At 36.0% G+C, this 72089-nt stretch overlaps 1 protein-coding gene across 1 annotated transcript; it reads right to left on the bottom strand.

Moving 5' to 3' along the window:
* Positions 1 to 17432: 17432 nt before the first annotated feature.
* LOC126829650 (carbonic anhydrase-related protein 10) lies at positions 17433 to 71857 on the bottom strand. The gene is made up of 10 exons (XM_050559658.2): positions 71651 to 71857; positions 54667 to 54723; positions 53637 to 53773; positions 50461 to 50652; positions 31733 to 31828; positions 28669 to 28735; positions 27325 to 27479; positions 20294 to 20422; positions 19155 to 19194; positions 17433 to 17818 (listed from the first exon to the last, which is right to left on the bottom strand). The coding sequence occupies exons 1-10, from the start codon at positions 71715 to 71717 to the stop codon at positions 17796 to 17798; spliced, it is 963 nt and encodes a 320-aa protein (XP_050415615.1). The 5' UTR covers positions 71718 to 71857; the 3' UTR covers positions 17433 to 17795.
* Between the last annotated feature and the right edge of the window lie 232 nt (positions 71858 to 72089).

Raw genomic sequence — 72089 nt, 5'->3', positions numbered from 1 at the left:
GGCTCTCCAATAGTGATGGGTGTTATAAACAATTACGCTTTAACGCTAGACGTAGCAGTGTGTCCAGCTAGTTACACACCTATTAATTAATGACTTCTATAAAATTTAGAATACTGTGTTAAAATATTGAATATTGAATGATATATACCACTATTGGTAGTGCTTGTGATTTGTGTTATAAAAAGTCACGGTTTCACAAAGACGTGGCATCTTTTACAGCTAATTACACACCTGGTAATTAACGCTCACCGTACAATTTCTAACCACTTTCTAAACACCACCAATAAAAGGCACAGGTTCATATTTGAACGATATCAGTATTACTGTTCTATCTCACGTCCAAATCTCGGCATACTACATTACTTTTGCCAATCCAACATGACGACTATTCAATAGTTACATGGAATTCTCAGACATATGGCACTATACTTTTGTGGAATCTAAACTCACAACTGTAAGAACTCCAGTTGCCCGTTGACTTATTCAATTAGACAGAAATCCAAGCCTCCCCCACCCACCCCTTATCCCGAGATATTCAATACCAACAATATATAATACCTTTAATATATTCACAAATCTATATAATACAATAAGCCAGATTATAAAATGTTATTGCCAATAACCTGTTAGATATATACACTAACCAGCGTGTGAAATCGAACACACTGCCGTACAGGTGCAGTTCAACTGTGCAACTTTCTCTTATTAAACACCACAGAACAAAAAACACAAACTACCGTATTCTATACGAACATTATATTGTACACATCATATCCCATCCACAAGTCTATACAATACAATAATATAGTTCAGATTATTAAACGATGACAGTATAATATGTAGATTTGTAGTCCATCGTATCCATAATAATACCATGTCTTCATGAAGTACAAGTCAAACATGACAGTTCCTTTACTAAAACAAAAGATCCGGTGGGAATGATTGAAATACTAACATAATTCAACAATTCAAGGTTTGAGTGGATGGTATTAATTACAATCATCGAGAAGGGGGTTCAGTTCCGGATTTAGATGAATAGTGACCGGAGGCCATCTAGATCTCGAGGTCATCATAGGCTTCATTCTGACAACCCTATAGGTAAATCCGGCACAGATGGGATTGTGTTTCTGAAATAAATATCCCAACTATGCGTACATAGATGTTTAATACGTTGGATAGATCTTTAGACCTGGGATTTTTCATCAACGACGAATAATCTGTGACTGAAATCAATATGATGTAAGCTGAATGTTTGAATCGACAAATACTGTCGCCGGCACGAAATCGGACTGTTGTATACAATTACATATTCATTCAACAATTCCCCTTTTAAAAAAGAAACACCGGAAAATTTTGATATAATACAAATGGCTCACAATGGGACTTATTGTAAAACAGCTGGGATTCGAACCAGCCGATATATTGACACATATGCGTTATTGACACATAATAATTATTAAATTCCTGAAATGTCCTGCGATAGTTAAACAGTATCCAGCTTCCATACACAAAATAAATATATGCATACATATTTGTCTACAAAATAAAGTCTTTCAAGTTTATAAACTAGTAGTGTCTATGCTTTTACCACCCTATACATACCTTACTCAATACCGTTTTGGTGTCTCACTGGTTGACCGCCCTGAAATCCTTGTCCATCACCATTAACGTCATCGCCTTTAGTGTTACCAAATTGTCTTTGTGGGTTTTGTCTTACGTTTCCCAGAGTAACAAACCCATTATGATGATCCGCATTAATATCACCAATATCGTTTTGATCTCCCACTGGTCGACCTCCCTGAAATCCCTGCCCAACACCAACAACGCCGCCGTGGACGTTATTGCTGTTAGCAAATTGACTTGGCGGGGTTTGTCTGACGTTTCCTTGAGTAACAAATCCATTATAATGATCCGCGTTAATATCACTAATACCATTTTGATCCCCCACTTGTCGACCTCCCTGTAAACCTTGTCCAATTCCAACAACGATGCCATGAGCGTTATCGATGTTACCAGCCTGTTTTGGTTGGCCATGTCTGACGCTTCCTTGAGTAACAAATCCATTATGATGATCACCAATACCGTTTGGATCTCCCATTGGTTGACCTCCCTGGAATCCCTTCCCAACACCAACTACGCCGCCGTGAACGTTATTGCTGTTACCAAATTGTCTTGGCGGGGTTCGTCTGACGTTGCCTTGAGTAATAAGTCCATTATAATGATCCGCAATAATACCACCAATACCGTTTTGATCCTCCACTGGTCGACTTCCCTGAAATCCATGTCCAACCCCAACAACGCTGCCATGAACGTTATCGCTGTTACCAACTTGTCTTGGCCGGTTCTGTCTGACGTTTCCTTGAGTAATAAGTCCATTATAATGATCCGCAATAATACCACCAATACCGTTTTGATCTTCCACTGGTCGACTTCCTTGAAATCCATGTCCATCCCCAACAACGCTGCCATGAACTTTATCACTGTTACCAACTTGTCTTGGCCGGTTCTGTCTGACGTTTCCTTGAGTGACAAATCCATTATAATGATCCGCAATACTATCACCAATACCGTTATTAGCCTGGAGGGCGTTTCCAACATTATCGTTATTACCATGGAGACCGTTGCCAACGATACCGTTATTAACCTGGAGAGCTTTTCCAAATTTCCCGTTATTATCATGGAGACCGTTGCCAGCGATACCGTCATTTTCTTGCAGAGCGTTTCCAACATTACCGTTACTACCATGGATACCATTGCCAACGATATCGTTATTTCCACGAAGACCATTACCAACGATACCTTTGTTTGTGTGGATATTATTACCAACGATGTCATTGCTGCCATGGGCACCATTTAAACCATTATTACCATAGTTGCCATTTCTATCAAAACCATTGTTACCATTATTTTGACGAAGACCATTACCGACAATACCGTAGTTTGTTTGGTGACCGTTGTTACTGTGGAAACCATTATCAGCGATACCGTCATTACTATGCAAATCATTACCAATCATAGCATTACCATGGATACCATTATTTGCATGAATGCCATTACCGACAATACCGTTGTTTGTTTGGTGACCATTAATAGCGATACCGTTATTACCGTGGAAACCATTACCAGCGATACCGTCATTACTATGCAAATCATTACCAATCATAGCATTACCATGGATACCATTATTTTGACGAAGACCATTACCGACAATATCGCTGTTTGTTTGGTGACCATTAGTAGCGATACCGTTGTTACCGTGGTAACCATTACCAGCGATACCGTCATTACTATGCACATCATTACCAATCATAGCATTACCATGGATACCATTATTTGCACGAAGACCATTACCGACAATACCGTTGTTTGTTTGGTGACCATTAGTAGCGATACCGTTATTACCGTGGAAACCATTACCAGCGATACCGTCATTACTATGCACACCATTACCAATCATAGCATTACCATGGATACCATTATTTGCACGAAGACCATTACCGACAATACCGTTGTTTGTCTGGTGGACATTACCGTTATCGCTATGGAAATCATTACCAACCACAGCATTGCCATGAGCGTTTGTGCCAAATAAGCTGCTTTCTTTGTTATTGAATGCGCCATTAAAGTTACTACCAACATTGTCACCCGTCAGTCCAAAATCAGACCCAAATGCACCTTTGCTGAATGTAGTGAAATAGTCGCTTTTGCTATTATCGAAATGGCCATTGTCACCATCAAACCCAAGATTATGTCCATTAAGACTTAATTTTCCATAAGAATCCTTTCCAACATTAAACATTGTTTGCTCGCCGAAACCAGACTTTCCTGAATTTCCTAATTCAACAGGCCCATTTAAGTTTCTAATCCCATGTCCTGCAAGATTCTCATTAATTCTACCATTGACAGGGTTGGCAAGACCGCTATGAGCACCAGAGACGAATTGTCCATTTTTGAGACCGTTGTTAAAGGTGCCACCCACATTGGCATGTATACCCTGATTGATATCAGCGTTGATTCCATTATGTACGTTGTTGTTAAGGTTACCTTGGATGCCTCTTCCAAAACCATGGGCGATACCACTATTGATCTGATTTCCCACATGAACATTATTTCCGGCTCTAAAGCTATTTCCGGTGCCTTGATGAGGTATACCATTAACTGATTGGAATCTCCGTTTGTTGAAGTTACCAAGTGGGCTTCCACCAATATCACCCTGTACACCGTTACTGTGGATACCATTTGTTCTTTCTTTAATGTTTTGCTGCGGAACAACCCCAACAACGGCACCGTTACTACTATGGATACCATTGGCTCTTCCGTCAGTGTTTTGCCGATGAACTCCAACAAAGCTTTCTTTACCATTATTTACTCTTTTGAAATTACGAACAACACCATTTTGATTTCCATCTACAACTCCACCGTGAACGGCACCATTGATACTGTTTCCGGTTCTGGGAGGACGGTATTCATTCCTGACTACGCCAGTATTACCATGGAATCCATTACCACCATTTCCTACATTGTTTTCATTGGTGTTTCCATCGCTGTAAACTTCTGAGGTAGCCAAAGCAAAGAGCGACAATAGTGTTGCGACAGTAATGGGCACCTGGAATGCGAAAGAAAGAAAAATCGTATGCAAACTATTATAAACAAGCCAATAATGAGGCTGATGTCCCCCGCCGAAATCCCAAAATAAATAAATGCCACATTTTAATTTATCGCACATATATTTTTTTCAAAAGTGTCAAGCAATCAAACTGATTATCAACTATATCAGAGTTATCGTGTCCTAAAGCATTGATCAATGAAATTGCTTAGCTCTGGTTAGCACGTGCGCGCTGTGTCATGAGGCGTGTCATTGAGTCAACTGGCGTGGTTTCGAATCCCCGGTTGTACGTGGCAAGGAGTAGGGTTGCCTGTCAAACCTCGTGGGTTTTCTCCGGGTCCTCCCACTGCTAAAGACCTGTACGCGCAAGCGAATTACTGAAATAAAATTAAACCATATGTTAGTCTCGAAATGACCTAGTTTGTGTCGAGTGGACGTTAAACCCCATTTCTCTCTCTCTAGCTCTGCTGCTTAACTTTAGCGCGAAATATTAATCATTGAAAACATTCACCTAATGAACATCTACACCAAGTTTAAACATTGTACCTCAATCATTGTACCTCATAGTTGTTATGTTCCAAAGTCTATACCAATCAAATTACTTATCTCTCCTTAGTCTAAGCAGAAAATTCTCAAAATCGAACTTAGTCAAGGAAAGGATATAATGAATCTATACTCGGGGTTTCATCATTCTCACTTAATTATAACCAAAGTTATCGTGCCCCAACGCATCAACCAATCAGACTGCTTGTCTCTGCTTACCGTAAGCAGACAATATTTATCATCGAACTAGATCAAGGCATTCACCTAATGAACGCCTACACTAAGTTATAACATTTTACCTCAATTAGAAGGAGACTTACCGTGTTCCAAAGTCTCGGCCAATCAAATTGCTTATCGCTCTGCTTAACCTAAGCACAACGTGCTGATTATCAAACTTAGTCAAGGTATTGGTGTGATAAAACTATACACCAAGTGTCCTCGCTCTCACTAAATTAGAACTAAAGTTATCGTGTCCCAAAGCACCAAACAATCAATTAATTGTTTATCTCTGCTTACCTTAAGCAGAAAATTCTCATCTTCAAACTCCATCAAGGCATTGACCTAATAAACACCTACACATAGTTTGAACATTCTAGCTCAATTAGAAGAAGAGGTATTGTGTCTCAAAAAGGGTAACAGACAGGCAGACAGACGGACGGACAGACTGACAAACCCGATCATTATATTCAGTTTATCAAACACAGGTACACCTATGTGAAATAGGGTAATTAGTGATGGCATCCACCAGAGATATATGACACAATAAATATGCAGGCTTCAAAAATCAAGGTGGCCTATGGACAGAAAGCAATATACAGACACCGTAAATAACAAACTCACATATCAGATCATCGACCGCAGATATCTCTTGGAGTCAACCCAAAGAAAAGTGACTTACCATATTCGCGTAGTGCATTACATAGCCCAAATGGTATGGAGAAACTCTGATCACAACGTTTATAAATGCTTCAAAATAAATTCATATACCTACAAATGTCTCTCAAACAAAACACTATTACCATATTAACAAGCACTTAAATGTAAATATGGTAAAGTACAGATGCCGACTCATTAGACACAGAATCATAAAAGTCAAAAACCAGTGAAACCTGTGATAAGCGATGTTCAGAATGGGTTTTATTTTATGCAAATTAGACGTAAACTCAGTAACATTTAGATAAAAACATAAAACTATCATCTTGTTCGACATTTATTGTTGTTTTTATTGTCGCTAATCCCTTGATTGACAGCTAGAATCCTCGTTTCAGAGTTTATTCGACACGTGTTCAGTACAGATTGGGCTGACATCGAAAACGTTTACTCATTGTAAATTTTTGTTTTTATATTTCTGTGGTTATCGTGAACTTTGCAGTATAATTTGTTGTCTATTGACAAGGGGGGCAGGGTCTTTCGTTGAGTCAACTGGCGTGGTTTCGATTACCCGGTCGTACGTGACATGGAGTAGGGTCGCCTGTCCATCTTCGTGGGTTTTCTTGGGGTCCTCAGGTTTCCTCCCACTGCTAAAGACCCCCACGCACAAGCGAATTATTGAAATAAAATTGAGGCATATGTTAGTCCCAAAATGACCTAGTTTGTGTCGAATGGACGTTCAACCCCATTTCTCTCTCTATTGACACAGATACATCACCCATAATTCAACTAGGGTTGGCTAGCCAAATGGTTTAACGTACGCGTTAGATCATACGGTCTGTCATTGAGTCAAGTGGCGTTGTCTCGATTCCCCTTTTGTGCGTGACAAGAAGTGGGGTCGCCTGTCCAACATTGAGTGTTTCTTCGGGTCCCCCGGTTTCTTCCCATGGCCAAAGACCCTCTATGCACAAGCGAATTATAAAAATAGAATTAAACCATATATGTTTGTCTCGAAATGACCTAATCCTAATTTGTGTCGAGTAGAAAATAATTCCCATTATTTTACTCTTGCATTATGTGGATTAAGTTTTATTATACGAAACAATACTTCTTAAGCTCAAACAAAACCAACTGGAACTAGATAGTTGTTCTTTTATGTGATGTAATGTATATTTCTATAAAGCTATTAATGACCGAAATATGATTTCCTATCTAGAAATGTACTGTGTACTTGATTTGAATACTCGGTGTAACGAACTATGACTATATTTCTTTGTTAACATCTAGAACAGATATATGTAAACGGACTCCTAAACAAAACCCCACACTTCTAACATCCACATTGAAACATTTATATTCCACTTTTTATATTTAGGGAATGTTTCTGGTGATTTGTCAAAGTTGTTTAATTCTACTGGTGACTGTGTTGGTGGTTTGAAATGGAATAAAATGGGATTTAACTATTCTATACCAACCCGAGCTACGAAGATGGGTATCCCCGATGAGAGAAGTGTGGCCCGGACAGCGGCGCTACGACATACTCAAATTTCAACTGTCAAATGGCACCTCCGTGTTTCGCCCCAATGCATTGAGTTGCCAAGCCTTCCTTCCTCTTAGCCATAACCAGTTCAGTCAACGTAGGTATGAGGCATAGTTGTTTATATTTATAATGTAACATCGTTTTAATTATTGTATCCATTGTTTTTGCAATTCAATTACTAAATTTTGAAAAATATTCATAGCAGTTTTTTTTAACTTTTTGTTTGATTTTCCAATGTCAAATTGCTGGAAAATGTTTCAACACACTGTTTATGCCACTGTATGATGGTTGAAACATCCACCATTCAAAGACCAGAAACGGAATGAAATCATTTTATAACTGAAATGAAATGGGGTTAACATTCTACTGTTCTGCAATAATCGGGCGAATAAAGACGGGCATATTCCATGCATTACTGGCAAAGGTGAAATTAGACTGGACAATCACCCCGGGGAATATGGTCAGTGACCTAGCGCCGGTAAACCTTTTGAGCTACGGCATCTGTTCACCATTCAACCTGATCATTATGTCAATGATTTTAAAACTGATGTTGACGACAATTGTGGTGATGATTTTATAGATGATGTGAATTAATGCAGTAAAACGAGGTTGATATCGCAGACAAGTTGTCTTATTTTCAAAAATATTATCTTAGCGCATGAGCAGGGGTCTTTCCTGTGGGAGAAAAACGGAGTAGGCCTACCCGAAGTAAACCCACGAGGTTGAGAAGGCGCTTCTATCTCCAAGCCACATACGCTCACACCAGGGATTGAAACCACGACCGCAACTCAGAGGTGACCGGCCAGCTAGAGCTCGAAGCGCGACACTCTAGGCCACTAGATTATGCTTAAATTGACCGGGTTCTTCTGAAAGGTTGTGAAATCAAGACAGAATAAGCCAGTTTAATGAAGCATGCCCTTGCCACGTGAACAAATATAAATACTGTGTTTAATAAACATATACATATTATGTCCATTTCTTTTTCAAAGCAAAAAATACAGCTTAATAATTAATTAAGAGACCAGAATGCATGATTGTTGTTCTTTACTGGAACATGACACATCTGCCATGTCTTTCAATTTCATTTCAATTATTCGCTTGCACGTAGGGATCTACGTCCGGGACTGTACAGCGCAATGGATACGTACGACTAACCTCTGGATCCATTCACTTGATTTGATATTTGTTGTTTATTGCTTGTTTATGTAGTTTATGTGGCTTGTCCGCAGGTTTTGTTTGTATGTAGTGTGGTCCTCCTGCACTTACTCTATTCGTAGTTATTGACTCAGAATTAGATTCATTGTGCCACCGTGGCTCCTCATTCAAATGGACATGGATTTGTTTTCCTGAAACGTACAGTTCATTTCAACAGGCAAACCATTAGCAAGGAAAGCAGCAACAAGTATAGGGTACACGACTGTATCCACAGAGGTTATATGTGAACTGGTACTAATAACAGTGAAATGATTAGGGTTAGGATCAACTCCGTGGCCAAATGTCGTGCAATCAAGTGGAAAGACTCTTATCGTGAAGTCGGAAACATCACTTTCCTATAGTAGCTGTAAGCAACTTTGATAATAGGGGGTGGGCCTTGACCGAATGGTTTAAAACGTTAGCTTAAAGTCGTAAAGTCAAATGGCGTAGTTTCGATTTCCCGCGTGTACGTGGCAAGGAGTAAGGTCGCCTGTCCATCCTCGTGGGTTTTCTCTGGTTCCCCCGGGTTTCCCCCCATTGCTAAAAACCCCATCTCGCATGTTAGTCCCAAATTGACCTAGTTTGTGTCGAGTGGACGTTAAACCCCATCATTATGAAGGTCGCTGGGGATTATTGGCTATTTAAAATGCTTTAAGCGAGCATCTTTTAGACACTTCTTACATGTACAGTTAATAATCCATGTTGGTAACCGGTGCTTATATCGACTTCAGTTTTAAACAGCAGGTGATCTAATTCCTTTCTTGTGTGTTTGCATTTCGGTTTATTCTTTAGCGTTGTAGACGATATAAATGGTACAGATACAAGTAGTTGTCAACTTTTATTATTCAAAAAATAAAATACAAATAACCCCAAACCCAACATACTCATCAAAATACAGTTCTTATAAAGTAAATACCACTTTAATCTTCCCAATGTCTACAATAGGGTATGCAAATGGATGGCAACGTATGATTTCAATAGTCACCGTGTCAGCAATAGAAATCGTACAATAGTATGACTGTTTATCAGAGAGAGAGAGAGAGAGAGAGAGAGAGGGGGGGAGCACAATGCACATCAAACGTATGTACTGTACTGATATATCACCAAATAACACACTATTTATGGATAACAATTACCATGGTTTATTTCACTGCGACGTTTCAACAAGATTTCACAAGTATATTATATGCTTGATAACGACTTGTGAAATCTTGTTGAAAAGTCGCAGTGAAATAAACCATAGTAATTGTTATTTCATAAATAGTGTGTTATTTGATTATGTTCCAATTACTAAATGCTATTCAAAGAACTGATATATCACGTTTGAAAAAATCCTAATGCCATAAGATTATCTATGAGATTAGCACCCTATACCTCCTGTATCGTAGTCCTATCAATCACATTGGGGTATTGCAAAATATAATCGACAAGGAAAGTACTGTTATAGATATGCATATACAAAACTGAAATGATATGCCATGAAAAATTGAACAAAATTATGGATTATTAAGTATTCTAGATGTAAACGTCGCTGTTAAATAACCATGTATCTTTTGTTGTACCCCATTTTGAATTCAGTTTATTTAACATCGGAATGTTTTACAGGCACAGTGAGTTGGTATTTGAATCAGATCATAAATAACTTTCTGTCCTTGAGGTAAAGTATCACAATAAGCCCACACCCATACATCACTGGTTTCTGGTGAACACTGAGTAACTCCACTAAAATCATTACAACTTGAACATTTCTTTTTGCTGAATAAAAATATACAACGTAATGTTAGATAAGACCAATAAATTCACTGAAACATACACTAATTTAGTTGGACGACTTTTCAAAGCAAGCAACGTTAGAAAATAATTGTGAAAACGTTGAGAAAATACTCTTCGTTCCGTCAACCAAATCAATTAGTAAATAATTGTTCTTCCATAATTGTATGTTATGGTTTATTACTCTATTCAGTTACAAATTGACTTTAAGGGATTGTTAACAATAAATATATTAATTGTATATTTGAATAGTAGCGTGCTATTTTGTGAATAAAATGTAATAGAAACCGAAACTAAAATGGAGCATAATAGTTCTCAATGAATCCTATAGCCGAATTCGACAGAACCGGGCATAATCTACCTAAATAAATATTAGAGTGGATTAAGCGACGAAACTTTAAATATTGTCTTATAAACACTCGATCGGGGTCGGTGACTTTAATAATTTTAACAAACAAATATAACGAAAATGGATTCCATGCTTACCTGCACTTGGCAAAATTAATGTTCTGTATTTCTGGTTCAATTAGAAAACATTTTCCTCCATGACCAGTATATCGTCTCAGTTGAGTCATCAGAGTGTCACATAAATAACCTGGTGTCTTAAACCCAGAGAAAGATGTCTGAAACCTAACATCAAAATTATAAATAATAAAATCGGTATTTAAAACAAAGATGTAATAGAATCAGTACGACAATAATATGTTAGTTACAACAACGTTTTAAATTAGAAGTGGTATCAGGTGTTCTTGAAAGAGTAGGCATATCCTGCCCCGTGACATCCGTAATTATTGTGCCTAAATGTCGATATTATCTCATATATCTTTTCCATGTCTTTACTTTCTGAAATTCTGACTCATATCTTTGTTGGATGACGTCTAGTCAATCTGTTTTGATTTTGTACATGTTTTCGTGGCTTAAGCCATATCAAATTAAACCTTGTCCTCAGAATGCAAAAGAAATAAAATGAAATGGGGTTTAACGTTCAACTGGTCTCCCCCAACTAGGCTTAAAGATGCCAATGCCTATCCGGATTTTAAAAGAGTTTTTCTGGGGATTTATTTCTGTTTCGGAATAATTTATTGAGTAGGAATTGGGGGGGGGGGGTAATATTACTTTTCGTTTGCCGAGATTTCATCGGGTTAGACAACAGACAGAGGAATCTTGAACTACTTTAAATAGCAAATTTATTTTACCCTGTCATTCGTTTCTTTCTAAAGAGGGGAATTCCACCAGATGGAAAATGGAAACCATTGGTAACGATGTTGGCTTTGTCTTTGGTATTGGCGATTGGTGAACTGAAGTCAAAACCCTGGAACCCGCTGTTCTGATGCTGTGGAAAGGAATTGGTGTTGGCAAAGTTCTGTTGATTATTACCGAAAGGGAAAAGGTTTGCCTGACTTCCTAGAGCATTGTTACCATGGTTACTTGTAAAAGGGTTCTGGACAATTGGTTGCTGTGGTGGATGTGGTTGTTGTGTCTCGGAAATGCTGGCTGAATTTTCCAGATGAAGGTTCACATTGTCGCCATTCTGCTTTGTTTTTCGTAAATAAGTATCAAACATCATGGTAGCCAGCTTGTTTAACTTGAACTCTTCATCAACCATAAATCTACAACGAAGCATTGGACAACATACACATTGGTTTATGGACCAAACATGGCTGAGTGCCTTAATACGTACAAATCTAATTTTTAACTTTATGCACGAATGTTCACTATAATTGTTTACTTTTCTGTTTAACAACCGTGGCTCTGTTTTTAAATATGGATCTTTTCTGAGAAAGTCGGACAATGTCTCAATAGTATCGATTGATCGACTGATCGGACAGCTTAGATACAATAAGTGAGGGTGGGTAGCGAACTTACTTGAGATAACCGAAATTATCAATAGTTAGGGAGTTTATGATATTGTTGACAACAAAGGTTATCAACGTAAGCTGTCATCAGTTAGAGATAGTGGTTGCTATTGTTGACAAACTTACTTGGGATAACCGTAGTTATCATCAGTTAGTGTTCACAACCGAAGTTATCATCCGAATGTGTATCGTTGTTGGTATAACCGAAGCTGTCATCAGTTAGAGATAGTGGGTTTTATTGTTGACAAACTTACTCGGGATAACCGTAGTTATCATCAGTTAGGGAGATAGTGATATTGTTGACAAATTACTTCGGATAACTAGGGAGAGTGGATGTTATTGTTGACAAACTTACGTGGGATAACCGTAGTTGTTATCAACTGAGGAGAGTGGGATATATTGTTGATACACCTACTTGGAATAAAAGAAGGTATGGTTAGTCAGGGAGAGTGGGTGTTGTTGTTGACAAACTTACTTGGGATAACCGAAGTTATCATCAGTTAATTGTAGAGCATCAGTGTCGTCAGCTATTGAAATAGAACACGTGACCTTGCCACTAGGATCGTGGTAGGTGGTTCTTTGTACTGGTACAGGATCAACATGTACAGGTGTTGTGGGGGGTTGTAATACACCAGAAACTGTCTCCGTGGGTTTTGTAGCATTGTGAATCTCGGCACCTAATGTCAGGTGTGCACCGACTGTTAGCATTAAAAATAAAACTTTCTGAAATAAAACAAGGAAATGTATATATGCATTGAAATTTAGGAACACAAAGAAAAAATAATATTTTGTTTTATCCGAATAACGAACAATAACGGCTATGCTGCCTCATGGACAACCTCGTGGTCATTAGCCTTCCATGCTGTTGTCTCATTGTCATTAGCGTATATGTACCCCGTGGTCATTAGGCATTGGTCATGCTACGTCATTGTCATTATAGCTTTCCCTCCTGCTGTCAATAGCGTTCGACCATTCTGTCCCATTAATGATCATTTGCTGCTGATAACGATTTGTTAAAAATAATTTAAAGTCTAGTTTCATTTTACAAAATTTGTTTTAAGATGCATTATGTAAGCTTTAGGTAAAGAGCTGGTCGTCCTTGCCATAATAGTTAATATATTGAAAATGTCAGTCAAATTACGTTATTCTGGGCCAAGTTATGAGTGTTTAAAGTTTTGACAAAAAAAGCGTAGACTTGATTGTTATTGCTACGATAATAAACGAAGTCTTGATTTTCTATTTTAGCGTTAACCAATTCAATAGCGAGTTTGTTCTAATACAATTAATATCACAGCCATAAGATGACCTAGATAGTTGATTATGGGCTTGCCATGTAAATAAATGTTTAAGTAATAATTTATATAAAATTTGAAGTCATAAAATAGACCTGCAATATGCAAATGTAGCTCTTACATAATGCGCCTTTAACGGTTTATTATCTATGTTTTGGATTAATGAACGAACCGATTTCTGTCTTTTGGCCCGAATACTAGTAGTCACGCGATGAAGACACCTCCCCATTTGGATAAGATCCCCCGTCTCTAATTAAGTATGCAATACATTTTGGAACATATAATTTAATCGGAATGACACCATCCGTCTACAAATACACGACTTAATTTCTTAGCTGATATTTTAAAGAAAAATACGACAAAACTAAATCTTAGTTTGTATACGGTGACCATTCTACAGCACAATATACCTTTCCGACAAGACGAGGCAATGATTAGCATATTGGCAATATAACTGAAGCTAAAGAGTCTAATTTATTTAACTTCCATATTTTATAGTAATTTCTCCCGGTACGTTTATTACCGACTATAAAGACCAAGGTGTGTTAAATGCTAATCTTATTTTAAAGGTTTAACGAGTGCAAGTTCATAGGTCAACTGTCAAGGTTAAAATATTGTACCGGTACGTGTCATTGAGTCGATTCGCGTGGTTTCGATTCCTCGCTTTGTCGCCTGTCCAACATCGTGGGTTTTCTCCTGGTTTTCCGCGTAAGCAAAGTTAATGAAATAAAATTAAACATTATGTTAGTCCCGAAATGACCTAGTTTGTGTCACGTGGACGTTAGCCCCCCCCCTCTCGCTCTCTCTCTCGCTTGCTATCTCTCGCCCCGTCTCTTTTATAAGCTATTAATTACCTTTATTAGAAAAGGTGTTGACAAGCATTTGAAGATTACAACAGTAAACATTATAAAGAATTAATAATCAACACATCCACAACTTACTCACGCTCATATTATATTGGGGTTTTCCAGGCAAGGAAGGTCTAGTCGTTCGCATGGGACAAAAACCTGCCGTCCCGTGTGCAAATTGGCGTAAACGTAACAGATCGCTTGACAGTTTAGAGGAGAGCCACTGTCCGTGAAAAATTTCCTCCTGTAGCACACCGCATGGCGTATGCCCGTCTTCATTAGCCTAGTCCGTGCATACAAGTAGGACGTTAAACCCCATTTCCTTTCATTTCAGTGAAAGGAAAGCATACACACCATAAGGTTTGCAATATGGATTACCGGCCTTTAAAGAAATATAAAGAAACAAATCTGAAACTTACCATGATGTTTTAAACTCCTGTCACTGACAGTGTTGTATATCAGATACTGATAAAGGATATAAACTGCTATCAAAGAGACAACGTTCTGTTTTATTCAAATTTCACATTCTGCACTGAATTAACCTGCCCTGTTTAAATTATATTCAAATTAAACCCCATCTATCAATGGCTGCCCAAACATGGAATTTCACCTTCAATTTTACAGCCTATTAACATAATGTTTGGTAGGGATTTAATTACAGGGCCAGCGTTTGTGGGTTAACTCAATCCGGATTCTAAGATATTAAAAACTCCTGTCCCGTGCTATTGGGAGCAAAACAAGTGGGATTGTGTTAGTTCAGACATGGGAAGATATAAGAGGAGAATAACAGTTTAGAGACATTAAAAAAATACTATATAGATCCTAGAGAGAGAGAGAGAGACAGAGAGAAAAAGAGAGAGAGAGAGAGAGATGGGGTTTAACGTCCACTCGACACAAACTAGGTCATTTCGGGACTAACATATGGTTTTAATTTTATTTCAATAATTCGCTTGCGCGTAGGGGTCTTTAGCAGTGGGAGGAAACAGGAGGACCCGGAGAAAACCCACGAGGTTGGACAGGCGACCCTACTCATTGTCACGTACAACCGTGGATTCGAAACCACGCCAGTTCACTCAATGACAGGCTTTATGATACAGCGCGCACGTGCTTACCATTCGGCCATCCAACCCCCCTATATAGGTCCTAAAAGTCAATTACACCTAAAGTCCATTGATAACAAAGTGAACCAATTAGTGTAATAATGCGTGAAACAATCAATGATTAAAAACGGGTCGGGGGATATGGGTGTGTCTGTTTTAAAATAGCTTAAATTACCAGGGTAAAGCAGAACTGTTTCAAAATACTTGAAGCCCCTGCCCTGTGCATAACACCCACCACGAACATTGCAAGACTCTTCGTAAAAAATGCATAAAATCCATAAAATGAATTATATAAACAAACTTTATTTGAAAAAGACAAGCGAATAATATGATAATATAATAAATAAAATAGATAATAATTATTTTACAAATGCTAGACATGGTGATATAATAATTAAATATAAAACAAAGAACATAAATAGGATACAATATTATATAACATTTACATAATAACAAACAAAAAACAAACAGTTTTGTTTGTTTCGTTTTATTTCTGATTTTATATACAGCCGAGCACGCATTCAAATTCAGAAAAATAAACGAAACGAAATGGTAACCGAATTTACATTGTCATATTACAGTTACATAATCACAAACAATTAAACAAACATTATACGTCGGATTAAAATCTGATGACAATTTCGTTTCGTTATCTTTATGATTTCATAACAAACCGGGTAAAATTCAGTGAAATAAATGAAACGAAACTGTAATCTAATCTGAATTTCATTGAATTATTAGTTACATAAGAGGGATATTAAACAACACATTAAACACATAAACAGGTTTTGCTTTAAAAAAAATGGAAGAGATATAAATAAATTTAGTATTCTTAACGCCTATAGATGTGTAAAATAGACGTATGCAAGTATGAAACTAATAAGCGGATGTTAAAGGCCAGTACACACTAAAATATATTATGGCCAACGCCGTCAAGACAGTTAATTTTGTTGTCTGGTGGGTCTACCCGCTGAGCATACATAATTTGTTGTCGGGTCAACCTGCTGAGCATACACATAAACTGTGAGTTTATTTTTTGTGTGATGTTTCGATAAAAGAAAACATCCTGGCACCTATCTTATCGATAGGTTTCTGTTGTTCACCCGTGCTAAACTAAGGTGTGCGGCAGCTTTTAGTAAATAATGAAATATCACATCATGACGTATGGTACTGTTTATTTAGCCTTCAACGTCAACATTTACCACGTGACCGGATATGATGTTAAACTCACCCCTTTCTTTTGGCATGGTAGATATGTTTTGAGAATAGCAATGTCCAGAAATATCATGTCGCATACTTCTGAACAGAATCTAGGTTATCCACCCAAAGCTGTCTTGTTGTAGACCAGGCAACCAAACTGTATTATTATTCTTAATAGAATGTTACAATACATATGGTCATACTTATAGACCAAAACCTAGAATGTCAAATGTATATATTCGTAAGAATGTTACAGTACACTGAGGTCCCTCGAGACATAACCAGAAATCGTGCTGAATGGCATGACACACTTTTAGTTTTAAAATGACATTAATGATGACGAGAAAACAAGAAAAGCACCTTCTAGGAGTTAAATTGACGAATTCAATTCAGAATAGTTCAAACAGAACCTGATAAATTGATACATGTCTATAGATATGCATATGTATATTTCAAATAATTTAACTATTACGTAAATATCAATTACTTTATATATTACGTAAATATCAATTACTTTATATATTACGTAAATATCAATTACTTTATATATTACGTAAATATCAAATAATCTAAATAATACGTAAATATCAAATAATATAAATATTACGTCAATATCAAATAATTTAAACACAGATTATACATGTTTTACACATTTAAATAAATACATGATATTTATACATCATACACAAATTTAAAGATTGGAACAGGATCATGGCTGGTGTCATAGTCTCGTCGTAGTAATAGAGGCCGTTCAGATGGTAACTGTCTCTTGTGTTTATTAGGAAGACTTTGTTCTTTTATTTTATGGTTCTTCTTAAGGATTAAAACATCCTTACTACGACCCTTAATATGAATATACAACAGTTCTAATACTATATATGTACATATTTCTACATTTAAATATTTGAATCACCTGTTACGTCAATGTGTATAGTTATAAGAGCAGCAGCAGTGTATTGCAAGTAGAGTTCGATTTCTATTTCTTGTAGATTGAATTCACTGTAATGAGAAAAAAGAAATTCCAATTAATTGTGAAAATGAAATGAAAATGAAAAGGAAAATGAAAAGGAAATGAAAATGGCGTTAAACGTCCTACTTTTCTGCACCGACTGGGATAATGAAGACGGACATACTCCATGTCGTGTGGTATGAGTGAATTTTGGCCGGTTGCAGCACTACTTGCCTACTCTTATATAGAATTCCATCTGCCAAGGTAATCTTTGTACTTGCAGCCAACGTGTCTGCCTATTGCAGGTCTTTCTTTGGGCCTTAAATGTTATATAAACTATTAATTAGGTCTGTCATTGAGTCAAGTGGCGTGGTTTTAATTCCCCCGTTTGTACATGACAAGATGCAGGGTCGTCTGTCCAACCGTGTGGGGTTTCTATGGATCCTCCCACAGCTAAAGACTCCAATTAATTAGGCTGACTGGGAAATATTTGCAGTGAAAAATCTTATAGCAAATGCTACCAGTTATTCAGGGGAGATAACAATCTTTAATCTTGTGGGCTAAGACCAGTATATTTGAATTTGCTTATTAAATTATAGCGATCCTTTCCTTTTGCACTTATTTCGTCTTTTTCCATGGCAATGTGCGTCGAATTTTTCGTCTTAAATCTAAGACGAGTGTTTGAAATTTACACTTGCAATACGGCTGTGGTCAACAGTCACGATTCTGAGGCGAAATGATCAGTTTTATATAGTGTTATGGCCTATATTTTCCTTAAACAAGGCTTATAAAAAAATCGAGATGGTCAGTCCCCTTCATTAATTTTCCCTATTTATTACATTATGACATTTATGGTTCTTTGCTATAGACCAAGTAATGTCATTATTTTTAACATTAGAACTAATGTGGAGAGAATTACTTGTCAATACAGAATGCAAATCAAATGTGATTTAACTAGTTCTACTGCACCGACTGGACCATTGAAGACGGGCATACATCATACAGTGTGCTACGAGGGAAATGTTGCCTGGTCTACTCTTTCTTCGAATTTTTACGTGCTCGTTAATATGTTCGCGACACCTCTGTGTTTCATCCCATCCGAAAGACTAGATATTTTGTCCATGTCAGGGGCCCCATCCTGCACCACTGACAATGGGCAACCACACATAAAATCCCGAGGAACTTTCTCAGCAAACACGAGGACCGAACCCGAGAACTCTTAGATAGGGAGCCAACGTCTTACTCGCTGAGCCACCGCGGGTCCCTGCAATATATACAGTATACAAAATCGCGTGATTATTTGTCGAGTACGTTTTAAAATTCAATTTTCTAAATATGTTTATGACACTAAGGCTATATTGTTATGGCTATAATCTATAAGATTACCTTGATAATGCATATCTTTTTCCATTGTGCATAATCTCGTCTGAAAAAATAGTAAACAATGAAAAATATTGTCTATAAATAACATTAATATAGCTTGGTAGAATACTATCTTCTTACATTTATATTGCGTTTTGTCACGCAACAAATTGTCCAACAATACATCTGATATGTTACGCTTTATAAGTGATAAATCATTCATAGCGATATTGTCTAAATAATAAGACGTATTTCAGTTTTATTAAATCGGACAAAAATTGTTAGTATTTGTCACATTTAGTTTTGATGCCATTGCGAGCTTATAGAAGAAAATTCATATTGCTTAAATCCAGGTGCAAGGTTAAGCAACCATGTTAAATAATTGTTTGACGTTTATTTAAATAAGTATCAAGTGACATTCAAAATGGCGACTTCCATGGAAGTTAATTTGCTCTCTGAATCAATCCGACAAAATTCTTATTGATATGTGGACCCCTTTCTATGTCGATAAGAAGAGCAAGAGCAAGCCTCTTAAAAATTTACCCAAGGCCTTACACCTTCATTTTAAAATCAATCGAAATCATTACCCCGTCGTGTTGCTTATTGGTTGTTTCTTAACATTATGCAAGAGCTAAATCTGCCTATTTCAGGTCTTTCTTAGGCCTGACACGTTATCTAAATTATTAATTAGACATTAATTAACGTATCCAGACCATAATCAACTCTCGATGTCATCGCTAGCCTGCGATATTTACTGAATTAGGATCCGATTTGCTGTTCAACTTTCATTCATCATTAATCATGAAATGGATAATCGAGACTGTATGTTTTTATCGTACCATCTTTAGTAATAATGATCGAGGCTAGGCTGAAAATTCAAGTGCTAAATTCTCGGTTCAATTTGACTGAAATTTTTAGCAAATTCCCTTTACATTATCTTGTTTTTATCTAATGTCCCATGATATGTCTTTAAATGTCTTTGTTTGGTATTGTGCGGTTTCTGTTTCCAATTTGTGGGTAGTAAACGATAAACACGAAAAGTTAGTTACACAGATTTGTTTCTTTTCATTGAATCAATTTGACCCCAGCTGATGATTCAATCACACTTAATCTGTTCACCGGTTTATATTTGCCACACGAGCCAAGTGATATAAGATATTTACCCTCTTTCTAAAGTTGATATTAGTCCTAACCACTCTATGATTTAAAGGCATCACGGGACGAGAATTTATTTCCTCAGCTAAATCCGGGTTATTTTCTCTTCCGTCGTATAAAACACGTAAGGCAGAAAGCTGAAAATAGAAAGTTTAGCACGGGGTAAAATACAAATGATAGGAGAGTAGACATTGTATAAGACAAAACATTTAGGGTGGGGGCTGGTGGAAATGGGTCAGAATGGGTGGGACTGACCTTAGATCACAAGATCTGTCAATATGCTTGATTTCATTACAATGAGTAGGATCGCTTTCCAAACCGCGTGAGTTTTCTCCGGGTCCTCTGGTTTCCTCCCATTTGTTGAATTGAAATTGGATCATTATGTTTGTCACGCAATGACCTAGTTTGTGTCGAGTGTACGCTAAACCATGTATATATCTCGTTAAGGTGCACGCAAAAATGTGTAGACGGGTGAATCCCGGTTTTCCACCCTATTTATTGAATAACTAGACAACATGTGGGAACCGCGGGGAGTAGAACCCATTACATTCTAGTCGAGAATCCAGTGACCTTAATATCCCCGTTTGGACTGATTGTAAATTCTTCTGACTGGGGCAAAGACGGCGATTATTTGACGTTTAACAGTTGGTAACATATGTGCTCTATGACTTTATAGAGGATTTTTTTTTTAAAATCTGTGTTTTAAATAAAACAAGTACACGGAATCGCCAGAGATTTATGCCCTCGTGTGAATTTATCAAATATATTCATATTTAAAAAAAAAGAAAGTAAAAAAGAGAGGCACGCATCATACCGTAAAAAGCGAAAATAAATCTATCGTTAAGTTAAACATAATGTTGTTCATTGATGGATTATGGCTGAATGGACAAGAAAATCCATTCCTTAAAATCTATGAGGCATAAAGATAGGGGAAAAAAACATGCAAGATTTGTACAACAGATATAGTGAAATACTTTTTTTGTGGAGACTTGGATAAAATAGAAAAAAAACGTTTAAGATTCGTACAACTGATATTGCAGAATTTGTTTTTGTTGAGATCTGGAAAAACCTGAGGATTGATATATCAGTAAGGTATTATAAATTATGTAGCTACAGATAGTTCATAGATTTTGACGGCTATAAAGATGAAATCTGATAAACTATTGATTTCTCTGATATAAATCTGTTTGATAGAACAGTTTTCATCAAGTTAGATATGACAAATGGTTATTGGTGTTCATTCATTAATACGAAATGAAAAGGGGTTTAACGACCCTTTCTTCTGCTAGGATTGGGTTAATAAAACACGTTCTATGAGAGACATTTTGCCTAGACAGCGGCACCACGACCTACTCTTGAAACAATAATACGGCTTGGTGCGTATGGCGCTGGTGCACGAACCAGCAGGTCCCGAGCTGGATCCTGGTGTCCTCGGGTTTTCTAGCATGGTTCCAGCTTGTTTGTGATACACAAGGAAAACTGCCTAGTCGTTCGGGTGGGACGATATGTCTACCATTGACAGCACGGTATTCATCCACTGACATTTGGAAATCGAAATCAAAGTAGTTCATTATGTCTTCAAATCAATGTCCGCAAGAGCAGAAATTTAAATCGTTAAACTCTATTTCATTTCATTCGTTTATTAATAATACAAGATATTTATGGTTAAAAATCTCAAGGTTTGAGATGGAGAAGGTGTGATTTTGGTATAGAGTCTCCTCAACAATCATAAACAACGGCATTACCGTCAACTACCAATTTGACACTAAACCTCATTTTTTCGAACGTATTCGTACGTAAAATCCTTACTGAAACACAATACAGATAATCCAATCTGATTGAAAGCAGGTGTTTTTCAATTCGTTTTTCATTTTATATTCCGTAATTTATATTTTACCAGATCCAGTTTTACTTAACAGATCTGTATCATCAGTGTGTCGTGTACACTGTAAACAACCAATGAAAACCACTTGTTCCAATCATATATATCGATTTATTTATTTATTATCTAGCTATTAATGCTTCATATTCGGCTATAGTAGATCAGGAGATTAACTATAATACACTTCGGTAGTGTATAAATAATGCTACATAACACTTATGAGTGTTGAATTTAAAGTCTCTAACTCAATATCATCCAAAATCTTCGACATTGAAAACACGAATTATTTGTCAATGTAAATCAACATGGATGTTGTGATCTTACCGGGAAAAGATGGGTTTCTGATATCCAATATTTAAGACAAAATAAACATTTTACCATTGGTACACGAATCGTGTACCATAATGCGTTCCAGGCCCATTCTAACAAGGGACTCGAAGAACGGGGCTAGACATTCAAAAAGTCATGTCAAACGGTGACGGCATATTCATATCGGGAGAGCATGCGCAATAAATACAATGTAGACTAGAATAACCAGACGCTAGAAATTTTCATTCGATTGAGACTTCTGACATATTTCGCCGAACGTAACTGATTTTAAATTAGAGTAAAAATGGAAACGATTGAATGTAAATCAGTTTATATATATTCCTATTTCATTATTCTATGCGTTACGACCCATTTGTGTCAATTTCTAGGTCCAAATTATTAGCAATTTAGCTCCTTTAAACAAAACGAAATACCTTACTAATATGCCCTATTAAATAGAATTGTTCATGATTAGCGGATATTGTGTAAAAGCTCGCTACTACAATAAAAAAAACGTAACCAAATGTTCAACCACATTAAATCACAAAATGAGCAACATTAAGTGCGTGGGTTAAAAAAGAAAAACTTGTAAAGCATTGTCTTCTTTAACCCGTTCCGAACTTCAATAACCTAGTTTCTTAAATAGAAGTTATTGAAGAATAAAAACTACAAGTCATAACATTTTAATTCCGAAAACAATCAAAGTTTACAGCTGTTGTTTTTGTCAATTCAACTCGGAATATATAAATAAGTTATCCGGTCTTAAAGCCCGATTTTATTCATTGCCAATCAGAAGACAATAAAAGAGGAGGCTAGAATTCAATCTGGATTTCTATGTCGAACATCAAATCAGCGTAAAACATAAATTATTGGAATAAAAGTTAAAATCTAATGAGTAAAAAAATGGGGATTAGGAAGATTGCTTCAAATAAATCAATAGAAAAGTTTATAAATTTATTTTTTATTGTTCTATGGGGAATTCTAATTGTGTGGGTAAAATGATTCCAAATGAAGTGAGTGAGAATTGCAATCAGGAACTGGGATGTGGAAGAGCTTGACTCGACTCTAATTGCAGGCAATTTCCTTCACAACAATAAACCTAATCAGTTTGTTCCACCATTGAGCCGCTAAAATCAACTTTGATTTGAATTCAAACTTAGGCAAGCCTTCAATCGAAGTTCTAGCAATGGCGATTGTATCAATAATTCGGCACAAATTACACCGCGTATAAAGAAAAAGCGTAATCTACTTCGTTTCACTCCCTTCATCAGTACGGCTTTTACATGCAACCCTGCGCGCCATGTTAAGGAAACGAACGACGCGTCGGCCATTTATTGGCTTTCTATAAATCTTTTCGTCGCGATTAAAATTCATTTCAGTCGATACAGATTCCAATTGGTTTATTTTATATACGAGCGATCCAAGTAAAGAACTAATTTGTATTGAGTTGGCGGAGGGAGATCAACTCATTTGATGTAATTAAATGGGAGATCTAAGCGTACTATTTTCAACTTATTGAATTCACGCGCAATTCGCTTTTACAGCGACAACATAAAGAATATATTGTTCATGTGTGGAAGAGTACGTGGTTTACATGATACTATTTCTTTCCAAAACATTTAGAAAAGAATCATATTTAATAATTCTATCAAGCAACCATGGGGTACTTATTGTAAAGACAGTGCTGTTAATATTAGGCGGGGTAGGTCTAGTGATATAACATGTCCGCTTTAAAACATAAGGTTTGTTATTGAGTCAAGTGGCGTTGTTTCGATTAAACTTTTACATGGCATGGAGTAGGATCTCTTGCCTTCCATCGTGGGTTTTTTTTCCGGTTTATTTCCACTTCTAAGATCTTTACAAAATGCCCTAGTTTGTCCGAGTGGACGTTAAACCCCATTTCTATTATAATTTGTATTTCCTCAATTCACTACACCATTCATATAGCCTATTCACAAGAGATTTCTTTTTTTGTAGTATGAATAATATATCGAGGTCAAGGTTACGATTTCGACGTTCATTAAACACAACAGATAAAACCCCAGCAAACTTGTTGATATAAAACAATCACTATTCTGCAGAATGTCACACAAACCATTTTCACCCATATTAAATTGATAAAATTAAACTCAGAAAGAGAACTGATTTCCTTTTTAAAACTAGTCATTTCGTTTTGCCATGCAATGGTATTGTTATTTAAATTTACACAATTTAGTTTTAAAGAGAAAATAGTAATATCATTGAATAAAAATACATTTGAAAATGGAATCAAAATCTAATTAACAATGGTATTGTTATTTAAATTTACACAATTTAGTTTTAAAGAGAAAATAGTAATATCATTGAATAAAAATACATTTGAAAATGGAATTAAAAGCTATGCTTCTTAGGGCATGTAATTGTTTTGAGGTTACCCCTTTCTTTCTTAGCTTGGGAATCACGGTGGCTAAGTGGGTACCATACCTAAATATGTCATAGAAATAACTTTATTTTCAAGTGCTACCCGGTAAGATAAGTACATACCTTTTGTGTTTTTTTCAGTTGACTTGTTTGCATTACAGTAAAATTTGTAACTTAGAGATCAAGTTCTTTAAAATTGAAATTAAAGGGCGTATGGCTCCATTGTTTGGAATATTAAGATCGACGAAATTGGGTCTAAATGCACAATTAATGTAATATGAGTGCATATAAAGTGATTTATATTGAATTTCTTTTTTAAATATTGTAATTTCTATTCAATTATATGACCGGTCCAAATTTAATAGGGGGTCACGGTGGCTAAGTGGGTAAGACACTGGCTCGCTAGCCTGGAGGTCGGGTGTTCGATCCCTGCATTGGCCGAGAAAATTCACCCAGACTTTCCGGCGTGGTTCCCCCTTGTCAGTGATGCAGGACGGAGGGCCTAGTCATTCGGATGAGACGAAAAACCGAGGTCCCGTGTACAGTTGACAGTAGGAATTCGATATAAGAGTAGGCCGTAGTGCCGCTGTCCGGGCAAAATTTCCCACATAGCACACTGTATGGCGTATGCCCGTCTTCATTAGCCCAGTTCGGAGCAAAACAATAGGACGTTAAACCTCATTTCATTTCATTTCCAAATTTAATTACCGTCGTTTAAGCCTTTTTAGTCCAACCTTCACGTTATATTGTTTTTTTTTCTCGTTTGTGAATCAGCGATTACTAATTACTTCCGCATTGTCTTGTAGGGTATGTTTTTCTGTGTTCATTACAAATGGCACCCGATTTCACAGAATACACGACTCGTGTACTGGTTATGAAATAAATGTTCGGTGTGTCTTAAATATTGGATATCTGGATCCCATATGTTCACGGCAAGATAACAACAAGGATATTGGTTGAAATGGCCCGATATTGAATTCTAATTCGTGTTTTTAATTTCGAATATTACGGATAATATTGAGTTAAGAGGTTTAGCCCCTTTAAACGATTCTCGGGATCAATTGAAATCACCCAGGAATTAATTAGAGGCCCTTTACTTCGTCATCTGTAGAAAACAGAACAATTTACATTGTCTGCCATTCCACCTCATAACGTCACTACCGACTGGCTTGTTACTTTAATAATTAAAGACAAAATAGAATTTCCTCTTCGGAATTGTGCGTTGTCAAAACTTTACCCAATAAAAATTAGTAAATGTATAAATATACATCTACAGAAACTCTGCTTTAACAGGCTAAATCGATTCCAATAGCAACACTACAACACCAAATGGACGGAATTAAAATAAAAACATTCTACAAGGATGTAATTTGAAAAAAACCCCAAATAAACAAAAAAAACGAATAAGGAACTAACTACAATAGCAGAGGTTGAAGAAATATGATAAAATCTTGTCTATGGTAATATAAATTATTTTAACTTTTTGTTTATGATACTTGACTTTTGAGCTTTAGAAGGCAAAAACACATTTATATTAATAAAGTCTTCCTCGAAATATATTAATGAATGCTGATTAAATTTAGGGGTTGCTGTGTTGAAAAGAGATTAATTTTAACGGAGTTTGAATCACTTGTAAACTACAATATTATGAATGTTGAATCTAAACTACGAACATCAGCCCAAAAGCACTAGCGTAATCGGAGTGCATAATTGAAGAATTTCCGGGAATTATGTGTGCTTTATCGGGGGAAGGGGACGTAGTGGGGGGGGGGGGCTTGTTTTTTTTTTTATGATCTGTGGGATATTCGAACTTTATTTAGGAATTTGTGCTCTCGTAGCCTACGTGATTGGGCGAGGCAAATATTCCAGATTCCAGATGGCACCAAAACGTTTCACGAAGGGGTGGAGATAAGTAACTCTATAGAGGGTTATTACTGGACCAATAGATCATGAAAAACAGAGAACCATCTTTCCTTCACTTAATTCCCGCTAACATGCCGAATTAAAGTTTTTCGACCAGCTATGCATAAATTCCGCGCAGTAGGCCCATTTATTAAGATATGGTGAATTGAAAATGGTCAACATAGGCCCCCTTTCCAAATGCCAGCGCCACCTATCACCTTCACTAAAATCTTTTGATGGGCCCCATTTTAATCCGACTGAATCCAAGCCTTGGAGTTATATGTCGTTCACGTGTAGTTTTTGTAATGATACAATACACCCACCCTCCCACCACAACTTATAGTCGTAAAGCCAGATCAAGACAAATATTAAATTATCTTTTTATTATATTTCCGTACCCAACTGTTTATTTGTGTCCGGAAGTGTATGTGTACACTAAATGTTAGCATCTGATATTTCGGTTATTTGGAATGTATCCCGCATAATGTGTTTTGATGGGCTGTTGTTCATTTAAAATCACAGAACAAAAACAAAGTCCCTCGTTACCTGTTCTTTTGCTATTTTGATTGGTTTATTAAATACTATCCACGTGACTGTTTCCTGGCAACCTGGTTGCGTGAGAGAACCTTCATACGTCATATAATGTTCTGTTTTTGGAAGAAGTTTCTCTAATTCTAAATGGTGTATCATCGTTCTTTCTCCTAAAAGCAAAACAAAATCGGTATACAATGGCATGCAGGATGTGTTTGTTGCGCAATCAGATCACAACTTCCGATCACGTGATTCTGATTCAAACTCTCTATGATTGGGTTAAGTGCTCTGATGATTTTGATAATTTGATAGATCTGCAGACAAGGCTTCCAATAAAAGTTGTTTTCGTATGTAAAAGTCATTATTATAGTTGTCTAGTCGTGGAAGTCATGTTTGGGGAGTATTATCAATAAAGCTACACCCGAACACATCACATTTAGTAAGAAAGAAATTATACCCAATAACAGGACGTCCTTCATTGTATTAGATTTCAAAGACTCGCAGCAGGTCCATACGATGTTCAAAGAGATGTCAGATCTAGAGAGAGCCTCAAAATACAGAGAAAAAAATGCACTCTCGTAATAGCATTACAGATGCATTATGTGAGAAATAGATAAAGCATTAGCCGTTCTTGGTATAATAGTTAAGATAATAGATAATACAAAATGAATATATTGAAAATTTTAGTCAAATTACTTTATTCTGAGCGAAGTTATTCAAGTCTTTTGTTTTGGTAAAAATAACGTAGACTCGTGTTAATTGCTACCATTATTACGTTAATAAGCAACGCCTTGATTATACATTTTTAAATTAAATTATTAAATGGTGATCGTGTTTTATTCTTCTGTTAAAATCACGACCATCCTATTATCTTGAGATTGATTATGGGCTTGTAATGTGAATAAGTTTCAGTTAATAATTTATATGATATTTAAGGCCAAAAGAAAGACCTGCAATAAGCCGATTTAGCTTTTACATAATATATTTTTAAGTTGATATGATATCATATTGATAATATATCTTTAAGTGTTGTGTGAAAAGTTGTTTCTATATACAAACCAGGTTTATTGTTCTTATAACTGTAAATTGTACAAAATAGTTACCAGAAGCTAGCAACAAGAAGAGGAACACGTACCCAAGCAATAACTATTCAAGACAGTTAGCTTACAAGTGAGTCTACTCAGTGAAAATATATACTTTGTACAAGGTTTCGGAGCAAAGTAAATATTGAAAAATTTGATTTTCATACGGCTTACAGTATTATTAGTCGGACCTAGCAGGTCATGTGAGCCTACAAGTAATTAATGCCGAAATGCCGAACTCTATCGCTCAATAATTAGTTAATAGCGCCATACGAACCTCTATATCGTAATCTTTTAAGTTCCTTGGATATTAGATGAAATGCTTTGTTGATATCTTTTCCAATCTGCAGACAAGAAAACATAAAATATAATTAAAAAACATCGTCATTTAGGTGATATCATTATTACATCTGCAATAATTTCTGTCAGAATTGTCTCCTCCTAGCCTTATCTGATTACACTAGGTTGTCAATTGCGTCTAAATCGGTTTAATAAATTTAATTTTGTTTACTTAAACTGTCGATTGACGGATATATTTGAGCATTGGTTTAGTTTTATAGACCCAACATTTTTTAAATTTTGGGATAATACCAAAATCGATACATTATATCTAAGTAAACAGACTCTTTCAATTTTTCACCCAAATCAAGGAAGTGGTATACCAATCTTGAAACACTTCCATTTAAGACAAATGGTACTCACTGTATGTTAATACAAATATTACCAGTTCTGTATTTATACAAAGATTGCCCGTCCTATATTAATACAAATATTACCCACTTATATTAATACAAATATTAGCATACCAGTACTGTATTAATACAAAGAATGTCCGCCCTATATTTATACAAAGATTATCCATCAAATGTTGATAAAAATATTACCCGTCCTATATTAATACAAAGATTACCCGCCGCATGTTAATACAAATATTACCCGTCCTATATTAATACAAAGATTACCCGCCGTATATTAAGAAAATGGATTGACGTCTATTTCTTCAATCTAGTTCTTTTTGTCATAGTGTTTAATACATTGTTGAAAACACGCGTTTATCAATTCTTGCACATGTACTGATCTGCGACGAATGAAGCGTTTTTGTGGACTTCAGAGATGCTTTCTACTTTCCAAATTAAATGATTTCTACGCTATTCTAGATTGAAATATCTTCGCAGGACATTTGGGACCTATATAATATAAAATTATTTTTACAGAAATTCCCATTGGTTTTGTTCAACTCTATAAATCTACTCGTGTCAGTAATATATCAAAAAGTTTAAAACATAAGATCATTTAAAGCCGTGGAGGTTATACATAATTTCCACAATACAGCTGAGTCTGACGTAGACACATGTTATCCTTGGGTCGGTGTAAATATAACCATGGAATACATTATAGCTACCTGTACGCTTCATTCATGGCTGAATGGCTTACAGCGTGCGTGTTAGATCACACGGTCTGTCATTGAATCAGGTGGCGTGGTTTCGATTTCCCGCTTGTATGTGACAAGGAGTAGGGTCGCCTGTCCATTTTCGGGGGTTTTCTAGGCGTTCCCCGGTTTTCGCCCTCAGTTAAATATCCCTACGCATAAGCGAATTATTGAAATTAAATTGAACCATATGTTAGTACCGAAATGACCTAGTTTTTGTCGAGTGGGCGTTATACTCCATTTCTCTCTCTCTTTCATATTCTGTAGACACGTGACTTTGGATGAATACACTAATGTAATCGTTGGATAGAAGATCATCATAGCATGTGCTTGATGCACGTAGGATGTTTTCTGGAGATCACAGTAGACCCTCACAAATTCTCACCCGACGTAACATTAAACGGACACAGCTCACCAATTATTTCTACGCCGATCAAGGGCCAAAGCTATTTTTAGTCTCCCCCCCCCCCCTTTCTCTTTTTCCCATTTTTGCATGGTGATCTTTGTTGATCTTATGGTGTGAAATTGGAGAAAAGGTCGTGAAAATACATTTTCCGCCAGGTTTTGGTGAATATTCATGATTTTGAGGCGGAAGGATACTAGGGTTAAGAGATTGGTTAGGTTAAAATGTAGGGCGGAAAATGTTTTTTCTCTCTACTTCCAGCTTGTGTATCTCAAGTTTTTCATGATGAACCTCATATGTGCTTTTAGGCAAGAGGTTGCCACATGTTGCTCCATCTCTCGTAGAAAGGGTTTTACCCAATAAAAATTTGGGAAAAAGTTAGAGCCGGTCTAAGAATAGTGAAATCATTGGTGATCTGTGGCCAAACAGGGAACGGTCTGGTCGGGTATAGTTGATACTCTTTCGATACTTGACAACATTATAAAGAATCTATAATGGTTTGACTCTTCATTTAGGTATGCAAATCAATACGCCAAATTGTCATTGCTACAGGGGATTACGTAACCAGTACACATAATTGTGATCCTTTGTATATATAATGATTGGCCTAATACACTTATAGACATTGTTATCTAGTCACTACTGAATAGTTAATTTTGGGCACATTGCAGCGATTCAAAATAAAGTGGCATTTATTAGAGATTGCAGAGATCGAGATGGTTACCCGGAATCAGGATATATGTTTTAAAGTATTTCACACATTTTCTACTAAAACATATTATCTTGGACTGCTTTTTTTAATAGATAAAAGATACTAATTATCATTGCCAATATGAAATCCCGGTATTTAAAGGACAATATTGGTGTCAGTCATTATAAAATATGTGATAGAGCTCGTTAAATACATCCCAAATATAATTTTAACACAGAGATCATTGCAACGGGAGATGTGTAACAAGCACGTGAAGAAACGGGAAGTGACGTCAAACATGACAAACACGAGTTGTCCTTCTATATAACTGACTGAAGTAACGAGCGATAATAGACAAACGATCGAATTTCATTTCACTGATAATTCAGTTGGAGATGAAAAGTTGTTATATGAGACGATGAGAGGATATCTGACAATTCAAAAAAAGAATTGGCTGTCAGTACATAAAAGATAACGAACAAATTAGAAAAAGTCCGTGCATTACCATGTTTTTATTAAGAACAGAATGAATAAAAACGGGGAATGCACGGCATTTTTCTATTTTTCTCGTGTCCCTTATCTAGTGACAGCCAATTCTATTTTTGAATTGTGAGATACCCTCTCACCGTCCCATATAATAGTTTTTCAACTTCAACTAGTGTTTGTCATGTTTGACGCCACTTCCCGTTTCTTCACGTGCTTGTTACACGTCTCCCGTAACAATGATCTCTGTGTTAAAATTATATTTGGAATGTATTTAACCAGTTCTGTCACATATTTAATAATGTCTGACACCAATAGTGTCCTTTAATTGTTACCTCTATAAAGACTGCGATTACGGCTAACCCTTTCACTCCTTTTAAAGCTGAAGTTCCATTTTGATACAAATCGCTGTTAAAGGCTAATAGATGCATCTGAAAATATAAACATAATATACATATTAAACGCACCAGGTAGTTTATAAATAAGCCAATTACTTCCCTTATCCTACGTGTATTTTATAGAGGAGAAAGCAAAGAGAGTCACACACAACTTCCAGTATTATTTATCCACCGGATATAGTCATAACGACTCGTCTGCGGAGCGATTATAATTTTGATTGTTATGTAGTAAGTAGCTTTCCTTGAATTAAATTATTTTCTTTATTTGCGAATATTAAGGATCTTTCTAGAGAGAAAGCAAAAGGCTGATTCGGTTAACAAAATAAAAATTACAGCACAGAGAGTTATAAGCCATAATAGGATCCAATGATCAGAATTTTTAAATTATAAATTAATACTATATGGTCCAGATGGGTAAAAATATTTAAATGTTTAATTATAATCATACACACAATTTTAGTACACAGCTCACAAAAATTCTAAAATGTCGATATTGAAATTTTTTATCTTGGTTAAAGTTCTGATGCGGCATTTTAGCGCAATAGGAATCACTTGCAAGCTACAATATTGTGAAAGGCGAATCTCTAATCGGAATATCAGTTCAAAAATAGTTTAATTCCGTTCAGTATTTGCAAAATTTAATCAATCTATGCTGTAATAAGCCAGTGCCATTTTGTCGTCCGCGAAAATTTATTAGTGGGTCTGTTTTCATTTTAAATCCAAATGAATCCAAGCCGTGAGAATATCTATCGTTAGTATTATGATTTTGGTTTCTTAATTAAATATTTAATAATCAATCTGAGTACATATGAAAAATTTGATATTTTAGAGAAAAGTGCAAATGGCGCATCGTTACTTTAAAAATCCGTAATGCGTAGTCTTGTCAATATAGCAGTAAGCTATTTATGGATTTTAAAGTGATGAAAGGATTGAAACATACTGTCTCGCAAAATAAAACAATATTTCTAGGTAATTAAGTTGTCTGAGACTAGTTTATATCGAAAATATACGGGACGTATAGATAAACTATAATTTTGTAAAGATTGTTTAATGGTTTTAGGTGTGTATTGGTCTACCCCCTCCCCATTCGTCTATGAATATCATTATGAGATTACTATACTGGAGAAATATTAATATGTTTATAATGGTATTGTCTTTATAACATTTAGCACGCAAGTCTACATTTGATGATTTGTTTAAATCCCGGTTTCAACCGTTGACATTTGATCACAAAGTTGAAAATATGATCATATTATTGTTATCAGGATACAATGCATGGTGACCATTTATACTAACTTCAGTGTTAGACATGATACAATTTCGTGAAATGTATCTTTTAGCGTTTTGATGATTGACTTTGTTGACAGAATATCCTTGCGATTTGCTGAGATTATCGTTTTAGTATTTGGCAAAGTTTAAAACTAGTCACATTAATAAGTTTATCTATTCTTACGGATAAGACGAAAACCAGACGTCCCGTGGACATATTGGCATGACAGTTGGAAATCGATATAAGAGTTGACCGCAGGGGGGTGGGGGGGTACAAGCGGGGAATCGAAACGACGCCACTTGACTGATTGACAGATCGTATGGTCTAACGCGCACGCGTTAAACTATTTCCCCCCCCCCCCACACACAAGAAAAGCATGACTTGAAATCCTATTTCCTTATATACTAATGGATATATCCATCCTAATTTATTCATTATATTGTCTGAATATCCATTATTAAACGTGACAAATTATTCATATGCAGAGTTTTTGTCGAGGGGTTTTTATAAATAAGATACACATTCAATGAATTTCAATCATTTGTATAACGCCATTTGTCCAGTTCCGGTAAGGCGATATCTGTCATCATTTGGATTTTGATTAAATTTGAATCAAATTCCGTGAGTTAATGTGTCTGATGAGGTCTATAACATCCAGGATGTTAGCATATATTTCACTGCCTTGCCGATCGTCTTTCACTAGTCTATAGAGCTACAACCACATCAGGGCGACAGTAATAGCCTTTTTGTCATGTTTAACTGGATTTCTGCTCGTTATATAATCTAAATGGAATCTCCACCATTCTACGAACCAACAACCAATCTCATAACCTCGCTTAAATTACTACATTTACAACAGTTGGCTCGAATCAATTGAAATCAGAAATTTTGGTCAACCTCCCATTCCTACTGGAATTCATTCAATAAAAAATCTATAAAATGAAACGAAGTAAATGAAATGAGAATTTTGTACAACCGCCATGTTTGATGTAAAAATCCCATTACGCCGGTAAATGTATCACACACAAACGCGGTCATGATATGGATCTAATTCAAGCCAAACACAATTCCAGCTAATCAATTCTATTTTCTTTTCCGCCAATTTGGTAACAAGAGGTCTTGAATTAACCAGGATTCACAGTAGCTCATCTTATAAACTAGCTAGTCTGTTTGCCTCATCTTATAAACTAGCTAGTCCCTTCGTCTCATATATTAAACTAGTTGTCCCGTTCGTCTAATATTTTAAACTAGCTGTCCCGTTCGCCTCATATTTTAAACTAGCTGGCCCGTTTGTTTCATATATTAGACAAACTGTCTCGCTCGTCTCATATTTTAAACTAGCCGACTCGTTCGTCTCATACTTTAAACTACCTGTCACGTTCGTGTTATCTTATAAATTAGCTACTGTTTGCCTCGTCTTATAAAGCAGCTAATCTACCCACCCCATCATATAAGCTATCTAGTCTGTTCGCCCCATCTTCTAAACTAGCTAGCCGGTTCGTCTCATCTAATAAACTAGCGAGTATGGACTAAGACTAGTAGTAGTGCGAGTTATAAATAGACAATTTTTCCCTTAATTTTTTTCTCCCCTCTTCCTGCATTTTTGGGTTGACTTTTTGGTCTAGAATTGGAGAAAGGGACCAAATTTGCAATTTCATAGCACTTTTGGGTAATACTGATGATATTACAGCGGAGGGATAGGGGGAGTAAAGTGTCTTTCTGCAAAGCAATCTTTGTGTCGGAAGTGAGATTTTCACCTCCGTCAACTTCAAATCCCCGTAGCAAAAAATCTAAATGGTCAACCCCCTACAAATTTATGATGAGGATAGTGCCAAATGTGGTCCCCATTGTGCCTATAAAGATTGGAACCAACGGAATGTTGAGCAAAAAGCTACAGCCTGTGATGTTACAGCCATTTAACATTGAAGTCAATGGGCAAATAATTGCTAGTCTGAGACCGTATGTTCGCCTCATCTTATAAACTAGCTGGTCTGTTCGCCTCATCTTATAAACTAGCTGATCTGGTCGTCTCATAAACTAGCTTGTCTATCCGTGCTATCTTATAAACTAGCCAGACTGTTTGTCACCTCTTATAAACTAGCTAGTTTGTTCGCCCCATCTGATTAACTAGCTAGTCTGTTCGCCACATCTTATAAACTAGCTGGTCTGGCCTCGAGTTCATTAAGCATTTTCAGACTTAAGTTCAGAATTTACTTTTAATCACTGTTTATGAGAAACACAAAACTTGCACGTAGTTTGAGAATGCTTTGTGAACTAAGGGCCTGTTCGTCTAATCTTGCCTGACAAGGACAGCTGTCTAGTCATTCGGATGAACCGAAAAACCGAGGTCCCGTGTACACATTGGCGTACACGTAAAAGATCCCTTGACAGTTGGAATTCAATATAAGAGTAGGCCGCAGTGCCGCTGTTCGGGCCAAATTTCCCTCATAGCACACTGTATGGCGTATGCCCGTCTTCAAAAGCCCAGGTCGGAGCAAAACAGTAGGACGTTAAACCCCATTTCATTTCATTTCATTTTCGTCTAATCTTATAAACTCGCTACTATGTTCGCCCCACCAAAGGAGCCAAGGTGGAATAGCAAATATGACAGCGCCGCACTAACTGGATGTCGCGAGTTCGGTCCCAAATTTCTTCGAGATTTTTTATCTTGGATTCCCAATGACAGTACAAAGGCTTGGTAACAAAAATGGCGTCTAGTCTCACCTGAGTACTCGTTGGTGTGTACACAAAATAACTCTTGACATTCGACATGTGGAGTACGTGGAAATTATTTCTCACAAGTCTCTAATAACAATATTAAAACTACCAGTTGATGATACAAATCAGTGACCTTTCCAAAACAAACTAGTGATCCTTTCAAAACAAACCAGTGAACCTGTCAGTTCAAACCAGTCACCCTTTCAAAACAAATAAATGACCTAACGAAAACAGTGACCCAACAAAAACAAATAAATGACCCACCAAGAACAGTGACCCATCAGAAACAAAACAGTGAACCACCACCCAAATCAAACCAGTGACCCACCCAAAACAAGGCAATGAGCCACCTGGAACAAACCAGTGACCCTTTCAAAACATAGCAGTAAGCCATCCAAAACAAACCAGTGACCCTTCCAAAAAAACCAGTAACCCACCCAAAATAAAATTATTTTCTTTACAAACTTTCAGAATTAATTTCCTCGTGCAGTACACACTGAAATATAACAATGAAACTTGGATTTCAGATATGTTCTGTATTCTGTTTGTTTGTAAGAGCTTATTGTTCAGCCAATCATATTCGTGACAATTGGAAATAATAGAAATACTTTTTGAAAATGCTTCGCAGACTCTATAATTGAGAATCTTTAAATTTTGCTGAAGGCAAGTCGGGTAATTCTATCTAACTGAACATTGTTGCTTTTGATGCTTTTATCCTCTCGGGTTATCATCAAGTTTAAATCGGTGAGGATTATTTCTGACATTGAGTTAGAAAATTTCCTACAGCTAACATGTTTTGTTGTGGGTTGTTATTGATAACGCCAGTCAACCATGTTTGTAAGATCGGGATAAAATGACACAGATGACAGCAACTGGAATGTAACATGACTTTATTTTATACTTCCATATTTTTAATAAACGACAGAAAAAAGGAATAGTGTTTCTCTCTTAGTTGATGTCTTTACAATATCCAATAACCGGGAGCACTTGAAAAACATCAGAAATCAAGATTACGTTTCGGAAAGCAAATGGAATGAAATGAACAGCAGCTTAACATCTTACTTTCCTGCACCAACCGGGAAAATCAAGACGGTACATGTCATATAGTGTGCTTTGAAGCTAATTTTACTCGAACAGCGGTGCTGCGGTCTACGTGTACTTTCGGGGATCTTTATCGTTCTGTTATTGTTATATACGGGTCCTTGGTTTGTAGCACCGTTCGAACGACTAGACGCTGTTCCAGACAACGTACAGCGTAATATGGAATCTTAAGAGTACCTTTACGTGCACACTACGGTTGACCCTCCTATTACCAAACCCACCCACCCCCACAGCAATAAAAACCTAAGAAAACAAACAAAAAATAAACTAGAAGCCGTTTTTGTTATCAGGACCACCATCCCGCAAAACTGACATTGTGAAATCAAGCAAGAAAATCCCGAGGAAATGTCTCTGCCAACTCCAAAATCCAAGCCCGGATCGCCAGGTTTGTGAACCAGCGTCTAGTTCACTGAGCTATCTTGATCCGTATTTTAGGATTACGGTAATACGAAATACTCTCTGTACCAATGGAAACCTAAACCTGTCAAGTAAGATGAAGGAGAAGATTTCATCTTAATGTAGGGTAACATTGCTATATTGGATTAGTTACTTTAGAATCAGGCGGTAAGTAGATATAAAAGGTCATGTCTCGGTACAGAATAAAAATACATTTATCAACCTTTAAAAACTTACACTTCGACTCTTATCCATGTACATCTATGTTCTTAGTATAAATGGACCCCTCGCGCCATGGCATTGAATCACATTTTGAGATGTAGATGCAATACTTAACTTTTACACGTTGGCGGGTTTGCTTTCAATCGTCGGAAACTAAGAGAAAACTCATCACAAATTGAGATTAGAATCATATACATCAAGATGTGTACATTCTTCGTATCAAACGACCACTCGCACAGTGAAATCCGCATTTCATGAATTCCCATACTGACATCTAGATACTATTCCCAACCTCCACACGCTAGCGGGTTTACTTTCAAGCGTTCGAAATTGAGAGACAACTCATCAAAAAATAAGACCAGACCAACTCACAACCATCACATTCATTACTCAGAAATGGGAACGAGCCCCGTTCAAGTTGACAGTTCATCAAATGATGTAAGTTAGTCCGGTAATTCAGCGACATAAGTCAAACTCGAGTCCAAGTCGCGGAACTCGAGTTCTAACCTTTGCAAAGAATCCCTCCCCCTTTATTCAATCCGGGGGGTTGGATGGCCGAATGGTTAGCACGTGCGTGCTGTATCATAAGGCCTGTCATTGAGTCAACTGGCGTGGTTTCGAATCCCCGGTTGTACGTGACAAGGAGTAGGATCGCCTGTCCAGCCTCGTGGGTTTTCTCCGGGTCCCCCGGTTTCCTCCCACTGCTAAAGACCCCTACGCGCAAGCGAATTATTGAAATAAAATCAAACCATATGTTAGTCCCGAAATGACCTAGTTTGTGTCGAGTGGACGTTAAACCCCATCTCTCTCTCTTTATTCAATCCTTATAACAGGACTATTTACAAGTACATGTACACGGATTTCGAAAATACCTCGAAGACACTGTCTAAAATGGTGGATAGACTAGGGGGAAAGAGGGTTTAACGTCCACTCGAAAACAATTACTTATACACAACTGAGCTTTGTAAATAGTAAGTGCGTCAGAACTTCACTTCACGCAAAACAAAACCTATAAGACAGACATGCGGACAAGACAAACTGCACAGACATTGCAAGAAACAACAAATATCAAATCAAGTGAATGGATCCGAGGACCAGCCGTAGACGTCCACTGCGCTGTAGCTGTACAGTCCCGGTCCTGTAATGATAAGACACTGCCTCACAACTAAGCCTGGTAAAATGTGTACTGTACTTAATTTTTATTGTGTGATTGCCTTGTAGAGCCAATGGTACTATATAGTATTTTTCCGGTGGAGAGAGTGAAGGAGAAGTGGGTGTTTACGTCTACTCGAAAAAAACTATGCCATTTCGGGAATAATATATGGCTCAATTTTATTTCAATATTTCGATTGCGCGTAGGGGTTTTATCAGTTGGAGGAAACCGGATGACCCGGAGAAAACCCGCGAGGTTTGACAGACGACCCTATTCCTTGTCACGCACAAGCCCGAAATCGAAAATGAAATAAAATGAAATGAGGGTTTAACGTCCTAATGTTCTGCTCCGAGCTGAGCTAATGAAGAAGGGCATACGCTATACTGTGGGCTATGCGGGAAATTTTGCGCTGACAGCGACACAATCTCGAAATCGAAACCACGCCATTTGACTCAATGATAAACCGCATAATATAAAGCGCTCGCCTTAAACTATTCAACCAGCCATCAACTTAAAATGGTGGACTCAGTACATTGATATTGTATTAAAGTACGAGGCTTGAACTAACCAGGGTGCATTAAAGTAACAATGCCCCAACGGAAGTCGAGAAAGCAGAGGCACGTACATGTACATGTAGAGAGGGCTAGCACAGTATATATTCATAGAGAATTATAATGGCGGGTGTCATATATAAGACAGTGTATGCTTTCACATGTATTAATTCCCATATATATACGAGAAATTTCGACAACCTGCCTTTGCCTCAAGTAATAAAAGCCAATACCTCATTTTTTTTATTAGAAATATTTTCCCTACAGTAACAAAAAAGAACGCCGTCTAAATCAGTAGAAATGGAAGAACCAGTATAGAATGTATTCTGAATGCATGGTTTATTGATTAACGTGCAGTATTTACAGGATTAAACTATAAGGATTAGTAAATGGACGGTGTATAGTTTATGCAGATTTGTCTGTAATTAAATCAGAGTGGTGTGTAATAGAGCTTTTATTGGGTTGGAGATTAAAGGAGATTGGGATGTAATTAGTGAGAATTTAGCGCGAAATCTTCCGATCTTTAACCTCTTATATGGATTACCACTATCGTAAACCTCCCATAATTCAACCACACCATCGTCGTTTATAACAACGAATGAAATGGAGTATGCATTATTTATTGAGGTTTAACGTCTCTTCAGCTAGGTATTTAGGTTATTTTAACAGATAAGGCGCTGGCTCACTAACCTGGAATTGATGGGTTGTATGCCTTTTTGGTTTTATTTGTACGTTATTCAGGACGGAGGGACTGACAAGGAAAATCGCCTAGTCGTGCGAATGGGATGAAAACCGACCAGGTTACACGAGGTACTTTATGTGTTGTCTGCTCTACATAACCTCAAACAAATTTCTCTCATCTTTAATTTTAATCTGACTTTGATAATTTGTTAGGCTTCAATGAGCTAGGATCAGAGTTGGGCCATCAATGCTAATCTTTATTCACAAACACTGGAGTTGAGTTAAGAATTTGCCAGACAAAAATTTGGTGTTTTTATAGGGCGCATTCAGTTATTGGAAGAATATGCTTCCCCTTAAAATGCAAGAAGCATTACTTGTCACATTCATCATTATAGAGAGAGAAATAAATGGGGTTTAACGTCCACTCGACACAAACTAAGTATTTCGGGACTAACTTAGGGGTATGCACTTGGTTTCCTATAGCGAACCTTCATGGCACGTTTTTATTTTTCATCAAAGGAATTTCCCACGGTGTGAACATGGAAGAAAATGACAGAGCTTCTTATTAAAACTTTTAAACCTGTGTTGTTTTTACTTCCCTTTTTGTGGTGTTTTTACTAGCATTTTTTTTACAGGGTATTTGATTTTTTAACATGTCTCCTCAGAACATTGATGTGTATATATATAGATTAAGAAAACTAGAGTTGAAATAATGTTATTTGTACAAACAAAACAGGTCATTATTTTTTAAACATATATATTTAGTTAAAGATGGATTCCTTCCATAAACTAATTGATATACTAGAGTGATCTAACGCACTCATTCACGTTATAAGGTTAACTTTATGCTTAGCTGGCAAAGTTTCGAATCCAGTCCTGTATGTGGCAAGAAGTAGGGTTGCGGATTACCTGTCTGATTTCTTGGGATTTCTTTGGGCCCTCCGTGTACTCTGGTTTACTCCCACTGCTAAAGACCCCTATACGCACACGAATTACCTAAATGGACAATGCTAGCCTCCAAGTCTTTTTTGAGTAAAAGATAAACCCACTTATTTCTCCTTCTCTATCCCAGAACATTTATAAACTAATGAGTTTTATCTAAACCTGTTTAATGCCGATGTTAATAACACTTTTGGAAATATTATGAGTAGTGGGATTAATTAAGATGGGTGTTGGAAGTAATAAGCACACCAACCGCTATAACATAACATCTAATAAACATGGACTATTTATCACGGACTATTGACAGACCGTGTATAAAAGAACATTTATTAGGTGATTTACAGTAGCAAATATAATTCCTAGTCAGTCTTATTGAATTACTGATCAATAAACATTACATGGTATTTGTATTATTTATTTAACATGATTTATAATCACGACTTTCTCGCATTAATTCTCAAGTGCAGTTTCATATATTCGTCTGTTGGGGGGAAAGCTAATTAAAGGAGCTAGTGTTGACTATATATTCACGAGGGTTCAGGCTAGTAATTATTTCTATGTTAACCCCCCAATGGTTATTTCTCGACTATTTAATACAGTATAAAATAAACTATTGAATTAATCTGGTGCGTATGTTCGTCTATTAAATTAGGAAGCCAATGAGTAAGACACTGACACGCCAACCCGCAGGTCCCGTGTTCGATACCGATGTTCAACATTTGGAGTTGAAGGCGTGGTTCCCCCTTACCAGTGGAGCAGAAATGAGGGCCCGGTAAGGGACAATGTATAGCGGTTCAACTGGGCAAAAAGTGGATGTCCCGCGTACACCTCGGCGTGCTCGTAAAATAACCCTTGGTAGTTAGAATTCGATATAAGATTAGGCCGTAGCGCCGCTGTCCGGGCAAAAATCAACCCATAGCACACTGCATAGCGTATGCCCGTCTTTATTAGCCCAGTCGTAGCAGAAAAGTAAGACGTTAAACCCCATTTCATTTATTTGTTTAACACCCATGGGATCGAGAAGAAATTGTTTCTACACGCAATGACCATTTGTAATACAGATGCGATGAGACAGAGTACCGCTTGTATCACATCACGGGCCTGTTTCGCGAAATTCTAACCAAGATAAAATCCAAATTTTAGTAATTTGATTGGATAATATTAGACTGATTTTGGTGCTTAGCCAATCAAAATTGAAGTATCTACTAAAATTTGGATTTTATTTTTAGTTAAGATTTCGAGAAACAGGGCCCTATTCCTCGATCACTTTACGAACTTTGTGAATAGAAAACTTAATAACTGTTAAACAAGATTGACCGTCCATCTGTCAAATGAGTATTTGTTTTTCAGTACATTACAAAAAACATTTCTAATCCAAAATTATTATACAAGTATTTTAATCCTAAGTTTATATATGTTTCTGTATTTTATTGCAATTTTCATCTGGTGACCGGTTCGCTCTACCGATACCTATGTGTATGGTAACCGTTAGCAGTTTTGGGAACTCGTTTTTGTTTCAAGAGCATCATTTTCAATAGTTTATCTGAGTTATTATCTACACACCTCAGAGCGACACAGAGTGGTGTTTATAGGGTTAATTAGCTATCCCCCCCCCCCCGTTACTTTACAACATTTGTTGGAATAGCTTCTAGACATTTAGCAGAACAGTGAACGTCATTACAAATCACAATGTGAAATCATGTCTTATGTTCAAATTGAAAAATATCTCTTGAAGGCATAATAGTTTTGAAATGTAGGCGTCACGATGGCTAAGTGGGTAAGACTCTGGCTCGCTAACCCCTAAGGTCGGGTGTTCGATCCTTGCATTGGCCGAGAACGTTCATCCAGATTTTCCGGCGTGGTTCCCCCTTGTCAGTGATGCAGGACGGAGGGCCTGACAAGGACAGCTGTCTAATTGTTCGGGTGGGACGATAAACCGAGGTCCCGTGTACACATTGGCGTGCACGTAAAAGATCCCTTGACAGTTGGAATTCGATATAAGAGTAGGCCGTAGTACCGCTGTCCGGGCAAAATTTCCCTCATAGCACACTGAATGGCGTATGTCCGTCTTCATTGGCCCAGTTCGGAGCAGAACAATAGCACGTTAAACCCGACTTCGTTTCATTTCATATTGAAATGTAAAGATAACGTCATGGATACGGGGGAACCATACAGTCTATGCAGTGCTATTAAACCACGGCTAACGGAAGTCATTCTAGGAAGTATTTTCAATGTTAACAACATGCTGAACTATAAGGTGATCTCGTGGGTTATTGGCGTCCCGGGTGCCATCATGAAGAATCTTAAGAGAGAAGTGTATTTGTATTAAATGTAAACGAACATACTTCGTCCATTATGGAGAGTGAACTTAACCTCTCGTTAATGATGTTGTTCACGCTAATCCATGATGCCACCCGACAGTCTGTCTCTCCTCATCTCACACTCACCACTTACAAATACCCAAATTAACAACAAAATCGATACAAATGGCAAAACTGTTTAATGTTTTTTTTTCAGTTTAAAGTCCTGGTTGCGTAAGAACTGTAGCGTAAATACTGTAAAGAAGCCGGGAATTTATATATAGAACGTCTTCCGTTATAATTACTACATACGCCACCCACAAGTCGCCATATTGACTTCACTATTCTTTTTAAAATTTCCACGTCACCATTTATTGCAATTTTACTCTGCATTTGACATAATTATCAAATTAGGCAACCCTAATCCTTGGTACGCAATGAAATGTCCTACCTTTCTTTTAACGTCCACTCGACATAAACTAGGTCATTTCGCGACTAACATATTGTATGGTTCAATTGTATTTCAATAATTCGCTTGCACGTAGGGGTGGGAGGAACAAGAGGACCAGTAGAAAACCGACGAGATTGGACTGACGAACCTACTCCTTGTCACGTAAAAGCGGGAATCGAAACAACGCTACCTGATTTAATGACAGACCTTATGATTTCACGCGAACACGTTAAACAATTAGACCAATCACTGGATGGGTACACTCTATTCGGTGTGTTATGAGGGACACTCTAGACACTTATTTCGATATTCAACTGTCAGAGAGGATCTGTACTTGTAGAAAATGTATCGTCTATAAACAAATATTTTCGTAATGTATCCAAAAACAAATTTTCATTTGACATGCGATCAGTCTTGTTAAACAATTATTAAGTATTTTTGTTCACAAAGGCCGTAATGTGATCGAGAAATAGATGTGGTGTACTCTGTTTCCACGCATCCCTATTAGCAACGTCCCGTGTGTATAACAGGAAGAATCGGCTTCTTCTCGACTCCATGGGTGTAAAACAAATAAGAGCAGATATTATGTAAATGCAAATATATATTCATAGTTACATTCCATATCCGACTGTTCCGATCAAATGGCATGACATCAAGGTCTACAAGGACAGTTTTAAAACCATAATATGACTTTAGGATCAAGTCTACAAGGACGACAATATAATCTGAGTTTGATATGTACAGATCACGATATTAACTGACCAATGATCTCTAGTGTCAATGCGTCTGCATGATAACCTGTTCAAAATCAGACGAAATGGACAAGTTGAAGAGTTCGATACTCGAGTAAATGCATTATTAAGACTGTAGCTGGCGCCACCGCTAAGGAAATACATTTATTGAACCTATTAAACACCGTAAAACTAATTCGACTGACAGACACTCTGTGTTAAAAAGGATGGTAGTTCAATATTTTATCAATATGTCATTTTGGCACTGAATTATTGAAGAGTTTGATACTCGAATACAATCCTTATATAAAAAGGCTGTAGCTGACATACTATACATATTTGGCGTGTTCTTAGATTCAATCCTCAGTTTTAACTCTCACATAAACAATATCTGCAAAATTTGCCATTTTCATCTTCGAAGAAAAGAATCAATCCGTCATCTTATACCTAAAAGTGCAGCCGCTGCACTGGCTCGATCATTCGTGCTGTCCAGATTTGACTACTGCAATGCCGTACTTTCTGGAGTAACTGATGAACAAATTTCCAAGTTGCAAAGGATCCAAACTCGTGCTGCACGAATTGTGACTAAAGCTAGATCAAAATCACACATCACTCCCATATCTTAAATAATCTTCACTGGCTCCGAGTACGCGAGAGAATTAACTTTAAAATTTTAACTCTAACATACAAAACATTACATAAAACAGCACCAAGATATCTTCAGAATCTCTTGACACACTACCAACCAAAAAGGTCACTGAGATCCGACAATAAATTATTGTTAGATGTACCGATTTATAAGATGAAGAAATTTGGTTCAAGGACTTTTCAGTATAATGCATCAATTCTGTGGAATTCGCTACCACCTTCCATTCGAAAATGTGAAACATTGTCTATCTTCAAATCAAGTGTGAAAACCTGGCTGTTTAGTCACTATAATAAGCCCACGTGAACACTTTCATGCGCCTAGAGCATCAACAAGTGGGATGAATCGTTGCGCAATATAAATTTCGTTATTATTATTATTATTATTTATTGAACCCATTAAATACCATAATAACCATTCGACTGGCAGACATCCCGTGTTAAAATTTTATCAATATGTCATTTTGAGATTAACATAGGAGGATTTGCCCGAAAATTGGAGTTCGAGCTATCTATTACCAAATTTCAATCTGTAAGTGGAAACTCTGATTTCTTTTTTATATATTGGAAATAAAAGACGAATTGACTCAAACTAAAACAATATGGCGGGTTTATGTCTGGCTTGAATCTTATTAATTCTTTTTCTTTATTTATTCTATCGACAAAACATTGTACAAAATGATCTGACAAAACTTGTAACAACATCATCTCCTTACCAGCATATAAATAGAACTGTTTCAACATTGAAAATGAAAAGGATGGTATATCAAAAATAATAAAAACAAAAATACAATTACGATAGTGTCGCGGAAATTACGAATGGAAAAATAAATAAGTAAAAACATAAATAGTGTCTCGGAAACTACAAATTGAAAAATAAATAAGTAAAAACATAAATATGAAGAGTTCAAAGAAACTACCATAATACAAAACAAAAAAAAACCCCAAAAAAACAAATAACCGGAGTGCACACTAACTGGTATAACGAACTTCATATTAGATACATCGTTTGGTAGATTTTAATATAAGTATGAACTATGATCCATATTTACATGATATATATTTGTCCTAGCTGTTTGTAATTACACGTTTAACAAATATTTGTATATATGATTTTATTATGACGATAAACACCATATAGCAGGCTAATTTGAATGTTATTCACGAGAACTGATAAGGTTCAATAGTTTGTTGCAGAATGTTCTTTTGCTTGTTGGAAGACTTCCAGAAATCGGTTCTAAACGATGTCGAAGGTCAGAGGATAGCAAGGGAGAAGAAAAGTTGTCTAACATTCAAAAACGCTCTCTCGGGAAATGTTCCGCCAAATTTTCCCCAAACTCTAAAACTAATAAACTCAATTTATTGGTATTGATTTTCATAAAGATTTGAGCAATTCATCATGTGTTAAACCCAGCAATTAGACCTGAACTAACATTTTGTTATTGATTCTCGAGATGTTACCGATAAACTAAAGGGTTGCCCAGCCTGATGTATGGTAGACCCACCACTGATATTATCGATGTAGTCACATAGACGCAACACATCATGACTAATTTGTCATACTATGAAGGCATCAAACATCGATGTCTATCAAGTAGCCGAAGGTTGAATCAAATTGCGTTCATTGAATGCACTGCACTGTCTGTAGCATAGGATTTGTTTTATAAAATGTTTGGTCGTGGATTGATTTGTAAACGTATTTGTTACATTACCACAACTAATTCCACGGCAAATGTATTAATTGTAGCAGTTTTTTTTACTAGCGGCTATTAATTTCTGTAACTTTATTACAATAATGTAAGACGATAGAAAGAATAAATATGGTCTATAGAACAAAGACACACTGAACTTCTGACAACCGAACCAAAGTCGTTTTAAACGGAATTAAAATGCTGTCAGTAAATAGTCGTTTCGGGACTAACATATGGTTCAATTTAATTTCAATAATTCGCTTGCGCGTAGGGGTCCTTAGCATTGGGAGGAAACCGCTGGACCCGGAAAAAAACCGACGAGGTTGGACAGGCGACCTTATTCAAGCGGTGAATGGAAACAATGCCACTTGACAGCCCTTGTGATTCCATGCGCAGGCGTTATACCACTAGACCATCAAACCCCGAACGCAAATTTCATAATCTCGATACAGCAAATAAAAATGTTTATTTTTGCGGTCTTCAAAATATGTTCCGATCCAAGGTCTGTATGTAGGAAGGAGTAAGAACTGCTAAAGACCCTTATGTACCCCCGCGCACACATTGTGTATATGCAGAACAATTGGTAAAATTACCCAATGGTCTCAAATGGTTTAAAAATTAAGAGTTATCGTAACCTTATGTTAGAAGCCAAGACCTGCACCAATATAGCTGGAGGTACATTATTTGAGCTGGTCAATGCTGAGTCTAGTCTATGTAGATATAATATATCTGTAATATCCGGTCAGTCTGTAGACTTGTAGGATGACAAACTATGTTAATACCTGTCATTAATGTAATAAACTAAACCACAAGTCAGACCACTGAACCATGTCATCTTCAGAACGTGATTTGGTAAACTAACAGAACATGACCTGTCCAGCATGAAATGAAGTGAAATGGGGTTTAACGTCCTACTGTTCTACACCAACCGGAATAATGAAAACAGGCATACGGCATGGAGTGTGTCACGTGGGAAAGTTTGCACGGGCAGTGGCGATAAGGCATTCTCTAAGTGATATAGTGCCTTACATACCGTGCCGCCACGGAACCTTTAAACCAGAAAGTGCACATGGATTAGACGTCACCACAGAATGATGTCTTAAATTTTAACAACCATGGTTAAAGAAACTACAAAGTTTAAAATTATTTATAAATATGTAATTCGTCATGTAGCCCATGGCAAGTACCAATAACTCTGGGTCCATACACATCAATAACCTCAAATGTTTTGAACGTCATTATTCGTTTTCACTAAAACAAATATTATTTAATGCGTGTCCGTCTAACAATATCACTTTAAAACAAATATTTTTCTACTATATTTTAGTCTAGGGAATGAGCTTTTACTTTCCAATTCTGTGAAGTTATTAGTTTAAACGAGGGGACCCGATTGAAAGGAGGACCAAAGTTTCCTTACTAGAATGTTACCGCTAATTGCAAAATTCGTCTGGGTTTTCTGTCTCTATTTTCCGCGCCAAGAGAAAAACCAAGAAATATGATGAATTCGTTTAATAAAAGAATTTGTCGGAAGAGATCGCAGTCGTTCAGATTGATAAAGCTATGTTTTTACGGTTGTTTATTAGTTAAATTAGAGACGAATGGATTTCAGTAAAAGCTGATTTGAGAATCAAATAAAGAAAGATAGATGGCAAGCGATCTCGATCTTTTGTCAAGGGAATGATCAATATTTCCGCGGTTATAGTTAACCATTTCCCCAATAATAAATATTACAAAAGCTACTTTTCACCATCTTACAGACAAGATACGCACAGCGAAAATAAATTACAATTCTCAGATTTTTTTCGACGTTGGTTTTGGGTGGACTTTGTTTTACTGCAATTATGAAAAAGAGATCCAAAATATAAATTTTGAAGAGGGGACCTTATTAATTAAAAAGAGAACTATTATTACATGTAATTATAAAGAGAACTATTATTAATCAAAACTTTTATCAATTATCAAGAAAACTTTTATTTATTAAAAAGAACTTTTATTTATTAAAAAGAACTTTTATTTACTTAAAAGAACTTTTATTTATTTAAAAGAACTTTTACTTACTTAAAAGATAACCTTTATTAATAAAAGAGAATTTTTATTAATTAAAAAGAGAACTTTTATAAATTATCAAGATAACCTTTATAAATTATCAGGGTAACTTTTATTTATTAAAAAGATAACTTTTATTAAAAAAGATAACTTTTATTAAAAAAGATAACCTTTGTTTATTAAAAAGATAACCTTTTTTTATTAAAAAGATAACCTTTTTTTTATTAAAAAGATAACCTTTTTTTTTATTAAAAAGAGTCCTTTTTTTTAAAAAAAAAAAAGATAAAGTTTTTTATCAAAAGGATAACCTTTATTTTATTAAAAAGTGAACTATTTTATTAAAGTTGCTAAGTCTCTAAGTCAGTATCATCCAGAGTCGTCGACATTGAAAACACGAATTAGTTGTCAAATGAAATCAACATTGATGTTGTGATATTACCGGGAGAATACGGGCTTCTGATATCCAATATTTAAGATAAAATAAACATTTTACCATTGATACACGAATCGTGTACCATAATGCATTTCAGTGCCATTTGTAACCAGTGACTCGAAGAACGAGGGTACAAATTCCTCAAGTCATGTCAAAAGGTGACGCTATATATTCTTATCTGGAGAGCATGCTCAGTAAGTACTGTCGGTGTAACCTGGAATAACCAGACGCTAGAAATTGCCGAACATAACTGATTTGAAATTAAGAGTAAAAACGGAAACGATTGAATGTAAACCAGTTTATATTCATTGATATTACAATAATATTATATGCGTTGCCTGCCATTTGTGTCAATTTCTAGGTCCCAAATATTGGCGATTTAGCCCCTTTAATAGAGAACATTTATTTATTAAAAAGAGAACTTTTATTTGTTAGAAAGACAACTTTTATTTATTAAAAAGAGAACTTGTATTTATTAAAAAGAGAACTTTTTTTTATCAAAGGAGAACTTTTTATTGTTAAAAGAGAACTTTTATTTATTAAGAATAATTTTACTTGCGATGCGATGGGGGGGGGGGATTTTGGCTGATCAGGGTTGTTTACCCTACTTGTCAATGGGTCGATATTCAATACAAACAAAACACTATTCAGTGAGCTGATTTTCATGTGTCAACATACAAACGAGGTAACATAATGGAGAACTAAGGACTTACAAATGCTGAAAGATGATGAAATAGCTTCCATAGTTTAAAGTCTAAGAGGGCCATTTGAAAGATTGTGATTCCAGATTACATGCAAGCTGCATTGTTGTGAAATTTCGATCTCTAAAGGAACACTTATCCCCAAATAGTTCAATCCTGTTCAGCATTTACAGATAGGGTGAATTAGAATTTTGTCAACACTCGGCACCCTCGGATGAATTTATAAACTGGATATGGTACTAAATATTAACTAATCAAGTTGGTACGCTTTACGGTGGATTATATCGAGAACATATAGATATTGATGTAAAAGTGTAAATGACGACTTTAAAGAGTATAGCTTTGAAGATTTTCAAAAGTTGGTAAAAATTATTTTGATTTACCTCTGTATTGGCAATGTACAAGTTGCACTAGAGGCAGAATTTCAGGCTGATCATCGCTAATCGATAATTTATTGTAGCAAAGGTGGTTTTCAAGGAGTTTCCGAAGGCACATGAAAAATGCTTTGATGGGTTAGATCTTTGATATTGTCAATTATAGTAAAACACAACTTTGAAAATTTTAATCCGTCTGTAAATTGTGTTGATTTTGTTCTGAAGCAATTCACAAATAAAAACAAAAATACATACTTACCTCTGCAGGAAACGATTTTCCATTAATTCTGTGTTCGGATCCTATTTGATCTTTATTAGCGAAATGAAACTTGATTTCTTCTAGACGATATGTATAAGATAAAGGTCCTAGTGATATATTTAAATGGTTATAACCAGTAGACTGAATCTCTATAGATATATCTCTACCTGTATTAATTAACACACCTTTCACCTGGAAACATTAAATATATACAGTATTAAAACACCTTTCACCTGAAAACATTATATATACAATATCCACACACCTTTAACCAAAACGCATTACATATAAATACAGTATTATAACAATTTTAACCTGTAAACATTAAATGAATACAATATTAACACACCTTTCACCGTAAAAGCAATACAAAAACTCAATATTAAAACACCTATCACTACCAAAATACAAATTAACACACTTTTTACTTGCAAATACAATATTAACGTACCTTGCGCCTGAAAACATTACATTTATACAGTAATAACACACTTTCATTTGAATATAATTATATACTTGTATTAACAAGACTTCCACCTGCAAACTAACATACATACAATATTAACACACATTTCAGTTGAAATGATTACATATATCACATTGCTAAAATACAGTATCACCACACCTTTTATCTGACACATTACATACACACAGTATTACACATTTTCACCTGAAACATTAAATATACAATATTAACACATTTTTCACCCCAAAACATAACTAAAATACAGTATTACCACACCTTTCGCCTGGCGCTTTACATAAATACAGTATTACCAAACCTTTCGTCTAACGCATTACAAAAATAGATTATTAACACACCTTTCACCTAAAAATATTACAAATATACAATATTAACACACATTTCACCCCAAAACAATACTAAAATACAGCATTACCACACCTTTCGCCTGACGCATTACATAAATACAGCATTACCACACTTTTCGCGTGACGCATTACATAAATCGAGTATTAACAAACCTTTCACCTAAAAACATTACATATATACAATATTAACACACCATTCACCTAAAAGCATTACATACAGCATTAACAAACTTGGAGTTTCTACTCGTCTAACGCCGGTTTTACAGAACAAAATGTTTACTTAAAGCCTAAAGTAGGCACGGGTGGTCGTGGTAGGGTAGTAGGATGTTGTTATAGCGTTTGAAACCCCCCTAAAACATCGGGTTCTTCAAATAAGATGGCTTTTGACTACATTGGTTAAGCATTCATTTGGCGATTTGTTCTAATAACCACCGTGGTCCTTGAAAATCTTGAGTTGACTACGCATAAGATGGAATTTGTTGTGAAAATACTGATGCCCTTGGGCGCTCATATAGTCAACCGAGTTTATAGTGACCCTAGGTCATAGACGAATGCAGATTAATTGAAATCGATTTCATAAATGGATAATATATTATATTTGTCTGCATATAATAGATAAACATTAGTGTCTAATAATTCTACACAGATTTTACTTAGACAGACATCAGCAATGGATATTCAAATTATCAAAGATTAAATGGGAAATTTATAAACAGTTAGAGATCTGATCTGTTGTAATTAATACCCCCTTCGGCTAATCGGTATCCCTGCTCCAACCTAAATAATAGCCAAATGATTTTCTCCCAATAATTTTTCAAATATTTCAAATGACGAAATTTACAGTCTGGAATTTCAACAGGGATTATCCTTTTGTCCAAATGAACAAATCCACCATGTTTGAAAATAAAATACCACAGAGCAGTTCATTCTATATCTCGTACACAAATTTCAAAAATCAAAACGTGAATTTGAAATTCGAAAAAAAATCGAATAGTTATAGACTGTAAAGTGATTACAAGAATGATGGACGGATGCTGAACTGATACACATGAGTGTATACCTTATACCAGAAAGGCATACAACTTTTGGAAAAGCACATGGCATTATTGTGTGGAATACATTTATTGTTTACGAAGGAAATGTGACAGTTAAAAAAAAAACAGTATTTAAAGGGACAATCCCGATTTGAAAAGCGCCTCAAAAATAAAATTCTGAGTACTTATGAAATTTACGTACCAAAATATGGAGGAATGGTGTATTTACCCTGTCTCAAAAATTTCAGCTCAAAATATTCAGTCGTTTGGACGTGAATGTCAAAACTGCTTACCCGGACACGTAACCCTTTTAAGATTTCGGGTGACCTGATAATCGATTCCTGTTCATTTAGAAGTCTATACAGTGAATGGCCCATGTGCTGTACTTGATAACGAAAGGTAAATTTCACCTACACATTATTTTTATAAACTAAAAGTCTAGTTTTATCCAGACACTGCATAATACAGCTTTGGACACCGGTCTCCATTTCCAGATAAAGACTGACGGGTTTAAGTTGTTTGAAAATGTATCACATATGTTGAGTTTGTTGCTGGACCCTAAGGTAGATGATTTAAAGGGATTTTAACACAAAATTAAGCAGTTTTATTCTCCAAAATATTATCGGGATTGGCCCTTTAAATCTACATAACAGTCCAATGTGTATTACCAGTGCAATCACTAAATATCTTCCTGAACAATTTTGCATCGTACAGTTTACGTCAGCTCACCGAATGATCAGTTTATTTATAAGAGTATGTTTGCTACTTACATCACGCTAGGTTCCCACTATCACGATTCCTGCTACGATCGAAATCGTGGTTTTAATCGTGGAGTATTCGTAGTGATCCTATGAGGTCTCATTATCATATATTGAGATCAGTCGCACGACAGTGGGAACCTAGCATTAGTAAAGTTTACATTATATCAGTAAAGTTTACATAGCATCAGTGAAGTTTACATTACATCAGTGAAGTTTACATTACATCAGTAAAGTTTACATTACATCAGTAAAGTTTACATTACATCATCGGGGCTTTATAAGAGTTTATTGCTACTTACATCAGTAAAGTTTACATTGCATCAATAAAGTTTACATTGCTTCAGTAAAGTTTACATTATATTAGTAAAGTTTACATTATATGTGTACATTACATCAGTAAAATATACATTACATCAGTAAAGTTTACATTACATCAGTAAAGTTTACATTATATCAGTCAAGTTTACATTACATCAGTCAAGTTTACATTACATCAGTCAAGTTTATTTTATACCAGAGGGTTTTTTATAAGAGTTTGTTTGTTACTTACATCAGTAAAGTTTATCTGGAGATGCTTTAAATTGGGATCGTACAATAATCTCGACGGTTCGATATTTATAGGAGATTGCTGTCGACCTTTTTTACACATCACATAATCTGTATTAACCACACCCCAATACTGAGGCCCTGAAAACAATAAAAAAGATTAGTTATAATAGCTAAAATCAATAAACAAGATAAGTTATAATTTCTGAAAACAATAATAAAAAATAGTTAGGCATGGTTCCCACTGTCTTTACGATAGGATTGACCCTATTGAGTCCAAGATCTGCTACGTGCAGATACGTTGGTATACTTTTGGTTACGGTCAACACGATTGCTACGACTGACATCAATATATGATAAGACCCGATAGGATCACCACGATCACTCCACGATTAAATCACGATTTCAATCGTAGCACGAATCGTGATAGAGGGAACCTTGCATTAGAATTTCTGAAAATCTCATTTTGCATAGGAACTAGGGGGTTGCGAGGATGGGAATAAGAATTTAACAGAAGATAAACTGGGTTCCCCATTTATCTGAAAAAAAATCCCGATTGATGACACAAGTACGAGCATGACGTCATCGCAGCCACCTTGCAATTGTGACGTCATATCAACATTCGATGCGCAAATTTACGAAAGAACAAGCATGACAGGTTATTTGTCCAGTGTACTAAGATGGAAGACATTTCGAGACTAACATATGTTTCAATTTCATTTCAATAATCTGGTTGCGCGTAGTAGTCTTTAGCAGTGGGAGGAAACCGGAGGACCCGGAGAAAACCTACGAGGTTGGACAGGCAACCCACTCCTTGTCACGTACAAGCGGAGAATCGAAACCACGCCACTGTAATCAATGGCAGATCTTATGGTTTCACACGCACGCGATAAACCACTAAACTCTTGTGTTTAATTAAATGTGTTCAATTATTAAATGTTGTTTAAGGAGTATTTATACAGTCGGTTTCTGGTTCAAAAAGGTAATGAGATTATCAATATTTGTTGTATATAGGGTAACGTGTATTTAATTACCTGATATGCCTTCATAATTCCACCATATATCCCACACTGATTTAGAATAACATATTCCTGAAATATACACAATAAAATAAAATCTTACTTAACAACCAGCAGTGTCCTTTGTCTTCAAATTGATAAGCTATAGTATATTGTTTTCAAACCAAAAACAAGGAAACGTGATACATTTGTAAAGCTGAACTTGGCATTAGTATAAGTAACACGAAATTTAGTAGCAGTACCAGTACCATGGAACTTCACATACGTATCAGTAGCATGGACCTTAGCAAAGGCATAAGTATTAGAGAACTTAGTATCAGTAATATAAAAGTTCATCCCGATTTTCCGGCGTGGTTCCCCCTTCTCAGTGATGCAGGACGGAGGGCCTGACAAGGACAGCTGTCTAGTCATTCGGATGAGACGAAAAACCGAGGTCCCGTGTACACATTGGCGTGCACGTAAAAGATCCCTTGGCAGTTGGAATTCGATATAAGAGTAGGCCGTAGTGCCGCTGTCCGGGCAAAATTTCCCTCATAGCACACTGTATGGCGTATGCCCGTCTTCATTAGCCCAGTTCGGAGCAAAACAGTAGGACGTTAAACCCCATTTCATTTCATTTCATTTAGTAATATAAAACTTAGCATGCGTATTAGTAGCACACAATTTAGCACCAGTATCAGTAACATGGAACGTGGCATCGGTATCAAGAATATGGAACTTCACGCCAGTATCAGTAGCATACAACTTAGCATCAGTATCAGCAACAGCCACATGGAATTTAGCATTATTATCACTATCAGAAGGATGGAACTTAGCATCAGTATCGGCAACAGCCACATGGAATTTAGCATCAGTATCACTATCAGTAGGATGGAACTTATAGCATCAGTATCAGTATACCGTAATTTAGGATCAGTAATATAAGGCTTAGCATACGTATCATGCAGTAACATCAAACATAGCACCAGTATAAGTAACAAGAAATTTAGCACCAGTATCATTAACACGAAATTAGTAAAACGGAACTTAGCATTAGTGTCAGTAATATTGAATTTAGCACCAGTATTATTAACACGAAATCACTAGCATGGAAATTAGCATCAGTATCAATATCATGAAATTTAGCATCGGTATCAATAACGCGGAATTTGGCATCGGTACGAATAATATGGACCTTAACATCGCAGTTTGGCACCAGTATCTATTGATAAACTTTGGAAATCAACAGTTGGTAGAGAGAGAGAGAGAGAGAGAGAGAGAGAGAGAGAGAGAGAGAGAGAGAAATGGGGTTTAACGTCCACTCGACACAAACTAGGTCATTTCGGGACTAACATATGGTTTAATTTTATTTCAATAATTCGCTTGCGCGTAGGGGTCTTTAGTAGTGGGAGAGAGAGAGAGAGAGAGAGAGAGAGAGAGAGAGGGCGAGAGAGATGGGGTTTAACGTCCACTCGACACAAACTAGGTCATTTCGGGACTAACATATGGTTTATTTTTATTTCAATAATTCGCTTGCGCGTAGGGGTCTTTAGTAGTGGGAGGAAACCGGAGGACCTGGAGAAAACCCACGAGGCTGGACATGCGACCCTACTCCTTGTCACGTACAATAGTTGATAGAAAAATCATATCATTTTCAATACGATATAATAAATATGGGTTATGTGATTGAAGGACGCGCATACCAACGCACAGATATAGGTAATATAGGTTTCCGTATAAAAACATTTCCTTTTTATTTCATTGATTTCTATTTAAGTGAGGTTGCGTCTTAGATTTTTATTCTCTTTCCATCATTAACGATTATCGCCCTTTGAAGGTAAATTCGTTCTTTTGATCTTTATCTCGTGAACTCTAATAAAACAGGCTGTATAATTGGTCTTCCTCATTCAAATTGATTTATGTAATTGTGGGTATTACGTCACTAAAGATACTAATCCATATCACGCTGTTCATTTTAAATGTTTCCACTTTTATCAAAGGTTTTAGAATTAATAAAAAAACTATTTCTGAAGTTTGTTATTGCAATATTTTACATGGTTTGTTATTAATAGCCAGTCGAACAGTTGGTGCAATTTTTTTATAGTGCAGATCACGGTAAATATGTTTGAGTTATATATTCTGAATCAAATCAAATTTGTGCGACCCAGTCTGCTTTCACCGCTAATTATGTGCGTGCGGTTTGTTTATTTACATTTCCTGACAATTCCTCACTTAACATCAATTACTAAATATACAATCTGATTAAAATATAGATCTATATTTCGTTTCGTTTTTTACACTTTCGATATATAAGAACTACAATATATAAGAACTGGCAGGTTATGTAGTGGTAGGTTGCGTCAGGGGTCATATGAGCGGCTTTTAACCCTATGACTTAAGACATTTGATCAATCAACGTTATCAACGTTGATGTTCCTGGTGGGATACCCACAGTTTCATGCACCGCATGCCAAGAACTCGTCGTAACCGACCGTTTCATTGGCTAATCCCCTCACATCAACCAGAAAGGGAGTTATATAACAACTCGTCCAGATCCTAGTGTAGTAGAGAAAAGTAAAACGAAATTTAGAACTATAAAAACGAAACGAAATCGAATCTGAGTTTTAATCAAATTGCTAAATATATGAGGTTAAATATGTTGTGACGCCATTAATTCCAGAAAATTGCAATGTTATACATATATTATTATTACAGAAGATCTACACGTATATTTTATAGGGATACATAAACTCAAAATGAATTCGAAAGGGCAATGACTTTAACAAGTGACAATTTATGACATTAAATAATACTAAGTCAACATTACTCTGAATTAATATTTTAGTACCGGTGTGTATAGAATGTGGTCAAAAAATATAACAGATGCTCAACTAATATCGGTGTATATTATTTAATAATCACGATCTACCTTAGTGGAATAACATGATCATCATCTTATTACTAAAACAATGACTTACACCTGTCTGTGGAAGACATTTTAATTAGTATAGGATATTTGTGCATAAAGAGTTGTATTAGAATTACCGAAATTTCGGAACATAAAAACAAATTATATACAAAACAATATGTGTTGTTTAATGGTTGAGTGCGAGACATTAAGTAATATATTGATATAGTACGCGTGCGATAGCACGAGGCCAATATCTATTATAGATATTACGCAATGTCTTGCACGAGACCATTAAACAACTTAAAATACAGACGCTATCCAGCATGTGTACTTCAATGAAGTACGTCACGCGGGTCCAATATTGCAACTAGTATAAATAATGTACGCTTGGCACATTGCCCGTTCCATTATTTGAAATAATGGTACGCCAACATCAAAGGGCGACGTCACATCTGTATTTTAAGTATATATATACACCCGACTAGTGTTTCATCTACAGTGCCTAGAAATAAAAGTAGACTGCAGCGTCGCCGTTCGGGAAAAAAAGCCGTTTGCCCACCTTTATTAGCCCGAATGGAGCAGAAAAGTAAGAATTAAAACTATTCCGTTTTGTGTAATAATCAAGATGACCTAGGTATGCTGTTTAAAAGTTAAGCCCCAATTCCTTTTTATCGGGGTTATTTCATAATTTATAGTGTTAAAATCTGTATGAATTAAGATATAGTTTTACTGTAAATGAATAGTTTATTGACTATTATTAAGGATAATTAAACGGTAATTCTGTAAGCGTGTTCTATTTATAACTATCATTACGGTGTAGCATAACCTTAAATGGAGCTAATTATTTGTTTGACTGACATAGTGTGTTTCTCTCTTAACACGTGGTCGTCTACTAAACCAAATCATTGTCTTTGTTAACTAGTCTTCGTCACGCTACCTACATTACAATGTGTAATAGCTTGTAACGTTGTTTCGAATAATGAAACATTTGAGGATTTCACAGGTTTTAGGTTTCCAAATAAAATAGAAACTAGATTTTGTATCGTTTTCTGTTTCACAGGTTTCAGCTTTACAAATAATATGGAAGCCGATTATGTACCACAAATAACATGGAAACCGATTATGTACCTCACACGGAAACAGATTATGTACCACAAATAATATGGAAACAGATTATGTACCACGAACAATCTGGAAACAGATTATGTACCACAAACAATCTGGAAACAGATTGTTTACCACAAATAATATGGAAACAGATTATGTACCGTTTTCAGTTTAAAATATTGAACTGTTAAGAAAACGCGCAAATTGTTTATTGCTTTACGTTACTCGGATGAGGAATGTGTCCTCAGCTAGGTTTTATTTGATAAATCTGGACCCTTCTCTACGCAGACACTATCTGCTGCTGCTGGGTTTGATAAGTTTGGTGACTTCTCGCTCCACAATGTCAGTTTAATCAGGTTGTTTACTAGGGTAGACTAGAACCAAAAGTCGTTCCTTTATTGTGTATTCTATTATAGGACAGACTTAACCGGAAGTCGTAAGTGTCTTTTTTTTAATTGAATGTATTTAGCAGATGAGAGTATAGATATATACTAGGATACCATACCAACCTGATTATTAATTATTTTTTAACATTTTTATACTAATAGTAAGTGCCGGGGGACTGCACCACACACAATTTGCATAAAACAAATACATGGACAAGACATCATACTCAGAAACCACAAATAAACAAACAATTTAAAAAAAAGTGAATGATAAAATGAATATGTTTTCTTTGAATGACAAATCAAAGTCCCGAAATGACCTAGTTTGTGTCGAGTGGACGTTACCCCCCCCCCCCCTCTCTCTCTCTCTCTCTCTCTCGCAAAACCATAAGAATTATATGTTTAAAATGAAGGTATATACTAGAATACCATACTAACTTTATTAATAAATATTTTTATAGATAAATATTTTTTATATTTGAATGTCGATAACAATAAAGACAAGAATCTTTTGTATGTTTAGAATAGAAAAAAACCTTCTAATATGTGAAGGGAAAGAGTAATGTGTCTCATCCGTTCTTCAACCAATGTAAAACATGTCGTCCCCTCTAAACGTTGGGTAAATATTTATGGTATGATAAAACACATTGAACAGAAACAAAAACTCTTGCAAGGATTGCAAAGAGTATAAAGTCATTAGTTAAATGCGCACAGAAGAATTGAGAAGAGTGAAATATTAGCTTTGTGTATTGATTAGATACTGTACATTCAAATGTTTAGAAAAAGAAAAGTTGACCGAGAAAATCAGTTCGTCTCTCTATAAATAGTGGTAAATATTTTATCTATATTTTAGATTTGTATACATGGTTTGGTTAGGCTGGTTAACGCGGTCTTCTCCCTCGACTGACTGTTGAGTTATCGACATAATAAACTGAGTTATCCCGCTAATTAAATAAACTTACTACAGGACAATATCAATATGATTTGTATTGATTTTTAAGCTCTAGCAATCTGTGGATGAACAAACAGTAAAAAGCATGCACATTATGTTCGCTAAACACGAGTCTTGGATACGAAACTAAAAATGTCAACACTTTTTTCCCCGTCATTTATCACACTTGTCGTAAATAGATTATAGCCACGAGGGAACGCGGGGTTGGGCCGATATTAGTGCTGTGATTATAGCCATGAGGGTTCGTGGGGTTGGACCGAGAATGAGACCATGATTGTAGCCACGAGGGACCATGGGGAGGACCGAAAATACCGCCATGATTATAGCCACAAGGGATCACAGAGAAGGACTGAGAATACCACCATGACGTTCTTAATATTAACATCGCCTAAACATAATATCTAAACATCTCCGGGTTGTGTTAGTGTCAGTTAACGACAATTCAAACGGACCTTTTCCCTTGCTAGAGAATGGGCCGATCATTGCCGAATGTTTATATCGACCCTCGCAGTCGATACTCTACCTTCTAGGTTTAAAATAGATTAAAAATATTTATTCACTTTGTGCTCCCGCTGGTTGTTTTTTATAATTATTATTTTGTGTTTAGCTAACATAATGTTTAGTGGGCGTTAAACGCGTTATTATCTGCTTTTGGTTTGTCTCGTGTGTTGGGAGATAGATTAACTCTCACTGTCGGAAATGAAATGAAATGAAATGGGGTTTAACGCCCTAATGTTGTGCTCCCACTCGGTCTCACTGTCGGAAATGGTTATTTATATCAATGTAGTAATGTGCGACCCCTGGTGTCTCTGGCAGTTTTAAATCAGTTACTTGAATTACCTAATGATTTGAAAAAGAAATATTATTTCACTAAAGTCATTTGAGGCCAATAGCCTGAGTGGGTTGTTCTTCTTAGATTTTAACGTCCGCTTCCACCGAGGGTGATATCGCAGACAAGTTGTCTTATTTTCATTTTTATTATCTTTACGCACGAGCAGGAGTCTTTCCTGTAGGAGGAAAACGGAATACCCGGAGTAATCCCACGAGGTTGAGAAAGCGCCCCTATCTCCAAGCCACATACACTCACACCAGGGATCGAAACCACGACCGGAAGCCAGAGGTGACAGGCCAGCTAGAGCTCAAAGCGCGATATTCTAGACCACTGGGTAAGAATTCACAGGTTTTCTTCAAATCAGGGGAAAGTACTTAATTGTTCCACTTAACCAAGTGTTTGACCTTAAATATGTATTTAAAAGCTGTATTTTACACCTCACTTAAATTATGGAATGCCATCAAACGCCAAAAAGCACGAATTTCTAACTTGTGGAATACCCTCACCTGCCAAAAATCACGAAATTCTAACTTTGAAGGCAAATTATGTCCCCTACCACAACCCTATTAAAATCTTAGTTGTCACTGCTACGAAATGTTTTTCGAATTATTATATTGTAAAACATGAAAATATTATGACTATAAATGATAGTACGTATCCTTTGCAGGAACTGCTGTTTTGGTAGGGTATTTTAATTTCAACATTAATAGATTTCAATTGTAGTTATCGAATAGTGGTAGTATGATGTCCGATATTGTAAACTTTAGTATTTTAACAATGTGTAACAAATAGAAAACAACACCTTCTTACCAATACGCAAGGCCTTTCTTTTTTTTTTATTAGACTGAACATATCATTCAGCGTTGTTTATCAATCTATTATTTGTGAAATTCATAGAAATACTAAATAAGGACGAAAGACGCAAGAGAGTTATTTTCAATCTGGATAAATCGATAGTCATAATTTTACCTAATGCCGCTTTTAAGATCCCTTGACAGTATCAATACGCTGAAAAGTAATGATCTGCCGTTGTCCGGACACATGTGCCATCATAGGGCACAACATGCCATATGATCGTCTTAATTATTCCAGTCAGTGGCAAAGTACGCCCTTGAAAATATTTCATATACTAATGATATTATTTTCAATGAATGACAATATGAACCAGGCTTCAAGAAGCTTAACCCCTAACTCATTATTATCCATGAATGAAATTAGAATTAAATATTGGTCTATTTCAAGCTATATTGATGTTGTTACCGTACTGTGAAAATGTGGGTTGGACTATGCAGGCGCAAACGACTTCGTTTCATTTTGGACTATTTGCGTTTTTCACCGGATATAATTTGGACGGTTCACGTATTTCACCGAACATATTAGAAATTATGATAAATATTTAAAATATTGAATGTAAATCAGGCCATCTCATATTACGTTAATATGCGCTTTTAACCCCTTTTTTCTTCTATTTTAAAGTTCCAAAGAATAAAGCGAACCATGTATCAGGTTTATGCAAGAAATGTCATTTTTTTTAACATATTTCCATACTGATGTACAAATAAAGAAATCAAACTACATTCCTAGAATTACAGATTAGCAATAAAGAGTTATATTAGCTTCCTTCATATAAAACTTTAATAAAAAAACAATGAGATGAGATGAGATCTTTCTGATTGTAGATATCCCTCTAATTTGATATTCTTAAAAAAAACCAAACAAATCACTGTTTTTTATGAATGTCGGCGCAGGTGTTATCGAATAAAATATACATTACCGTTATTCCGAGGAATAAAATTGACTTTTATTCTCTGATTTTAGAATCTACTTTTATTCTTTGATTTTTGAATCTGGATTTTTTTTTTGAAACTTTAATACATTTGCAAAAGGACAATGTTTATTATGCTACAGATGTCATGTCATATATTTAGTTATCTAACGATACCGATAGGATACACGACTCTTTTATTTCGTTATTCTCAAACTGAATAGAATTAGCGCCCAAAGAGAAACATTCTTTATATAAAGAGATATCTTAAACTGTGTTTCGACATTTTAGGAAAGGATTAACGAAATGGAATGTGGTTTACTTTTCTTCACCAACCTATGTGTCATGGCTGACATTTTGCAACTGATAGACATTTTGAAAGTGTTAAAAGTTCTTTTGCTTCCACACTAAAGTGCACATGTGACCTCGGTTTTTCGTCCCACCTAAAAGACTAGACGTTGTTCCTTACCCGACCGTGAGTCCTGCCTGCACCATTGATACATGGAATATACATGTATGTTTACAAGTTTAGAAATGTGGAAATATTGATAATGAATGTAGCTTTGCACACGTAAACAAAAGAAAGTATATAAAAAAAACAAAAAAATCAAAACAAAACAATACTAAACGAAACGAAACAGATATAGTGAAATAGATCTATATGTAGGGAAGGTTGGGGAGAAGGGGGGTGGGGGCATACACATCCTCTAACGTTATGTCCTAATAACTACTGGTTTTGATTTTTGCATTTTATAAACCTGGCACTTTTATACTACTTTGTCCCTTTGTAATCATGGGGATCCGCGGTGGCTCGGCGAGTAAGACGTTGGCTCGCTAACCCGTTGGCGTGGTTTCCCCTTGTCAGTGGTGCAGAACGGAGTGCCTGACAAACCGATGTCCCGTTACACATTGGCGTGCACGTAATAGAATCCTTAACAGTTGTAAAATATCCTCAATATCACATATCATGGTCTTGAATTGATAATCCCTTAGGATTGATTGTACCGGATCTACTGTCGTTTTCTCTTCAAAGAGAATTTGTCTTTAGTAATACAACATCCCTTTATAAAACATGCATGCGATCAAATCTATACCATTTCTAGACGAGATTGTTTTTTTCTTCTGGTATTTTGTTTATTATTGAATTAACAACTTCTGAATGTCCCCATTGACTATTTAAACCTGTGCTTTTCATTACATTCTGTTTCTATTATAAACAATTATAAAGGAACTACTCGCTAGCTTCATGTTCTATTACATGCAATCTTAAAGAAATTCCTCGTTAGCTTCATATTATAATCTTAAATCAACTCAGATTGTTATAGTCAATACATTCCCCTTCTATAACATGTAATCGTAAAGCAACTCATAGTGTTATTGTCAATACATTCCTCTTCTATTACATGTAATCGTAAAGCAACTCAGAGTGGTATAGTCAATACATTCCTCTTCTATTATATGTAACCGTAAAGCAACTCAGAGTTTTATAGTCAATACATTCGTCTTTTATTACATGTAACTCAGAGTGTTAGTCATTATATTCCTCTTCTATTACATGTAATCGTAAAGTAACTCAGAGTGTTATAGTCAATACATTCCTCTTCTATTACATGTAATCGTAAAGTAACTCAGTGTGTTATAGTCAATACATTCTTCTTCTATTACATGTAATCGTAAAGTAACTCAGTTTGTGTGTGTGTGCGTGTGCGTGTGTGTGTGTAGAAGAGAGTGGGGGTTGATGTGATTAACCAAACAATTATACCCGTATGATGAAATATAACTAAAAATTTGAGATTAAAACGTTTCTTTTTTTAATATTTTTTTCGGTCGTACAGACTCCTTGTTATGTTTCAAGATAGAACTAAATACAGAGCTTGACTTTTGTTCATTCAGATTTACTTCAAATATGAAATTATTCAAATATATTTTCTTGGCGATAGTGATAAAGTTTATTTATGCAAAAATAATTTGTTTTATGGAAATACAGAGGACACAGTTCCAGTGAATATAAAAATGTCGCTAATTTAGAATAGTCTTCATTGTCCCATTTTATAACAGTGATTGTATTCAACAGAAGTGTGCCCTGGGTGTTAAGAGAACGCAGTTATGTTTATACATGTACCACGTATTGCGTATTTTTACAGTATTGCGCTTAAAGTTACAATTTCATATTTTCTAAGAAAATCAAAACATAATTATTTCTATGTCTTTTGCTCAATAGGTTGTCAACTCACTATTATACGATCATAGGTTATCTTTCTCACACTTAAAAATCTTCACACCGGAAATAATAACACAATTACCTCCCAATTACCTCCCCTGTTTTCCTATTCCCCACCATGGAATAGCTATCTTCAAACGTTTGAATTTGAAGTTGAAAATGATATATTTGCCAATTTCTCAACTGGCAATAGGGAATTATTGGATTAATAGGATTATTCTTTTAACAAGGTAGGACTGTTAATAGATACCATCTATTTTAGGGCTTTATTTTAATACATTTTAAAAATATAATTTAAAAATGTGAAATTGTAACTTTATAAAGAAAGCATTCCCATAATATTACGAATACATGAAACCAAACTATTATGTTTTTCTTCCTTCTGTAGCATGTCTCTATAGAATTTGATGTCACGGTTGACGGATAAAATATAATAAACATTTTTTATATTTAAATATCAAGAGATTTAATCTGTTAGTAAGTTAGACAAGTGATGACAGTTATCAATCTAAAAACTTCTCTCCGATGATCCATTTGTATTAATGAGTCAAAATATTGAATATCGTAGACATTTTTCATCATATGATATATAAAAACATTCCTATACAATAATGTTAATGTTATATTGGCCCCTGGAAAGCCGTTGTCCTTTTAATACTTAGTTTAGGAAAAATAAATCAAAATTACCCTATTTGCCGGTTTAAGAGAGTATGCCATAATTTCGATTGGTTACGTGACGAACGATTTTTGGGTATATATTTCATATATTTCATATAAAAGGTAATGGGGTCGGTGGGGGGGGGGGGCTCAGTGACTAAGACGCTGGCTCGCAACCCAGGAAACCCTCGAGACTTATCGGCGTGGTACCCCCCTGTCGGTGGTGTAGGAAGGAGGACCTGGCAAAGAACAGTATCTAGTCGTTCGAATGAAACGAAAAACCGTGGTCCCGTGTATACGTTGACGTGCACGTAATTGAACCATTGACAGAATTCGAAATAAGAGTAGGTCACATACCGCCATCCGGTCACTATTTACCTAGTTAATACAACTATAACGTTAATGAAGCTTGGTTTGGACAAAGATAACATCTATTCATAAAAAAATATTGACGTTAAAGATCCCTAGACAGTTGAAAATCGAATTAAAATTCGCGCCATAGAGATATGACCTGACCCCTTACATCTCAAACAGCCTATAGAGATACAAATCACCCAGGATGAGAACTTATTGTGGGATGTGTGGTCCAGAAAGAACATTAGGATGTTACTTCCCAAACAATCACCCAGGTTAATAGTAAACTGATGATAATTTAACGTAGGGTGGGTGGTCCAGCTAGACCATTAGCATGCTAATATTAGTATTTTATGTATCCTAGAATGTGTTTACTATACACTACAGGGGCTCAAGTCAACGTTATTGATTTTGGTTAGGATATCCTCTAGATATAAACTACTAATATTTACAAATAGTCATGGAGCGTTAAAGATGAAATATTACAATTCGCGAAAATAAGTACGACGCAAGCTAAAGAAGTCTGCACTCAGAGAACTATCTACTGTGAGAATAGATCTCGGCCCCGAAATAGCCGCCATATTCATAAATTATTACTATATTTTGTAAAGCGATTCTAGTTCATTTTACATCTTTCAAAGACACAAATACTAAATAAACATTTTCAAGTATACTTACTAAAAACGTCGATTTCGGAATTAACATGTGCGTCAACCAGCTGTATGTCTCTTCGTAGGCCTATGCAGCTCTTGTACGACTCTAGCTAAAGTGTGAGCGATAAATGCATCGCCAACCAATTTCACGATAATTAGCGTATGAAATTAGTTCAAATTATCACAGTGTAAGATTTTCATTTTATAAAAACAGATTTTTGACATTTAAAGATATAATTAATTAACCTATTTTTAATTCCAAAGTAATGACAATGGGAAATAAAACAAAACACGTCTATGTGTGGTCAATTTTTTTTTCAATTTGACGTATTTTATCTTTTCAAATCAGACTTTAAAGGAGCTAAACCTCTAACTCAATATTTTCCATAATATTCGGAATTAAAAAGACAAATTATAATCCAATATTGGTCCATTTTAGTTAATATTGATGTTGTAAAAATATGGGATCCTAATATTAACTATTTAGGGCACGATACACATGTAATAATCTGTATACAACTCGTGAATTCTATGGTTCCGGGCGCCATTTGTAATGAACAACAAAAAAAACCCAAAAAAACAAAACACAAAAAACAAAACACCATATCCTACAAGACAATGCGGAAATACAAACGACAAGATAATAATAAAAAATAACGTGTAGAATGGACCGTTGTTCAATTTTACTGTTCCCGTACTTCACGGAATATAATTGATTAGATAACAATATATATACTCAGCCAAATTAAAAACTTGACACTCGGGATTTTTGGGACTAGATTTTTAATATTTGGTTTAAGGTAACTATTTTAGTGTTATGTTGTGCACAGACGACCTTGACATCAACAGAAAGCAAGAATACGTCTCGCCGAAAGTCCTTGACATTGATAACGTTCGTGATGTCACAGTACCCCCCAAAATGAAATTCACAGACTTGGAGAACAATCGGAATAAAGTGTTTAGTGACCTCCTCTAGCGTCTCGTACTGCCACACTGTCTTCTCATGGATCTCAGAACATTAGTAAACATTACCCGAGGAAGACGTCGCCACTGCTCAGCAAGAGCATGTTGAAGGTCCTGCAACGTCAGTGATGGATTCACTTGCTGACGAACACATCGACCGAGTTCGTCCCAGATGTGTTCAATAGGATTAAGGTCGGGGCTAAGCGACGGCCAATCCAGGACTTGGACACCGGCATTTCTTAAAAAATTCTGGGTAGCAATTGCTGTATGGGGTCGAGCATTGTCTTGTTGAAACGTTAGTCCAGGCCCATGTCTCTGCATAAACGGAAGAAGAACAGGTTGCAAAAGCTGATCCCTGTACTGGACAGCGTTTAAGTTTCCTTGGACAACAACAAGAGGAGAACGTCCATGTGCACAAAAAGAACCCCAAACCATGACGCTGCCGCCACCAAATCGGTCAACTTCTCTGACGCATACTTGAGCGTAACGTTCACCTCGTCTGCGGTACACTCGGACCCTGCCATCGGCAAATCTCAAAGTGAATCGAGATTCGTCACTAAAGACAACCGAATTCCACTATCTTTGAGTAAATCTTATGTGTCTTGTGGCCCACATAAGTCGGTTACGGCGATGAAGAGGTGTCAATATTGGTCCATTATAGGGCCTCCGAGCTCGAAGACCAGCAGCCTGCAAGCGATTTCGAACAGTTTGTGCAGTTACCCTTCCACCAAACATCTCTCTACTTGTGGAGGTTGCAGTGACAAATCTGTTTCTAAGATGACGTAATCGTATTGCTTGAACTTCCTGGAGTGACGTCACACGTGGCGCTCCCGCCCTTGGGCGGTCGGCAATAGTTCCAGTTTGAAGTACTCTCATTCTAAGATTAATTATTGTCTGGCGTGAACAATTAAAGGCTCTCGCAACAGTGACCACAGACTGACCAGCATAGAGCCTACCTATAGCACGTAGACGTTCTACATTTGAAAGGCGCGGCATTTTCTAACAAAGATGAAAATAACAATTTTAATTTGTTTTTCCAGTTCAAGTTACGTGTGCGTGTTCAGTTTAAGCAAACTTGCATCGATTGACCTTACGAGTTTGTGTTTGCACGTGTTTTTCAGGTTTTTCATCTTTATGTGCTAAAAAGTCACGTGATCCACGTGACTTTACAATTTTATGAAATTAAAGGCTTCTTACTACTTACTATCGTTAGAAACACTTTAAAATTTATTTAACTTACCAGAAAAATTTTTTTGTTGAAATTCATCAGTGTCAAGTTTTTAATTTGGCTGAGTATATTTGGTTTTAAAAATTGAATATAAATCGCTATATATCGTTCATATTATTACATTAATATGTGCTTTTAGACCCATTTTTGTCTATGTTAAGGTTCCAAAGAATAGGGCCACACACCCTTTAAATGCAAAAGTAAGCAACATTTTTTAGATTTGTAAATTTCTAAATAAATGAGAAGAGATGGCAGGTGTTCTACAACGTGTTCAGAACAATGTTATCTATTGTGACTATCTACGGCTATTTAAAGAAAATGCGATTTTATTCCCTTAAATTTGATTCTTAATATAGTGATACATAATTTGTCCTTTGTTCCAAAATTTCTAGCAAATAATATTTTATAAATCTTTTGACATTTGTTAACTACCTGTTCATAATAACAATAGAAAGAGTGATGACATGCCACCTGGTGTTCATGTTAATACATAGATTGTCGATTTCAAAGAAATTAGATGGGGTTTAACGCCCTACTGTTCTACTTGGGCTAGGCTAATGAAGACGGGTGTACGCCATACAGTGTGCAATAAAGGGAATTTTGCCCGGACAGCGGCGCTATGATCTACCCTTATTTCGAATTCCAACTGCCAAGGGATCTTAAAAAAAACTCTCCTCCAAAAACTACTATTTTTGATTCAGATAAAGTTACATTACGCAGAATGCACTTATATGATTTTATGAATAACTTATAAGGTCTTGGCAATATTCAGAATAAAAAGCAAAATGAAATGAAATGGAGTTTAGCGTCCCATTTTACTGGGCTAAAGAAGACCGGAAGTGTGCTAGGAGGGAAATGTTGGTCAAGACGGACTACGTTTATTTCGAATTCAAACTTTCAAGGATTCGTTTACGTGCACGCCAATGTGTACACAGGACCTCGGGTTTTCGTACCAGCCGAACGACTAGACAAGGCTCCTTGTCAGGCTCTCCGTTCAGAATAGAAACCGAATGATGAGATTATGTTAAATTGTCGTTACTTCTTTGCACGGATATTCTTTTACCCGTGTTTTCTTATTCCTGTTAAATTACAAGTGCAGCGAATCTGAATTACTCGATTCTGATTGGCCGAAAAGTGTGTCGAATGAAAATTCAGCCCATTCTTAATTGAAACCAGGACGTGTATATAATTATCTCCTAATTGTTCTGATTTTTCAAGAGTTTCAATGTGGATTTAACCCTAATCTACATATTATGACTGTTGGCCTTACTTCGTGGGGGAGATAGCCGAATGGTTAGCACGTTCGCGCTGTATTATAAGGTCTGTTATTGAGTCAACTAGTGTGGTTTCGATTCCCCGGTTGTACGTGATAAGGAATAGGGTCGCCCGTCCAACCTCGTGGGGTTTCTCCGGGTCCGCCGGTTTCCCCCTACTGCTAAAAAAATACCCCTACGCGCAAGCGAAGTATTGAAATAAAATTGAACCATATGTTAGTCCTGAAATGACCTAGTTTGTGTCGAGTGGACGTTAAACCCCATTTCTCTCTCTCCTTCATTTCGCGTGATATGCGTCTAGGTGGGTCTCTCTGGTCTTACTTCACGGAGTTGTACTTCCTACCAACAGCTACTTATAGTCAAGTCAACAATTGTTCGCCATATAAACCATTCCATAGTTAGTATTCTAACATGTTTCAACTCTTTACTCAGTGATGCATAGTTTTAGTCAAGTAGTAAAAATAAACGATATCACTACAGATGAAACAATAACATGGTTGAATTATTTATATATTTTAGATGACTTCAGTAAAAAGTAATGTTTTTATTATTGTGTAAAATCTTTATCAGGTTCAACCAATGAAATATTGACATACATTTGACTAGATCAGTTTCAAACTTTCATTTATTTTATGTAATATATGTTTTAATCGAGTAAATATGTATCGTAAGAGCTTACATGTCACAATCAAAATAAAATATCGTAAGGATCCATCGTAAAGAAATAAAAAATACATTATAGGTAAGGAATATCGTAAATCGTACGCAGAATATGGTAAGAATATGTATCGTAAGAGCGTATCACATGTCATCATCGTCATAAAATATCGTAAGGATCCATGGTAAAGAAATATAAAAATACATTATAGGTAAGAAATATTGTAAAAGGTAAGCGAATACGGTAAGAAGTATCGCAATACGGACAATATCGTAAGCTGTCCTCGTAAGAAAAATAAGAATGTATCACAAAACCGATACTATTGTAGGATTTAATGTAACAAAGCATCGTGAAAAAAACATGGTGAAAAATATCGTAAAATGGATATATTGTAACATGCCATCGTAATGAAATATCCTAAGGCGTAATTTGAAGAAAATCACATGTTCTTTTTACTAAAACTTGATGAAATGCGGAAATAACTTTAATGAAAATATTAAAAATGAAACATTGATATGAATTTACCAAGTGCGAGCAACCGTCCTCAATAGATTTTATTTGCGCATGTAACTAACTAGAAACTGTAAATACTACTAAATTTTAAGAAAATTTAAGATCGAAACAGAGCGTGTTTTGGCGGAATCGTCAGGGAATAAGTTGCTAATTAAAAAATGAGAAAAGGAATGGTATCATAAAACTGTGAATCAGACAAACTGTATCACAAACTTTATGTAAACCTCTCCCAACGTCTTACAATTTTCCAAAATCGTTCAAACGCAAAATAGTTTATCTCTTCTAAATCTATTTCAACTGGATGTACACGTTTGTCTAGAAACTGTTGATTCTGTATGTATACGAAAATTCCTATTTATGATTAAAAACATAAACTGATTATTACTTTAAGTTTCTGAGCAAAATAATACACAAAAATAACGTGTTGTAGTCTACGTGATGCAGACAATAATAATACAAAATAAACTAACGTTTTGTACTCGACGTGGCGCCGACAATAATACACAGAAGTTTAACGCTAAAACAAAAAAAGAAAGATTGACTAACCTGTTTGTAAAATGAGAATAAGACCAGTTAAAATATATACACCATAAGCAATAATATAATTCCTCATACTTTCCTCAAATTAGTCAAAGTCTGCCAAACAGACAAGTTAAGGATAACAATTTGTGTCAATACTAACGCATTTTAAACTCTGTGCCTGTAGGCAAACTCTTATTTGTTAATACCCCATCGACAAAATACGTCCTCGTATCATCGACCACTCAGCTGACTCCGGCTATCGATCCTATATCTCCAGTTTACAGAGAACTCTACGAAATTCGCCACTCTCAGTAACCTTTAGGCTTAAACAACAAATCTACCAAATTTGTATACAGGATGGTTTTCAATATTCGTTAATCCGCCAGGCATCAATAGCACCGACTTGAGTCCTAGTCAATAACCTATAGTTTTCTTGTCAATATATTTCAATAGGAGACTCAAT

This window comes from Patella vulgata, chromosome 8 (genome assembly GCF_932274485.2).
Source record: "Patella vulgata chromosome 8, xgPatVulg1.2, whole genome shotgun sequence".
Classification (NCBI taxonomy): Eukaryota; Metazoa; Mollusca; class Gastropoda; family Patellidae; genus Patella; species Patella vulgata.
The sequence above is the reverse complement of the archived record's forward strand: the minus strand, read 5'-3'. Positions and strand labels throughout refer to the sequence as shown.

What these genes read in the sequence shown, in the direction of transcription:
- LOC126829650 (XM_050559658.2), bottom strand. Translation starts at nt 71,717, where the DNA reads ATGAGGAATTATATTATTGCTTATGGTGTATATATTTTAACTGGTCTT. An exon ending in TAATCGCAGTCTTTATAGAG is followed by an intron (nt 28,736 to 31,732) that starts GTAACAATTAAA and finishes TCTTGTCTGCAG; the next exon opens with ATTGGAAAAGATATCAACAA. An exon ending in TAAAAGATTACGATATAGAG is followed by an intron (nt 27,480 to 28,668) that starts GTTCGTATGGCG and finishes TTTTGCTTTTAG; the next exon opens with GAGAAAGAACGATGATACAC.